The 65,442-nt window shown below is 49.7% G+C and overlaps 2 protein-coding genes across 2 annotated transcripts; both read left to right on the top strand.

Annotated features, from left to right (window-relative positions):
* Positions 1 to 11,080: 11,080 nt before the first annotated feature.
* On the top strand, positions 11,081 to 31,727 carry LOC120371545 (cytochrome P450 2J6-like). Its single transcript, XM_039487384.1, has 9 exons — positions 11,081 to 11,563; positions 13,083 to 13,245; positions 20,493 to 20,642; positions 22,225 to 22,385; positions 22,582 to 22,758; positions 24,981 to 25,122; positions 29,036 to 29,223; positions 30,583 to 30,724; positions 31,432 to 31,727. The coding sequence occupies exons 1-9, from the start codon at positions 11,393 to 11,395 to the stop codon at positions 31,608 to 31,610; spliced, it is 1,473 nt and encodes a 490-aa protein (XP_039343318.1). The 5' UTR covers positions 11,081 to 11,392; the 3' UTR covers positions 31,611 to 31,727.
* Positions 31,728 to 39,908: 8,181 nt separating this feature from the next.
* Positions 39,909 to 53,660, top strand: LOC120371544 (cytochrome P450 2J6-like). The gene is made up of 9 exons (XM_039487382.1): positions 39,909 to 40,249; positions 41,772 to 41,934; positions 43,391 to 43,540; positions 45,423 to 45,583; positions 45,780 to 45,956; positions 47,773 to 47,914; positions 51,064 to 51,251; positions 52,611 to 52,752; positions 53,449 to 53,660. Exons 1-9 carry the CDS (start codon positions 40,079 to 40,081, stop codon positions 53,625 to 53,627), a joined length of 1,473 nt encoding a protein of 490 aa, XP_039343316.1. The 5' UTR covers positions 39,909 to 40,078; the 3' UTR covers positions 53,628 to 53,660.
* The last annotated feature ends 11,782 nt before the right edge of the window (positions 53,661 to 65,442 follow it).

The raw sequence follows: 65,442 nt of genomic DNA, 5'->3' as shown, positions 1-65,442 counted from the left end.
GGCGGGGGGGAGCAAGGATGTTGGTGTTGAGTGCTGCAGCATCGGGTCTATCTGCAGCATTCAGTAAAGATAGGGTGACATGTTAAAGAGTCAAGAGAGGATTGTTTTCCCTTTCACTTCTGGGGGTGGGTGGGGGGGTGCGTAAATTGCCGAGCTATGCCCTGACCCACCGCGGACACTGTGTTTGACCCTAGAAGCATTTGGAGCTCAGCCAAGAATGCAAATACTTTTCGGAGACTGCAGGAACTGTGGGATAGCTTGAGTCCTCCAGTCCATGAGCGTCCATTTGATTCTTTGGCTTTCCGTTACGTTTGTCACGCAGCAGTGCGCTGAGCCCCTGCTATGGCGTCTGTCTGGAGATTTTTTAAAAATGATTTTGAATTTCGTCTTCTGTAACGGAGCGCTGATAGAACAGATTTGCCTGCCCTTACAGCGATCACATCCGCATGGTCCATGTGGGAGCTCTTTCTTTGTTTTGATTTTTAACTGCATCGCCACACGTGCTGATCTGAGCTCCACGCTAGGCAAACAGGAAATATTCAAAAGTTCACGGGGCTTTTCCTGTCTACCTGGCCACTGCATCCGAGTTCAGATTGCTGTCCAGAGCGGTCAGTGGTGCACTGTGGGATACCGCCCGGAAGCCAATACCGTCGATCTGCAGCCACACTAACCCTAATCCGATATGGTAATTCCGATACTAGCACTACTCCTCTCATTAGGGAGGAGTACAGAAACCGGTTTAAAGAGCCCTTTATACCGATATAAAGGGCCTCTCAGTGTGGACGGGTGTGGCGTTAAATCGGTTTTACGCTCCCAAAAACCGGTTTAAACTCCTAGTGTAGACCAGGCCTGAGACAGTGTCAGCTCAGGCCAGTGGAGTCAATTTCTCGATCTGTTAGACCTTGGGAAATTAAAGAGCAAGACATTGCCACTTCATTATTGGTCTGTGCCCAAGCTTTCTCCTTAATACATTGCAGAGAGAGAAAATGTAAAACAAGGAATTACAGAGTCAGGCTTTAGTTGGGTGGACCAGGGATGTGTTAGATGTGTTGCACTGAAGCTGGAGTTGCGGCAGCAGCAGAGAGAGAGGAGGCGAAAGGAGGAACATGGTACCTGTCTGTTACCAGGTTTAGCTTTATTTAGCAAGTTCTTATCCATAGCTCTAACCTCCGCCCCAGGCTGTGACGTCTGATCTGCTGCCCTGTTTGTGTCTTATGCAATGAACACACACAACTGAGAGTCATCTCCGAACTGGTAACGCTGCCACCGAAAACCTTTCCCTCTCGCCACTGTTCGTTATGTGCATGGGTTCTAATGAAAGGCAGATTGTCGCTTATTGGCACTGCAAGCAGTTTTCCATGAATGCTCCTTTGAATTTTTCATGAATCTGCTTTAGCTGGTTTGGCACCTTTTGGTGGTTGCTTTTCACAGATGATGTAGTGAATAAGTTGACTGGCAAGAATGACAAAGCAGGATAGTTTTCGATAAGTGTTGCAGAGTATCCACTGAGAGTGAATTTCACATTCATAATCACAGGTATTGGCACCGCAAACCTGATCCTAAAAGTTAACCCTTATTGAATCAGTGATCCGAGACATAGCATGTACCCTATTGTCTCCTGAAGTCAGGCAGGACTCTAGTGCTGCTGGGTGTGTTCCCTTGTACTGTCGCCAGGGCAAGAAGCCTCCTGGGAGTCAGCGCTTCCTGTGTCTGACCTCAGAGCATTCAGCACCCTTGTTCGCACTGTGAGCTTCCTGCAGTGAGCCCGCCCAAAGGGGCCACGCAGCCCAGCTTCGCAGTCAGCAGTGACTCCCAGCCAGCCTTGGAAAACAAGGGTTTATTAGTCGACGGGAACAGATCTTGTTAGCCCGGAAGACAGGAAGTTACAGCAAAGTCCATCTGGGGCTGGGGAATCCAGAGCCTTGGGCTCTCCCCACCGAGTCCTTAACTAGGAGCCAACCGCAGTCACGACCAGCTGCTCCGCCTCCTTCCTTCGTCTCTTCCCCAGGTAAACAGGTCACCTGACCTGCGCCTCACTTTGTTCTCCAACACCCGGGGCTGGTTCCTGCAGAGGAGGACAAAGGCGCCAACTTCCCCTCTGCCCGGAGGGTGCTCGACCCCCGTCCTCACCTCTTCCCACTGCACCACCCTTGCCCTGCCTCCATTCCACCCCTTCCCCCCAAGTCCCCGCCCCTTCTCCAACTCCTCCCCTGGGTGCCCCGCATCCCCGCTCCTCCCCCTCCCTCCGGGAAAGTCCTAAGCGCCGCCCAACAGATTTTAGGGGGCGGGAGGGTGGGACGTGCTGGGAGGGCGGGGGAGGAGTGGGGATGTGGCGCGCTTGTTGGGGCGGGGAGGCAATGTGGAGGCGTGGGGAGCTTCGCTGCCGGTGGGGGCCAAGCACTTGCAAATTTTTCCCTGTGGGTGCTCCAGCCCCAGAGCCCCCATGTAGTCGGTGCCTATGGAGGAAGGGGACCGACCATTAGTTGCCAGGATATAAAGTGTCGACCACATCTGCCCTCTCTGCAAGGATCACACCCCCTTGTCCCACCATCTAGATCAGAGGTGGGCAAACTATGGCCTGCAGGCCAGAACCGGCCCATGGGACTGTGCTGCCCGGCCCTTGAGCTCCCAGCTTGGGAGGCTAGTCCCTGGTCCCTCCCCTGCAGCCATGCCGCCACGTGTGGAGCATGGCTGGCTCGGGCCGGGTGGCACGGCTGCCAGTCCTGCCGCTCTGAGCGGCATGGTAAGGGGGTGACGGGGAGGGGGATTGGATAAGGGGCAGGAGGCTCCAGGGGGCAGTCGGGGGGGGGGTGTTGGATGGAGCAGACGTTTGGAGCGGGCAGTCAGGGGGTGGGAAGTGGGAGGAGGCGGATGGGGGGCCAGGCTGTTTGGGGAGGCACAACCTTGCCTACCTGGCCCTCCATACAGTTTTGCAACCCCGATGTGGCCCTTGGGCCAAAAAGTTTGCCCACTGATCTAGATCTAGACCTAGATACTTGATCTAGAAACTTGAGTAACACATAGGGGAAACTGAGGCACACCGAGTATTCAGACAAAACATTAAGAACATTCCCACTTTGCCACACCTATATGGCCACTCCAAGTGAGCTTTTTATATCAATTATACACCCCAAAGGCCCTTGTGTTTGTCAGTCTGTTTGTTTGGTTGGTTGTTTGAGGGACCGTGTGCTCTGGCTGGCAGTTGGAGGCAGGTTTGAAAGCTCGAAGCCTCTGGTAATTGGCTGAGCCTTAATCAGTGCGCGGGGCAGACTGACAAACACAAGCTCAGCAAGTAACCCCCAAACACAAACTCCCTGTTAGCAGCCCCTGTTCGGAAAAGGAAGATCTTATTCACAAAGCCCCTGCTAGGGAGGAGACTGAAATCCAGGACCTCTACGGTGGCATTTTCAGAAATGCTCCCAGTTCCAAGCGCAGGGCCGGGTAGGCAGGCAGAGCTTCAGAGTCTCAATGCGTGGATGAGACGATGGTGTAGAGAGGAGGGGTTCGCGTTCATTAGGAACTGGGGAAACTTCTGGGATGGGAGGAGCCTATACAGGAAAGATGGGCTCCACCGAAACCAAAGTGGAACCAGACTGCTGGCACTAAACATTAAAAAGGTTGTAGAGCAGTTTTTAAACTAGGAGATGGGGGAAAGCCGACTGCTGCAGAGGAGCGTGTGGATCGGACACAGACTTCTCTTAGGGGAGAGTCTGATGATAGAGAATCTCCAGGTTATAGTCAGGAGCAGAAGACTGAAAAGTATAATGTAAGGGCCGGATCAGATGATAAACAGTCACATAAAAAAGAATCTGGAACATCAGAAAAAGGCAGGCTAATAAACAGGGACAAGTTTTTAAAGTGCTTGTACACAAATGCCAGAAGTCTAAATAATAAGATGGGTGAACTAGAGGCTTGACAAAGCCCTGGCTGGGATGAATTAGTTGGGAATTGATCCTGCTTTGAGCAAGGGGTTGGACTAGAGACCTCCTGAGGTCCCTTCCAACTCTGATATTCTATGATTCTATGATCTGCTGATGTTTTCTTCCAAAAATACTCTAAATCTGATACCAACTGCCTTCTTTAGTCTTTCAGCGCTTGTGATTCTGACAAAACAGGCAAAACAAAATCTTATGCCATTTTATGATTTAAAGTCACTGTTAGTTTACTTACTTCTGCTAACTTCATTAAACAACTTCTACTAAGGCTCTGAGGCCTTGCTCTTAGCTTAATTCTTAGTCTAGGCCAATAGGTTTCTTGTGTTTCTACATTATTATTCGTATCTTTACAGTCTACCAAACCTGCGAGGAACTAGCACTTCTTTCCCTTCTTATTGCACCAGAGTTTGTTACAGCAGATCCAGAGCAGCATCTGCTGCATGCCTCAGACATGTCCTGGTCTTAGAGCTAAAGCTGGACTGTGGAGTTCCATCCCTGAACTGCTTTCTAGACCTACTGTCTAGGTCTGATTCCGTATTTGGAAGAGCCAAACTACCCTGTCTCCGGCTAGGGATGCCCCAGAGCCTGCTGGGGGTTGTTTATGCTTCGTTTCATGGCATACAAAGAAGTTAGATTAAAAATATGAAGTGTTCTTGCTGGAAGGGGGCAACGTAACACCACTCTTTCTTAGAATTCAAATTATAGCACAAAGACCCCCAACGCAGAAAGGCTCAATTCACCCCACCTTACACGAGGCCGGCGGGCTTTTTCTGGTCACAAGCTTTCTGCAGAGCCAGTTGGTCAGGGACACTCTCAGAGTGATAGCTTGCAATTTCAAACAATCCTCAAGACATTCAGCATTAGTGAGGATCCACGCTGACAGTACTAGAAGAAGGAGAGGGAAGAAGGAAAAGAAGGAGATGAAAAGAGTTCTCAATATCTTCCTGTGAATCTCCACCTCTTCTCTTCTTCCTCATTCCTTTGGGGATTAAACTGCTCCTGGATTCTAAATTAGTGCAGGAACTGAAGTGGGTCTGCACTGCACCCCGTTACGTGCCCTCAGATGTGGGACTGTAGGGAAACTCAGTGCATGTGCAGCCTCAGACCCTGCTGACCACAAAAATCCAGATGCCCGCACATGCACACCAGCAGTAGGGATCCATGCAGGCAACCAGCTCGTATAGCCAGAGTTAACAGGGAGCTAACAGGGAGTTTCGCAAGGGAGTTCTCCAGGTGAAGGAGGAGCTAATACAGCATCTGTGGGGTAAGTGACTGTCTGTAGTGTTAGTCTTTAAGGTGCCACAAGTACTCCTGTTTTTTTTTTGTCTGTAGTGTGTGTTTGTTTGTGTTTGGGGGTTACTTGCTGTGTGCTGAGCTTGTGTTTGTCAGTCTGTCTGTTTGTTTGGTTGGTTGTTTGAGGGACCGTGTGCTCTGGCTGGCAGTTGGAGGCAGGTTTGAAAGCTCGAAGCCTCTGGTAATTGGCTGAGCCTTAATCAGTGGGCGGGGCATTCATTCAGGCCAGGGCTTTATAAAGCCGCGCACAAGCGACCAGGGGCTGCTAACAGGGAGTTTCGCAAGGGAGTTTAGAAGGGGAGTGGGAAGGGAGTGGGAGCCCCTCGCCGGCCGTAACCCCTTCCCCGTGGCCCCCCCCTAAAACCTATAAACTGAACCACATTCCAAAACCCCTTCCTGTAAACCACCCTTCCACTAACTAGGAGACAATGCAGGCAGAAGCCCAGCAGCAGAGTGGGGGCTATCCAGTTTATTGCGCTGAGTGTTGCATGTATGATTACTTGCCCTGTGGGCGGGTGGCGTATGTGTGCAGTCGGTGCAAGGAGCTCCTGGCCCTCAGAGACCATGTACGGGCCTTGGAGGCCAGGGTGGCGGAACTGGAGGAGCTGAGAGAGGCAGAGAGGTATGTTGATGAGGCTTTCCGGGACACTGTAGAATTGTCCCACCTCCGCTCAGACAGCTCCTGTGCTGTTGAGGAGGAAGAACGGCCCAGGGAAGTAGAGCAGTCAATGGGAGCAGAGGGAAACCTTCCCGTAGTTGGGACCCTCCTTCCAGATGGTGCTGGGGTTGCCTCTCGCACTGAGGTTGCCTCTCCGGGGGAGGGAACTCCAGTTTCTAGGAAAAGGCAGGTGTTAGTAATGGGAGATTCGATTATTAGAAATGTAGATAGCTGGGTCTGTGATGACCAGGAGAACCGTATGGTGACTTCCCTGCCTGGTGCGAAGGTTGCGGATCTCTTGAGGCATCTAGATAGACTTATGTGTAGTGCTGGGGAGGAGCTGGTGGTCGTGGTACATGTAGGTACCAATGACATAGGGAAGGGTAGGAGAGATGTCCTGGAAGCCAAATTTAGGCTGCTAGGGAAGAGACTGAAATCCAGGACCTCTACGGTGGCATTTTCAGAAATGCTCCCAGTTCCACGCGCAGGGCCAGGTAGGCAGGCAGAGCTTCAGAGTCTCAATGCGTGGATGAGACGATGGTGTAGAGAGGAGGGGTTCGCGTTCATTAGGAACTGGGGAAACTTCTGGGATGGGAGGAGCCTATACAGGAGAGATGGGCTCCACCGAAACCAAAGTGGAACCAGACTGCTGGCACTAAACATTAAAAAGGTTGTAGAGCAGTTTTTAAACTAGGAGATGGGGGAAAGCCGACTGCTGCAGAGGAGCGTGTGGATCGGACACAGACTTCTCTTAGGGGAGAGTCTGATGATAGAGAATCTCCAGGTTATAGTCAGGAGCAGAGGACTGAAAAGTATAATGTAAGGGCCGGATCAGATGATAAACAGTCACATAAAAAAGAATCTGGAACATCAGAAAAAGGCAGGCTAATAAACAGGGACAAGTTTTTAAAGTGCTTGTACACAAATGCCAGAAGTCTAAATAATAAGATGGGTGAACTAGAGTGCCTTGTGATAAAGGAGGATATAGATATAATAGGCATCACAGAAACCTGGTGGACTGAGAGCAATCAATGGGACACAATCATTCCGGGGTACAAAATATATCGGAAGGACAGAACAGGCCGTGCAGGGGGAGGAGTGGCACTATATGTGAAAGAAAGTGTAGATTCAAATGAAGTAAAAATCTTAAGCGAATCCACATGTTCCATAGAGTCTCTATGGATAGAAATTTCATGCTCTAGTAAAAATATAACATTAGGGATCTATTATCGACCACCTGACCAGGACAGTAATAGTGATGATGAAATGCTAAGGGAAATTAGAGAGGCTATCAAAATTAAGAACCCAATAATAGTGGGGGATTTCAATTATCCCCATATTGACTGGGAACATTTCACTTCAGGACGAAATGCGGAGATAAAATTTCTTGATACTTTAAATGACTGCTTCATGGAGCAGCTGGTATGGGAACCCACAAGGGGAGAGGCAACTCTAGATTTAATCCTGAGTGGAGCGCAAGAGCTGGTCCAAGAGGTAACTATAGCAGGACCGCTTGGAAATAGTGACCATAATACAATAGCATTCAACATCCCTGTGGTGGGAAGAACACCTCAACTGCCCAACACTGTGGCATTTAACTTCAAAAGGGGGAACTATACAAAAGTGAGGGGGTTAGTTAGACAAAAGTTAAAAGGTACAGTGACTAAAGTGAAATCCCTGCAAGTTGCATGGGCCCTTTTTAAAGACACCATAATAGAGGCCCAACTTCTTTTCAATTAAGAAAAACAGTAAAAGAACTAAAAAAGAGCCACCGTGGCTTAACAACCATGTAAAAGAAGCAGTGAGAGATAAAAAGACTTCCTTTAAAAAGTGGAAGTCAAATCCTAGTGGGGCAAATAGAAAGGAGCACAAACACTGCCAACGTAAATGCAAGAGTGTAATAAGAAAAGCCAAAGAGGAGTTTGAAGAACGGCTAGCCCAAAACTCCAAAGGTGGTAATAAAATGTTTTTTAAGTACATCAGAAGCAGGAAGCCTGCTAAACAACCAGTGGGGCCCCTTGATGATCAAAATACAAAAGGAGCACTTAAAGATGATAAAGTCATTGCGGAGAAACTAAATGGATTCTTTGCTTCGGTCTTCACGGCTGAGGATGTTAGGGAGATTCCCAAACCTGAGCTGGCTTTTGTAGGTGACAAATCTGAGGAACTGTCACAGATTGAAGTATCACTAGAGGAGGTTTTGGAATTAATTGATAAACTCAACATTAACAAGTCACCGGGACCAGATGGCATTCACCCAAGAGTTCTGAAAGAACTCAAATGTGAAGTTGCGGAACTATTAACTAAAGTTTGTAACCTGTCCTTTAAATTGGCTTCGGTACCCAATGACTGGAAGTTAGCTAATGTAACGCCAATATTTAAAAAGGGCTCTAGGGGTGATCCCGGCAATTACAGACCGGTAAGTCTAACGTTGGTACCAGGCAAATTAGTTGAAACAATAGTAAAGAATAAAATTGTCAGACACGTAGAAAAACATAAACTCTTGAGCAATAGTCAACATGGTTTCTGTAAAGGGAAATCGTGTCTTACTAATCTATTAGAGTTCTTTGAAGGGGTCAACAAACATGTGGACAAGGGGGATCCGGTGGACATAGTGTACTTAGATTTCCAGAAAGCCTTTGACAAGGTCCCTCACCAAAGGCTCTTACGTAAATTAAGCTGTCATGGGGTAAAAGGGAAGGTCCTTTCATGGATTGAGAACTGGTTAAAGGACAGGGAACAAAGGGTAGGAATTAATGGTAAATTCTCAGAATGGAGAGGGGTAACTAGTTGTGTTTTCAGTCCTAGGACCAATCCTATTCAATTTATTCATAAATGATCTGGAGAAAGGGGTAAACAGTGAGGTGGCAAAGTTTGCAGATGATACTAAACTACTCAAGATAGTTAAGACCAAAGCAGATTGTGAAGAACTTCAAAAAGATCTCACAAAACTAAGTGATTGGGCAACAAAATGGCAAATGAAATTTAATGTGGATAAATGTAAAGTAATGCACATTGGAAAAAAATAACCCCAATTATACATACAACATGATGGAGGCTAATTTAGCTACAAGAAGTCAGGAAAAAGATCTTGGCGTCATCGTGGATAGTTCTCTAAAGATGTCCACGCAGTGTGCAGAGGCGGTCAAAAAAGCAAACAGGATGTTAGGAATCATTAAAAAGGGGATAGAGAATAAGACTGAGAATATATTATTGCCCTTATATAAATCCATGGTACGCCCACATCTCGACTACTGTGTACAGATGTGGTCTCCTCACCTCAAAAAAGATATTCTAGCACTAGAAAAGGTTCAGAAAAGGGCAACTAAAATGATTAGGGGTTTAGAGAGGGTCCCATACGAGGAAAGATTAAAGAGGCTAGGACTCTTCAGCTTGGAAAAGAGAAGACTAAGGGGGACATGATAGAGGTATATAAAATCATGAGTGATGTTGAGAAAGTGGATAAGGAAAAGTTATTTACTTATTCCCATAATACAAGAACTAGGGGTCACCAAATGAAATTAATAGGCAGCAGGTTTAAAACAAATAAAAGGAAGTAGTTCTTCACGCAGCGCACAGTCAACTTGTAGAACTCCTTACCTGAGGAGGTTGTGAAGGCTAGGACTATAACAATGTTTAAAAGGGGACTGGATAAATTCATGGTGGCTAAGTCCATAAATGGCTATTAGCCAGGATGGGTAAGAATGGTGTCCCTAGCCTCTGTTCGTCAGAGGATGGAGATGGATGGCAGGAGAGAGATCACTTGATCATTGCCTGTTAGGTTCACTCCCTCTGGGGCACCTGGCATTGGCCACTGTCGGTAGACAGATACTGGGCTAGATGGACCTTTGGTCTGACCCGGTACGGCCGTTCTTATGTTCTTATGTTCTGCCATTTCCAAGTTTCCTGTTACTGTTTCTCCCTCTTCACTGAGCAGTGGGCCTACTCTGTCCTTGGTCTTCCTTTTGCTTCTAATTTAGTAGAGGACCACTAGGCAACACTTTGAATAATAAAACCAAACTTTATTCAAAAAGAAAAATGATTAGTTAAGCCAGGGGTCCCCAATGTGGTGCCTGTGGGTGCCATGACACCCGCGGGGGCATCTAAATGCGCCCGCGTCCTGGCCGGCGGTGGAGCATCCACCGAAATGCTGCCGAATTTCTGCGGCATTTTGGCAGCGATGCCTCTCAATGATGTCGCTTGTCGGCGGCAAGCGGCGTCATCGAGAGACTTAGCTGCCGAAATGCCGCAGAAATTCGGCAGCATTTCGGCGGATGCTCCACCGCCGCCACGGTCCTTCATCTGGTGCCCACCAGACTAAAAGGTTGGGGACCACTGAGTTAAGCAAAGAGGCATGCAATTGCCACTTCCACCACACTCCAATTATACTTACACTCAAACATGAATCAATGGCTGACCAGTCCACTCACAGCAGAGTGCAAAATAACCTTATAATCCTGGAACCCAACGGTCCCCTTTTGATGTTAATTGGAGCTCTCCCCAATTTAATAAAATGGCTCCTTTGATAATCCTGGATAAAACTAATTAACATTAAACTGCCTCTTGCCATAATTGTATTTTGCCACCTCCTCATTGGCTCTTTCTATTACACATTATTTAAATCAACAACTGCACCAATGTCCTTCCTATGCTATCAATACAGACAGCATTTAATGAAACATTGAAAATTCTGAAAATCACTCACTGAAAACCTTGCTTAAACAGTTACAACCAAAACGTAACAGCAACATCACCCAGGGTCATGTTCTTGCTAACTTCTGTTTTCTGCCGTACTGTCTCCAACTTATTGCTAACTTCTACTCACAGACTCAGTTTCCCATACGTTTAAGCTAATTTTAGGCCAAAGCCTAATTTCTGCTTAGTATATTTTATAGGCTACAAGTGGCGGTAGGTCCGCCCCTATACACTCTTGTATTGGGGCACTAGGGTGTCTGGGGCGCAGGCACGGACTCACGGACACGGCTGACAAAATCTCAGATCAAGAGGGCATGGGCATGCGGCTATCCTGACGTGGAGAACCCATAGGGGGACACATCTTGAAGAACTCAAGTTACTGTACAAGGTAAGTAACCTTTCTTTTCTGTGAGAGTTCTCCATTTGTGTGAATACCTTCCCAAGGGCTTTCTCCCAGCCCTTCGTCCAACTAGATAATTAACATTCAAACTGGGTTTTACCTTTAAATGTAACATTTATGCAGAGGAAGGCAGGCCGTCTCACTGGGAGCTTTAGAGGTTAATGTCTGGTGGACAAGGTTTAGCTAGCAGAAAGATTGGCTTATTCTCCAGTACAAAGGTCTTATTAAATACACATGAGTCTTGCAATTCGCCACTTTGATGATAGGTATAAAAGCAGGGAATCACAGGGAGAAGGAGAGAGGTAGATAGAAGGGGATTAAAGCCTATTCAGGGAGATCTAGAACCTCAAAAAAGACAGGGAGAGTTCAGACCTGACCACACAGTGGACAGACAGACAGAGCAGCAGGGCGATGTTGGTGATCAGCGAGGTTTTAGTAGCTCTGCTCATCTCTCTCTTGGTTGTGCAATTTCTGAAAATGAAGTGGGCATGTAGCCGGCTTCCTCCTGGACCAACTCCCCTCCCCCTCATCGGCACCATATGGCAGATGGATTTCAAACGCCAACACGAGATTTTCATTAAGGTATTGTGAATGTGTGTCCAAATATATCCAAGTAAATGATAAAATTAGCAAAATGCAGCAGCTGTAGAATAAAGCACGTCTGTGTGCTAAATAACATTTAATCTGGCTTGTGCATGGGGAAGTAAATGATGGCCACAAATTCCATTACCTGTTAGCGATGAAAGTGTGAATTTAGTGGCATTTGCTGAGCAGATTGAATGAGAACGAAGTATTCCTGACTCAGCAAAATGAATTGACTTGTTTAAAGGGGGTGGGCATCAAACCCTGATAGGTCATGAGTGGGCTCCTAAATTTTTATGTAACTCCCTAGATAACGTGAGATGATATTCTGAGGTGCTGAGCTCCCTCAAGTCCCACTGAAGTCAATGGGATCTGCAGTTGTTAAATATGGATTTATTGAGGCACCTCCTTGGAAAAGTTCAGCCTAAATCTATTCAGCTGTCGCCTGGTTTCCTTCAGTATTTCTTGCTACCTTTGCTTGTATCCAGGTATTTGTTTGTGGGATGGCTATGCTCCTTCCCAGCCCATCGGCCCTTCCAGCTCAATTCTTCACTGAAGCCTTAATGCTCAGTAGGTGGCATCACGTTCACTTCTATGATAAGAACCTGGGGGACACAATTTCATCAGGCAGAAGGAATAGCCCCATTGCAAGACAGAAAGATCTTTTTCAAACACCAGTGACAAATGACCAGCTGCCTTAGGCAGAAATTTGCCCTTTATACAAGTTCTGGAGTGAATGTCCCTTTATAACATGCTGAGAAATCTCATTGCTTTAAAGGATTCAGAAAACAGGGGCAGGTGAGAGGAATGACTAGATGACCTCCTGAGGTCTCTTTCAACCCTAATCTTCTAGGATTCTAATGGTGCGTGATGGGGAAATAGATTAATGGGGATGTTTCTGTGCACTGGGCTGTCTGTAATTTGCCAGTAGCTCTATAGGAGAAAATGAGACGCTTCAATGAGTTCAGAGGTAGGTCACTGCAAGGGGCACTTAGGAAGACTGAGATGCATGAGACTGCCCTGCATTATCGCATATAACTAACCCTGATAAACTGTGACTCCAAGGGACAATACTAAGTCTCCCAGGAATGTCAGTTACCACCTTCCTTCAGAGTGTTCTAGATGCAATGTTTACAGGGTATTAGAAGAGACACCACAGAATTGTCCCCTTAACTGGAAGGCACAAGCCGTTCTACTCCTGGGGACGTCTGTCCAATCATGAGGTGAAATTCACCTGTAGGTAACTCTATCCCATTCCGTACAAGACATTTAAACAGCATCCCCAAGACACAGCTGCTGAGACATCCTGTTGGATGAGAGCGTATTGTCTTATCTCATAGTCAGCTATGATGCTGTTCTGACATTAGCTCATCTTTCGCCATGGTTTGGGGTTTCACTACAAATGTTTCTACAGCACCCTCCCACCCCCCAGGAGAGCGTCCTGAGGTAAGCTGGGCGGTTGTTTCATTGTGTACAGTTTTTTTGGGTTGTGGTTTTCTAGCACTGACGGTTTCTGTAGTTGGCACAGATTTACGGGAACATCTTCACCTTGTGGATTGGACATATTCCTGTCATCATACTGAATGGATTCACAGCTGTGAAGGATAGCCTGACTGTCCACTCTGAAGACGTCTCTGGCCGGCCAGCAACCCCTTTTTTTCAGAAAATGGCCGGAGGAAAGGGTAACATTTTCTTTCCTTATAAACTATACAGAAAAAAATAAGTTCACATGATCCTTTAAGTGCGGCTGCTCATTGCTTCCATAATCATCTCCATTTGCAGCAGAATACTGCTGCAAATGGTTAAAATCACTACACGAGTGACTTTTCTGATACTAATCAATAAGGCAAACAACCACTGAATAGAACAGAGGAGCAAAATCCTGACTAAGAAATTTGTTTGAAGCATCAGCCAGGAATGTGAACATCAGCTGGCATTACTCCAATTGTATATATGCTTTACACCCGGGGCGACCAACCTGAGCCTGAGAAGGAGCCAGAATTTACCAATGTACATTGCCAAAGGGACGCACTAATATGTAAGCAGCACCCCCATCAGCTCCCCCCCACCCCAACCTGCAGCGCCTCCTGCCCGCCGGCAGCCCCACCAATCAGTGCCTCCCGCCCGCCGCGATCAGCTGTTACGTGGTGTGCAGGAGGCTCTGGTGGGGAGGGGGGAAGAGCGAGGGCATGGCAGGCTTGGGGGAAGGGGTGGAGTGGGTGCAGGGCCTGGGGCAGAGCACGGGATTGAGCAGTGAGCACTCCCCAGCACATTGGGAAGTTAGCATCTATGGCTCCAGCCCCGGAGTCGGGCCTATGCATGGAGCTGCGTATTAACCTATGAAGAGCCGCATGCGGCTCCGGAGCCACAGGTTGGCCACCCCTGCTTTACCCAGTAGTAGTTTTGTTATAGTCATCTAATGTGGTGGCTTTTTAACCTGGGCAGGATCTTCTCACCTGCTGGGCTTCAGGTCAGATCCCTGCACTGTCATTCAAACACAACCATCCTTGGCCTTTTATTAATGCCTTGCACTGCAGCAAATCTCACCCCACGGAATTCCCCTCTTCTCTAGAATCCCTGGTGTGGATTCCCAGCTGTAGAATTACATGGTTTTGGATCACAAATGATTTAGGAAAACTGCATCCTGAGTTTTTGAAGCCCCGCTTTCTATTTCTCTTATAAGAGCAACAAAACCCTCGACATCAGGGACTTTTGATTGTGAAGTTGTCACTATCCATGCCACATCTGTGGCCAGATAAAGGAGATCAGCTAGGAGTCACATTCTTCTGCATTTACTTCTCCTGTTAGAAAATTTAGTTTAGATGTAACTGTTACTATGTGAAGGATTTTACTTCATATAAACAACAATTCTTCTTCGAGTGATTGCTCCTTTGCATTCCAATTAGGTGTGCGCGCCGTGCGTGCACGGCTCTTCGGAACATTTTTACCCTAGCAACTCCGGCGGGCCGGCTGGGCGCCCCCTGGAGTGGCGCCGCTATAGCGCTGGATATATACCCCAGCCGGCCTGTCCGCTCCTCAGTTCCTTCTTACCGCCCGTGACGGCCAGTTGGAACAGTGGAGTGCTCCGTTCACCTCCACAACCCTAGTGTTTCTCCATCAGATAAGTGTATATAGTTGGTTAAGTTAGTTAAGTTAGTTAAATAGTTTAGTTAGTTAGTATAGTAAGGGGAATTAGGGGGGTTCGCCCCTCTTTTTCCATAACCGGTGCGGGCTCATGCCCAAGGCACCGGGGTTTAAGCCCTGTTCGGCTTGCCAGCGGCACATGCCCGTTGGGGACCCGCACAACTCCTGCCTGCGCTGCCTTGGGGAGGCCCATCGGCCAGACAAGTGCCCCATTTGTACGGCTTTTAAGCCGCAGACAAGAAAGGAGCGAGACTCTCGTTTAAAACAGCTCCTTATGGAATCGGCGCTTAGTCCTGCCGCGCCGACCCGAGCGGCGCCGAAGTCCTCCTCGGCGCGCAGCGCACCAGCAGTCCCGAGCCGGGCCGGCACAGAGACTGTCTGACCTCCGCAGCCGGCACCGGCGTCCCGGCACCGTTCCCTTTCTCCGCCGAGGAAGCGGAAGACGGCGCAGACGGCCTCTAAGACCCCGGCACCAAGGCCGCTCACCCAGCCACCACCGGCACCAACTGGAGTGGTGCACAAGCCGTGCACGGTCCCGTCGACTCCGGCACCCCAAGAGCCGTTGATTCTGGTACCTCCCTGCTCCCCGGTGCCAACCGCGGTCGAGCTGCGTCTCCCGTCGACGCCCGAGACCTTCTCGACGGCGAGAGAGCTCATCGAGCTCACAGAGGCACCAAGCCTCCGGCCCCCGGCACCGCCGGTGCGGGCTGTACAGTCAGCGGGCAAGCCGGCCATGATGAGGCCACCTTCCCCTGACAGGCGGGATAGACGGCGCTCCAGGTCCCGGTCCCGATCCCGGAGACGGTCGCCGTCACGCCGATCCAGGTCCCGGCACTGATCTCCATCTCGGTACCGCTCCCCTTCTCGGCACCAGTCGCAGTCCCAGTACCGCTCCACATCGCGGTACCGGTCGCACTCCCGGAAAAGATCCTGGTCCCGGTCACCCGACCGTCGGTACCGAAGGAGGTCCGGATCCCGGTACCGTTCCCGGCACCGCGACTCGCGAAGCCGCTCCCGCCGCCATCGATCGAGATCGCGGTCGACCTCCCGGCACCGACACGGTCGATGGTCCCGCTCTCGCTCCCGGCACCGAGATGACCGGCACCGATCCTCGGCACCGTCCACGGACAGACTGGCGGCATCGACGGTGCAGTCCTTGAGCGCCTCTGCCCCTCCGTGGCCTTCTCGCCAGCCCTCGGTCGCATCGCAGGCAGGCAGCGGCGGACATCCCCGCACCGACCCCCAAGACCAGAACCATGGACCACAGTAGTGGGGCTTTTGGGTCCCCTGGACCTACCACGAGGCTCAAGGACTCCCCTTCCCTCCGCGACCCACGGGCTCCGAATGCAGGGTGCCGGAAGCCACAACCAGCAGACCTCCTCCATCACCGCCGGGTGAGGCACCACCGCCTTCTGTTACGCTAGAGCATCCCGTAGTCGAGATGGCTTCCCACCCTCTGGAAGAACCACCTCCAGAGGCCTTGGTCCAGGGTCTGTCCTCGTCCTCCTCGCCGGACGAGGGGGTTGCGGGGGCGTCTACGGCAGACCCCCCTCCAATTGACTTGCGGGCCCACCAGGACCTTCTTCGCCGGGTGGCGAAGGCTATTGACCTTCCCGTGGCGGAGGTCGCTGAGGATGACGACCCAGTGACCAATGTGATAGGAGCGGAGGCCCCGCTGCGGGTGGCCCTCCCCTTTATCCGCACCATTCAAAAGAACGCCACTACCATCTGGCAATCACCGGCGTCCGTCCCTCCCACCGCTCGCGGAGTCGAACGCAAGTACTCGGTTCCTCCCACCGGGTACGAGTACCTCTATACGCACCCCACTCCGGACTCCCTCGTGGTGTAGTCCGTCAATGACCGGGAGAGACATGGGCAGCCAGCTCCGGCGCCTAAATCTAAGGATGCTCGGCGCATGGATCTGTTGGGCCGGAAGGTCTATTCAGCGGGTGGTCTCCAGCTCCGGATTGCCAACCAGATGGCTCTCCTCGCTCGCTACACATCTTGGTGTCCCTCTCCAAGTTCTCGGAGCTGATCCCAACAGCCTCCCGACAGGAGTTCTCGGCCCTCCTTGAGGAGGGCAGGAAAGCCTCCCGGTTCTCCATCCAGGCCGCTCTGGACTCCGCTGACTCAGGAGCCAGAACTCTGGCCTTGGGGATGACCATGAGGCGCATCTCCTGGCTGCAGTCCTCCACCTTGCCGCCCGAGGTGCAGTACACCCTGCAAGACCTCCCCTTCGACACTCAGGGTCTCTCTTCGGAGAAAACGGACTCACGAATTCAGACCCTCAAAGATGACCGAATCGCCATTCGCACCCTGGGTATGCACACACCGGCTACCCAGCGGAGGTCGTTTCGACAGCAGCCATACCGACCATTTACCCAGACCCGGTCACGGCCTTATAACAGCCGCAGAGCCAACCTAAACCGCAGTAGACCTTCGGGCAACAGGCGTAATCAGGCCCAGGCGCCTTCCAAGGCCCCTCAAGGGCCTAAACAGGCGTTTTGATGGGATGCCCGAGGACGGCCCATCAGACTCTTTACCGGATCCTTCCCCATTATTTTGCAACCGCCTTTCCCACTTCCTCCCGGCGTGGTTCCGAATAACAACGGACAGCTGGGTCCTTCATACGATCCAGTATGGTTACCACCTGCAGTTTGTTTTGCCCCCTCCCTCCCACCCACCCTCCCCGTCCCTCTTCAGGGACCCCTCTCACGAGCAATTCCTCTTACAAGAGGTCGAGACTCTGTTGAGCTTGGGTGCCATAGAGGAGGTACCGCACAACATGCGGGGCAGGGGATTTTATTCCCGATATTTTCTCATCCCCAAAGCGAAGGGAGGTCTACGACCTATACTAGACCTCCGGGAGCTCAACAGGTACCTGCTCAAGCTCAAGTTTCGCATGGTAACCCTGGGGACCATCATTCCCTCCTTGGATCCGGGAGACTGGTTTGCCGCCCTCGATATGAAGGACGCGTACTTCCATATCGCGATTTACCCTCCCCATCGACGCTACCTGCGGTTCGTGGTCAACAACGCGCACTACCAGTTTGCGGTACTACCCTTCGGCCTTTCCACCGCGCTGAGGGTCTTCACCAAGTGCATGGCAGTGGTGGCTGCAGCCCTCCGCCGTCGTCGCATACACGTCTACCCGTATCTCGACGACTGGCTGGTTCGCGGGCCATCCCGGCAGCTGGTAGCAGATCAAATGGCCGAGATCTTGGCCCGGTTTCGGTACCTGGGCCTTCTCATCAATGCCGAGAAGTCCACTTTAACTCCATCACAAAGGGTGGAGTTCATCGGAGCGATCCTGGACTCCGGTTTGGCCAGGGCCTGCCTTCCTCGACCTCGGCACCAGACAATGGTCTCCATCATCCGGGACCTATACGCTTTTCCCACGACAACGGTTCGGTCCTGCCTACGCCTCCTGGGCCATATGGCGTCCTGCACGTTCGTGACCACGCACGCGCGGCTGCGCCTTCGCCCATTTCAAACTTGTCTGGCGTCGGTGTACCGTCCGCGACCCCCTGGGCATGGTAGTCACGGTCACGAAGCCAATCCTCGGTTCGCTCCGCTGGTGGCTGGACCCAGAGGTCGTGTGTGCAGGAGTCCCGTTCCGCCCTCCTCGCCTGTCCGTCACCCTGACCATGGATGCCTCGGCATTGGGATGGGGGGCTCACCTGGGCGACCTACACACCCAGGGTCTCTGGTCGCCCCGAGAGCTCTCCCTCCATATCAATGCCAGGGAGCTGCAAGCGATCCGCTTGGCGTGTCAAACCTTCCGCGCCCATCTTCAAGGCCGCTCCGTGGCGGTGTTCACGGACAGCATGACGGCAATGTTCTATGTCAACAAGCAGGGCGGGGCCCGCTCCTCCCTGCTTTGCACGGAAGCGATGCTCCTGTGGGACTTCTGCGTAACCCACTCGATTCACCTGGCAGCGTCCTTTCTTCCAGGAGTGCAGAACCATCTCAGCAGGTCGTTCCTCTCCCACGAGTGGTCCCTTCGTCCAGATGTGGTGCACACACTTTTCCAAAGGTGGGGGTTTCCCCAGATAGACCTGTTTGCCTCCAAGGAGAACAGGAAGTGCCACCAGTTCTGTTCTTACCAGGGTCGCTCCCCAGGCTCCCTGTCGGACGCATTCCTCTACTCCTGGACGGATCGCCTCCTCTACGCCTTCCCTCCGTTCCCGCTCATACATCAGGTGCTACTCAAGCTTCGGAGGGACAGGGCCCGCCTCATCCTCGTCGCTCCGGCCTGGCCACGGCAGCACTGGTACACTTTGCTGCTCGAGCTCTCCGTTCGGGATCCCATTCCCCTTCCGTTATTGCCGGACCTCATCACGCAGGACTTCGGCAGACTCCGCCATCCAGACCTACAGTCCCTCCATCTTACAGCTTGGTACCTACGTGGTTGACCCACGCGGAGCGTGACTGTTCGGCGGCGGTGCAGCACGTCCTGATGGAAAGCAGGAAGCCTTCCACGCGCTCAACCTACCTCTCAAAATGGAAGCGTTTCGCACTCTGGTGTGATCAGAGAGGCCATAATCCCTTCCTGGTCCCTATTCCTACGGTCCTGGACTACCTCTGGTCCCTTAAGGAGCAAGGACTCGCGGTCTCCTCCTTGAAAGTACACCTGGCAGCCGTGTCCGCCTTTCGTCCATCCACAGGAGGTCGGTCCATCTTCTCCAACCAGATGGTTTCCCGCTTCCTTAAGGGCCGGGACCGCTTGTACCCGCCGATACGACGTCCTACCCCGGCCTGGGATTTAAACCTGGTTCTGGCCAAGCTTATGGGAGCACCCTTCGAGCCCTTGGCCACGTGCTCTCTGCTCTGCCTCTCGTGGAAAACGGCCTTCCTCGTCGCTATAACGTCGGCAAGAAGAGTTTCCGAGCTCCGTGCCCTAACGGTCGGTCCACCATATACTGTCTTCCACGGAGACAAGGTGCAGCTTTGACCACACCCGGCCTTCTTCCTGAAGCCGCACGCCTCACCTCGTGAGCAACAGCTTCACACCCTCGACGTCCGCAGGGCCCTCGCCTTTTATATCGAGCGGACGAAGCCCTTCCGGCGTTCGCCCCAGCTGTTCGTAGCGGTTGCTCATCGCATGAAGGGCGAGCCGGTCTCCTCTCAAAGGATTTCCTCCTGGGTGACGGCATGTATCTGGACATGCTACGAGCTTGCTCGCGTGCCAGCATGCCGCCTCACCGCTCACTCCACGAGAGCGCAAGCCTCGTCTGCCGCCTTCCTGGCCCATGTTCCTATCCAGGACATCTGTAGAGCGGCCACCTGGTCTTCTGTCCACACCTTCGCTTCCCACTACGCGTTGGTGCAGCAATCCAGAGACGATGCAGCCTTTGGCTCAGCAGTCTTACACTCTGCCACGTCTCACTCTGACCCCACCACTTAGGTAAGGCTTGGGAATCACCTAACTGGAATGCATAGGAGCAATCACTCGAAGAAGAAAAGACGGTTACTCACTGTAGTAACTGTTGTTCTTCGAGATGTGTTGCTCCTATCCATTCCAGACCCGCCCTCCTTCCCCACTGTCGGAGTAGCCGGCAAGAAGGAATTGAGGAGCGGACGGGCCGGCTGGGGTATATATACAGCGCTATAGCGGCGCCACTCCAGGGGGCGCCCAGCCGGCCCGCCGGAGTTGCTAGGATAAAAATGTTCCGAAGAGCCGTGAACGCGCGGCGCGCACACCTGACTGGAATGGATAGGAGCAACGCATCTCGAAGAACAACAGTTACTACGGTGAGTAACCGTCTTTTCTCAATGGTCTCAGGTATTATTTTCACAAGTGGTCACACCTGGAAGCAGCAGAGACGCTTTGGGCTGATGACCCTGCGGAACCTGGGACTGGGCAAGAAAGGCCTGGAGCACCGAATCCAAGAGGAGGCTCGTCAGCTGCTGGAGTACTTTATGAATGAGAGAGGTACAGCATGGCCAGCATAGCTGGGTCTTTTCACCTCCAGAAGCATGTCTCTGTCATGCCAGCAAGAGGAGAGAATTCCAGGCCCCAGATGGCTAGATATGGGCGGAGTTAACACCAGTGCTTTACGTGATCACAAGTGTTAAGGGTAGCCCGGTTAGTCAGTATCAGCAAAAACAACGAGGAGTCCTTGTGGCACCTTAGAGACTAACACATTTCTTTGGGCATAAGCTTTTGCGAGCTAAAACCCACTTCATCAGATGCATGGAGTGAAAAATACAGTAAGCAGTTAAATAACGTAGGGCCAAGAACCAATCCCTGTTGTACCCCACTAGAAAAATACACGCTCAATGATTATTCCCCATTTACTGTTACATTTTGAGACCTATCAGTTAGCCAGTTTTATATCTGTTTAATGTGTGCTGTGTTCATTTTGTATCGTTCCTATTTTTTAACCAAACTGTCAGGCAATACCACGTCAACACTAATTCCTTTATCAAACTACACTTGTGATCTCATCAGAAAAAGATATCAAGTTAATTTGACAGGATCTGTTTTCCATAAACCTGTGTTGATTGACATTAATATATTAGTCTCCTTTAATTCTTTAGTTAATCAGGTCCTGTATTAGCGGCTCCCTTTTCTTGCCTGACATCTATGGGTTCAATGTCAGAGTACCAGACATATAATTGCCTGCCTTTTAACATATTGGTACAACATTAGCATTCTCCCAGGCTTTTGGAACTTCCCGAGTGTTCCAAGTGTGGTTGAAAATCAACATTAATGGTCCGGCGAGCTCCTCAGACAGCTCTTTTAGAAGTCTTAGAAGCAGATTATCAAGATCTTCTGACTTAAAAATGTCTGACTTTCATAGCTGCTACTTAACATCCTCCAGAGTTACTGTTGGAATGGAAAGTGTTTCATTATCATGTATGACTAGATCTTCTGTTTTTTCCCTAAATATAGAACAGAAATATTAGCTGAATACTTCTGCCTTTTCTGCATTATTATTGACAATTCTACCATTCCCATCTAGTAATGCATCAGTACCATGAAGAGTGCATTTCAGTAATCTATCCTAGAAGTGATCAACACCTGGATAACTGCAGTGAGGGCGGACTATGACTGGGCACGGCCACAGGCTCCTTACTAGATTTACAACAGATGAAAACAAAAAAAGCAGCATTCAAACACAGCAGGTGGTCCAGGAGCTCCCCCAAACCTGAGCACTTTTCTAGCAAAAGTTGGCCAAACCTTTTCTATCAGGCATCATTACCACCGACTGGTCTGGGTTTAGAGGCAGACAGCTCGGGGCAGTCTTTGAAAATCAGGCAACAGTTAGTTTGGTGTCTAAATATGGAGTTAGGAACCTGCTTATATCAAATCAGTTTTGGGCAATGAGTCCATTGAGAGTGCTTGATGCCCTCCCCCGCCAGTACCACAGAATCAAAACCATTCAAAATGAGAACGCCCTGCTGCCCTCACTCTCCCTCTTCAGTGGCCTGTTCAGGATTCATCTCTCAGTAGCAGGAGGGAGGAGCAGTGTTGGGAACGTTAATGTGAATTCTGATCACTATTTTTGCAGGAGATCCCCTGGATCCTTCTTTCCCCATCGTCCATTCAGTCTCAAACGTGATTGCGGCGGTGGTGTTTGGACATCGCTTTTCCATTGAGGACAAAGATTTCCACCAGCTGATTGAAAACAATGATTACTTGACCAAACAAGGGAGCAGCATCAGCGAGCTGGTGAGTACGTACGAGCGCTTCTCGTTATTTTATCTGTATCCAAAGCAAGGATTGCCCCCAAATGACAAAAGTTTTACCTACAAAAAGTGCCAGTATGGACAGTGGCTTTCTTCCACCGATAAAGCTACTGCTTCTCGTTGGCGGTGGGTTTATTTTGTTGGTGGGACAGCACATCTCATGTTTGCCTCTCTCACAGCTGTATGATATTTTCCCCTGGCTCATGGATCATCTCCCAGGCACTCACCAGAAGGTATTCTGTTGCCATGAGTTTCTCCGGTCTTTTGCAAGGAAGGAGGTCAGAAGCCACCAAGAGCGTGGGTCACCAGACGAACCACAAGATTTCATTGATTTCTACCTGGCTCAGATAGACAAAGTAAGAGTCTGTGCAGTATATGACTACCGTGCTTTGGGGGCTTCACTGCTGTCTTCTGGTATAAACATAAACTTCCCCAGGATAAGATGGAAAAGAACCCTCTGAAATGCTTCATGTGTTTTACGGTTCTAATCTCCTCACATAGAAGTCATGGGGTGTTTTGTCATTGACTTCAATGAGAGTAGGATCAAGTTCTTTGATTTTATAGACAATCTGTGAAGAAATTATTATTATTTTAAATTTCCAAGACCCTCATATTATATGAATGTTGATTTAGAAATGATGACCAAAACAAATTGCCATGGAGATTAGGGTGACATCAAAGTAATGGCAAAAAGGCAAACAGAGGTGGTAAGGAGATTTTAAAAGATGGAAAAGAGCAATTACTGTCCAGTAAGTGTAATTTAAACCCTTAATAATATCATGGAATTAATAGAAAGGAGAAAGATATGCTGTAGTGATTGCTCAGAGACATCAGTACTGTGAGTAGTAAATAGAATGGGGATTTGAAATATACATTGTACTAGACAAATGCCATTGTTCTTTCTGAATGAGTCACAAAACTGTTGGATTCAAGGAACGCATTGGATCTAATATTTGATACGATTGATAAAGGGCCCCATGAACTTTTATTTGAAAATGAAACTGTTGTTGGCTACAACAACACTGCACATGGAAATGATGTCTAGCAGGATTAGAAATAGGCACTAGCACATGGAGAAAAAACTGCTGGAAAAACCCTAAACAAGTTTAGTTTTGTACTTCCTTACAGAAGTGAAAAGCGGCAAAAAGTCACGTCCCACCTTATAGACTAACAGACATATTGGAGTCTGACGAAGTGGGTATTCACCCACGAAAGCTCATGCTCCAATACGTCTGTTAGTCTATAAGGTGCCACAGGACTCTCTGCTGCTTTTACAGATCCAGACTAACACGGCTCCCACTCTGATACTCTACTGAAGTGAGCGAATAATTGACACTGTTTGGTTCAGGGGCCAAACCAAAAACTCTGGAAAAAAAATCCATTCAGGCTGAAAAAGAAATGGAAACCTGAAAGAAAAATTATTTGGGGGTTGAATGAAACATTTGATTCAACAGAAAATGGGTTTATTTTTCAGTTTTCCATTTAGTTTTGGGATGTTTTGAACCCTTTAAAATTAATGTAACTAGTTTTCAAAACAAAAAGTCAAAATATTTAGACCATCTTTCATTTTCTTGTCTTTTTTTTTCTTTTTCCTTTTTCCTTCTTTGGCTGAAACTATTAACCAAATTAGACCTGAATTCACAAATCGTTTTGGTGCCCAAAATGATGCATTTGTCAGCAAAATTACTATGTGGAAAAACATATTTTTTTTTTGGCCAGATCTACTTATTTATTATTACCTCAGTACTCAGGAGGCCTCACTATCTATCCCAACTTGGGACCATTTTCTAATTGATCAGTGTATCAGACCTCAAATAGAATGTCTCCCTCTGGGAAGCACTGACAATCACGTCCAACCATGCCCCCACTTCCTCCTCCCTCCCTTTTACCACCCAAGAAAGTCATAGGTTCAACTCGCTGGTCAGAGCACAAATATCCCCCAGCACTTCACGAACTTCATGAGCGTCCCTGAATTAAAGTCAAGTAGAGGAGATGCTGCATTTATCTTGTTGAGCACTAACAAGTTCCGAATTTGAACAATGTTAACTGCAAAATAACTAGACAAATCCTGGCACTATGAGATTCTGCCAACAGATGCAAATGACCCAACGAAACCACCCAGGACTGTCTATCACACAGAACAGTTCAGATGAGCAGGATTTTGCAACTTGTATGGTGGAAGCAAAGGAACTTTTCTTCACCTCTTGCTACAGCCATGCTGTCAGATTTCAAAGCTCTTCATGCTGTATTTGGTCCAGTTGGGAGGGAGACTTCAGCTGCTGGTGCTCTAGCTTCCCACCCACTTTGTTCTTAACAGGTCCTCTGAATATTGCACTAACACTGGGTCCAATCCTGAACCGGAAGCAAAGCTTGAGTGTCAGGACATTGTATGTGGAAACGATGAAGGAGCATGGAGGGATGGAATCCTCATCTTTTAAAAATGCAGACTTTTTTTGTTTTGCAAAGTTATATATACTGCACATTGCTGGGCATTAAAACAGTACAGAGTGACACTCGTTATTACCCAGATTGTCCTCCCTTAGCACCCTAACCTCAAACCTCTGATTGTCACCTGCAGAGCAAAGCTGACCCTCATTCGACCTTTGATGAAGACAACCTGGTCCAGACTATTTTTGAACTTTTCTTCGCAGGCACAGAAACCACAGCTACCACCATGCGCTGGGCAGTGCTTAATATGGTGGCTTACCCAGACATCCAAGGTGAGGGGATTGAGGAAGGTACATGCACCATAGATAAGATCGTGCAATATGTAGAAAGTAACCACTTCTGCACAGTTTTGTTAGGTGATTGTAAGTCTAAAAGTGGCAGTTGGTGGCTGCAGCTCCAAGATGAATCCCTGATATAAAAGCAGATGCCTGGACTGAGCTTTGAGTCAGGCGTCTTCGATTTCTGACCCCCGGTCACTGCCCCTTGCGTCTTAGAGATATGGGGTTTTTCCACAGTTTGTGTCTGGTTCTCAAGCCAAGCGTTATCACCTTTCTGCAAGATACTGTTGCTTGATTCAGATAAACTCAGACGTCCAAATAAATCATAAAGTCCCAACGCACCCAAACAAACTTCACACACTCAGGGTTTCTTCTTCCCAGCGGTTCCCTGAGTCACAAGTATCTAAACATTTTTCCCCTCCTTGGGTTCCTTTTCCAGTCATCTGACTCTATACACAGGTTCTCTCAAGGTCCTTTAACGAGACAGTCAGTAATCATTGCACCCTCTCTCTCTTATGAAGAAGGGAGGTACCTATAGATGCTGCCTCCTTCCCAGCATGCCTTGCAACACAGTCTCTAACTCTCAGGTGTCCTTCTGGGCCACAAGTCGTGTGTTAGTACTGCCAGGAACAGGGTAATGCTGGTGTAACTTTAGCGCCCTCGTGGCCAAGATGGAGTCTGCTCTGCAGGCAGCTCTGGCCAAGAGACAGCGCGCACAGGAATGCAGCAGGAAAAATCCCTTCCACCCAGGGGCACCTGTTCCAAACCCCCCAGAGTGAACACACCCACCCACAGGAAAAGTACAATGGATATAACAAAGGGAGATATTTATTTACAGAGGGCTGGGAGGAGAAAAACAACAAGGGGAAATATAGGGGGAGCAGTAAAACAGGGCTGCATTCAAACCAAGGCCCCACGGGCCCGGTGGGAGCACAGTCTGGAAGGGCAGACACTGAGCAATGTGTCTGCGCACAGAGTTCAGGAGGCCTGAGCAAAGTTCCAGTCCGGTGGTGAGTCTTGGGGGCTCCTGGTCATCTTCGGCGCCAGTGAACTCTCCCCAGCAAACCCCTCCGGTGCCTCTCCTGCCGCTCTCTGCAAAGCCCCACGGAGCGACCACCTCCCCACTTAACTATCTAGCAGCCTCCCTCCTTATTCCCAGTGCAGAGTCACCAGCCCCAGTACTCACAGCCCCAGGCAGCTCCGGGCAGCCGTGATACTGGGTCCAGCTCCGGCCTGTCCTGCTCGGGTGATTCCCCCCGGCACAGGGCTCCTCCTGGCTCCTGTCCTGGGCTGTCCACGATCGGGCCTGACCTCCTCAGGCTTCCGGCAGGTTCTCTCTGCTTCCTACTCCAGGGCCAGCCCTGCTGCTTCCCCTCTCTCTCCCTCCAGCTCCAGCCCTGCCCCCTGGAGTTTCCCTCCTTTTTCTTACTCTCCCCCTCCCCCTGGGGAAAAAGATTTAAAGGGGCCATGCTCTCTAGACCCCAAAGGGGTTACACTGGCGTGGAGGCGTCCTTTAGAGGAACATGCTATTGTAGTCATAGTCCTCAGTGAGGAACGTGCCCTGGCCAGGGAAGTGCTTTCAGAGTTGCTAGCCGGTAAAGTTGTCTTTGTGATTGCGCAAATGCAGGACTTTCAATTCACTAAACGCTGTCGTCCCCTACAGCACATGCAGATGGTGCTTCCCGAGTGTCTCTCTCAATTAGTGCGGCTCAGTCTCTTCCATCTTCACTTCTAGGCAGAGGTGACGCGTGGGTGGTGGGATGCGGGGTCACATGCCCGCTCTGTCAGATTCGCTGCTTGGCTTGTCCTGAGCATGCTCAGTAACTAACACTGCTGACGCCGGCTGCCCTCACTCCTTCCTCCCCCCCACTATTGGCAGGCCCAGGTCATCTCTGCCTCCAGGATGGAAAACCAACTGCATTTCGTACACACGGTTATGCTGGAGGGTGTTGGTAGCTGCCAGCCAGGGTAGCTTTGATCTATAGGCAATCACAGACCTTGCTGAGGCTGCTGGGTGTGCCAGCTGCCCTTCCTTTTGGCTAACTGAAAGAAGCACATTAAGCTCCTTTATGGAGTCAGATAGTGGAAACCAGACAAGTCACTGCCCAAAGCACTGGTCACATGGCAGGACGGAGCAAGAATTAATTTTGGGAGACTAAGAGGGGATTCCTGGGAACTGATTGAAAATGTGGAGGTTGGTGCATTGATTGGCTTGTGGCTGTGGGCATTTGTCGGAAGCAGAAAGCAGGGAGGAAAGCCAGGAGAAATCGGAGAGCAGTGGTGAAAGCACGGCCTGGAGGGGATGCAAAGGAAGAGTACAAAGTGCTGGCAGGGAAGGCAAGCTTGGAAATTATGAGCAAGGGAAACTGCCTCTGGTTTGATCCTACAGTGTTCAGGGAAACAGGACTCGGTGTACGTGCTTTGCAAATCCACAGGATTGCACCCAAGAAATGCCGTATTTGCATAATTGAGTTCTCCTCCTAATGGAAAGGACCAGCGAAGCCCTGCACACTGGCTATCTGCTCAAGCCAAGGGGCGATGCTGTGAAGCCCTCTCCTCTTTCATTTATAAACAGGAACATCATACGGATGCATTGGCCAACAGGGGGGCCTTGAATCCTCTGTCTGCCATTCTAAATCCCAGCTACTGCTTTCCCAGCTATCGCTTTCATCTCGCAAGGATGCTTTTTATTTGCTGACCTCTGTGAATGTCACTCACTGCACTCTGCTAGCACTAGAGGGCTCCTGTTTCCAGCTAAGATAACGTCTTGATTGCTCTACACACTTTGAACTCCTGCTCTGCTAAGCTGCACTTCAGCTGATCCCACCTCAGATAAAACTCTGTTGTTCTCTCAGGACCTGAAATAAACTGTATTGGACAGGTCCTGGGCATGGCATAGAAACAGGAGTCTAACCTGTGAACCGAAGCTAGAGAAAGCTTTCCCTAGGGAGCAGCCTGGTGCCTGGCTGCCTCCGAAGCAGACACCATAGAATGGGACTGGAAGGGACCTCACGGTCATCTAGTCCAGTCTGCTGCACAGCGCACTCATGGCCATGAGTGGTTACTAGGGGTGCTGCCCCCATCATCAGTCTTCCCATCTGAGAGAAGAAAGGGAAAAGCTCCTCACCAGGGCGGAGTTTGGTCAGGACACGGAGTTTCAGCCGTCTGTTGTCTGGGTCTCTGTGGAATGTGCTGATGATCTCTCCCAGGTACTGAGATGCAGCAGTTACTTGCTACGCTTGTCCTGCTGGCAGGGCTTTACCCTCTCACTGACGTTAACCCCGCAATAAAGGAGAGATTCAAATCAGATTCCAGCAGGGAAAAGAAAAGGCTCCAGGATTAGGGTGACCAGATAGCAAGTGTGAAAAATCGGGACCGGGGTGAGGGGTAATAGGTGCCTAGATAAGAAAAAGCCTCCCAAATCAGGACTGTCCCTATAAAATTGAGACATCTGGTCACCCTACCTGATATTATTGGGACCGTCCCAATATCAGGGGCTTTGTCTTATATAGGCAACTGTACCCACCGCCCACCCTGGAAAAAAAAGTGTCCCGATTTTTCACGCTTGCTGTCTGGCCACCCTATCCAGGATACACACACGCGCACAGTCCAGGGCTTGGCTACACTTACAAATTTGCAGCGCTGCAGCAGGGTGTGAAAACACACCCTCTCCAGCGCTGCAAATTGCGGCGCTGCAAAGCGCCAGTGTAGTCAAAGCCCCAGCGCTGGGAGCGCGGCTCCCAGCGCTGTCCGTTATTCCCCACAGGGAGGTGGAGTACGGACAGCGCTGGGAGAGCTCTCTCCCAGCGCTGGCGCTTTGACTACACTTAGCGCTTCAAAGCGCTGCCGCTTTGAAGTGTAAGTGTAGCCAAAGCCCAAGATGTGTGTCCTTAATGTTTCCCTTCAGAGAGAGTCCAGAAGGAGCTGGACGCTGTGCTGGGTCCCTCCCAATTAATCTGCTACGAGGATCGGAAGAACCTGCCCTACACCAATGCCGTGATACATGAGATCCAGCGCCACAGCAGCATCGTTGCAGTGGGAATTCCCAGAGAATGTGTAAAAGACACAGTGCTGCAGGGCTTTCCCGTTGAGAAGGTACAGAGCCAGTCTCTATCTTCATAGCCCCTCCTTCCATCAGAGGGCCAATGTACCAGGAATCCAACACGTACCCAGTGGACCTGAGTCTCTTTTGCTCTGCAGCTCCTTCACTTTCTTCCAACACCTAAATAATACAGCTGATGGATGAGGCCACTGGGAAATATCCCCAATTCTCGGGAATTCCTCAAACATTACAGAATCGGCAAAGAGCTCGGGGCCACCCCTCTTGAAGCCTGCTGTGCTCTGGCTCTTCTCAGGTGCCAGTATGTCCCTTAGGGGCCTTGGCAACAGTACACTCTGGGCAGAGCCAAGAACAGGGGAAGCTCAAAGGTGATTTCAAGCCCCCTTTAGTTCCCCCTCCTACATCCTACCTGGTGTGTTTCTTGGCCAGAAAGAAGGCTGGGACCTTGTATCTCGTTTCCATTTTAAATCTCACACTGAATGGCCTCGTTGTTCAAATCCTGTTCTCAGTCCATTGAACTCTTGTCAGTGTCTTGCCGTTTTAACATCAGAAAAATAGAACTTTGTCAATTTAAAGCAATTGTTTAAAAATGCTAAACATTCCCCTTTTTGCTTCCATTGAGGAGTCAATATTAAAGCAGGGAGGATTCTGGGTATAAGACTTTTGCACTGGGCTCTTTGTTGCTGGTGTTTCTAGCAACGTGACCGCTGTCATCAGATGCAGAAGGACAAATAGAAATGTATTGTTGTCATGGAGCTTGGGGGGAACAAGGCCTTGCACCCCTGGCTTCCTGAGATTCACCAGGACTCTCAGCCAGCCAGTAAAAGACAGGGACACAGTCTGAGACAGGTCTTGCAGGTACAGACAACAGGATCCCCTCAGTCAGATCCATCTTGGGGGGCCCCTGGGAGGCCAGAGCCCCATCTGGGCTCCCCTCCATTTTCCCAGCCAGTTCCAAACTGAAAACTTTCCAGCCCCTCCTCTCCCTTTGTCTCTTTCCCTGGCCAAGAGGTCACCTGATCTTTGTTCTCCAACACCTTCAGTTGGCACCTTTACAGAGGAGGGGCCCAGGCCATCAGTTGTCAGAAGACAGAGTATCAGCCATTCTCTGTGCAGAGAGCATCACACTGGCCCCTTAGGGCTCTGCAACAATCACACACCCCTAGACACTCGAGAAATGCATAGGGGAAACTGAGGCACCCACACTGCACTCAGAGAAAACATTAAGAACATTCCCATTTCGTCACAACTGTCCAGCGCACTCTGAATTTATTCCTGAGGATGTAGGGTTTGCTCTAGGTGACCTTCCATGCAAGGTAATAAATGAAAACTGTCTGTCCTTATCCACCTCTCTGATGGAAAGACACCGAACTGAGTCAAATTTTCCCTTGCAGGGCACCATTATTCTCCCAAACTTAATCTCTGCCTTGCTCGACCCAGAACACTGGGAGACACCTCGACAGTTCAACCCAAATCACTTCCTGGATCAGGATGGAAATTTTGTGAACAAAGAAGCTTTCTTAGCATTCTCAGCAGGTAAGAGCACTGACGGGAAAAGCTTCTTAGCGGGTTCGATTGTGAGGGGTGAATTAATGGATTAGCAGTGGAACCTTGTTGACCTTCTGACCTTGTAATTTACACACAAACTAGCAGTCTCACCCCATTTCTCAGCAAAGACTGAATTACAGAATGCTGGATGGACCATTGATATGACCTAATATGGCCGTTTTTATGTTCTTATTAATACTAAAATGAGAATTGTCAGAACAAAGGAAGGTATATTTTGTGATGGATTTTAATTGTTCAGTTACTAATTTGCAGAAATAACTATTATGCATTGGATCTCCCAATCATTAATACTAATTAGTATAATTCTATTGCATTTAGAAATCAGAAGGCAATAAATATGATCCTCAACGATACAATAACAGTTATGTGGAAAATGACCTTATCTCCTGTTCCTACATAGTTACTCAACAGCTGTTTCAGTTTCAGAGGACAGAATATATTGTGCCGCATGTGCACAGACCTATCCTCAAATCTTGCTAACTTCTTAAGTACTAATGACTTCACTTTAAACAGATGGTATTTTTCTTCCACCAGTGAGAAGTAGGATTTTGCCAGCTTTGAGCTTTGACCAGATTGGATATACAGGGCTTAGAATACATTCAATCCAATTGTAATTCATATTTCCAAATGAACCCCCCGCCCCCAACTCAATCACTGTCCCTTTGTTCTTGCAGGGCACCGTGTGTGTTTGGGGGAGCAGCTGGCAAGGACTGAGCTCTTCATCTTCTTCACCAACCTGCTGCGGGCGTTCACCTTCAGGCTGCCGGAGGGAGTGAAGGAAATCAACACCGAGTCCATGCTGGGGGGTTTCTTGCAGCCTCATCCCTATAAGATCTGTGCTGTTCCTCGCTAGGCTGCAGCACCCCGCCAAGCGCGGGAGGAGCCATTAGGCAGGCACATGCGCCTTTGTGAATTTCCGCCTTGTACCTCTTCCCCTCTTTCTACTCCCAGCTTTGAGACGGTGTCAGCTCAGGCCAGTGGAGTCAATTTCTCGATCTGTTAGACCTTGGGAAATTAAAGTGCAAGACATTGCCACTTCATTATTGGTCTGTGCCCAGGCTTTCTCCTTAATACATTGCAGAGAGAGAAAATGTAAAACAAGGAATTACAGAGTCAGGCTTTAATTGGGTGGACCAGGGATGTGTTAGATGTGTTGCACTGAAGCTGGAGTTGCGGCAGCAGCAGAGAGAGAGGAGGCGAAAGGAGGAACATGGTACCTGTCTGTTACCAGGTTTAGCTTTATTTAGCAAGTTCTTATCCACAGCTCTAACCTCCGCCCCAGGCTGTGATGTCTGATCTGCGGCCCTGTTTGTGTTATGCAATGAACACACACAACTGAGAGTCATCTCCGAACTGGTAATGCTGCCACCGAAAAACTTTCTCTCTCGCCACTGTTCGTTGTGTGCATGGGTTCTAATGAAAGGCAGATTGTCGCTTATTGGCACTGCAAGCAGTTTTCCATGAATGCTCCTTTGAATTTTTCATGAATCTGCTTTAGCTGGTTTGGCACCTTTTGGTGGTTGCTTTTCACAGATGATGTAGTGAATAAGTTGACTGGCAAGAATGACAAAGCAGGATAGTTTTCGATAAGTGTTGCAGAGTATCCACTGAGAGTGAATTTCACATTCATAATCACAGGTATTGGCACCGCAAACCTGATCCTAAAAGTTAACCCTTATTGAATCAGTGATCCGAGACATACCATGTACCCTATTGTCTCCTGAAGTCAGGCAGGACTCTAGTGCTGCTGGGTGTGTTCCCTCGTACTCTCGCCAGGGCAAGAAGCCTCCTGGGAGTCAGCGCTTCCTGTGTCTGACCTCAGAGCATTCAGCACCCTTGTTCGCACTGTGAGCTTCCTGCAGTGAGCCCGCCCAAAGGGGCCACGCAGCCCAGCTACGCAGTCAGCAGTGACTCCCAGCCAGCCTTGGAAAACAAGGGTTTATTAGTCGACGGGAACAGATCTTGTTAGCCTGGAAGACAGGAAGTTACAGCAAAGTCCATCTGGGGCTGGGGAATCCAGAGCCTTGGGCTCTCCCCCGCCCCGAGTCCCTAACTAGGAGCCAGCCGCAGTCACGACCAGCTGCTCCGCCTCCTTCCTTCGTCTCTTCCCCGGGTAAACAGGTCACCTGACCTGCGCCTCACTTTGTTCTCCAACACCCGGGGCTGGTTCCTGCAGAGGAGGGCAAAGGCGCCAACTTCCCCTCTGCCCGGAGGGTGCTCGACCCCCGTCCCCACCTCTTCCCACTGCACCACCCTTGCCCTGCCCCCATTCCACCCCTTCCCCCCAAGTCCCCGCCCCTTCTCCAACTCCTCCCCTGGGTGCCCCGCATCCCCGCTCCTCCCCCTCCCTCCGGGAAAGTCCTAAGCGCCGCCAAACAGATTTTAGGGGGCAGGTGGGTGGGACGTGCTGGGAGGGAGGGGGAGGAGTGGGGATGTGGCGCGCTTGTTGCACGGGGGGGAGGCAAAGTGGAGGCGTGGGGAGGTTGGCTGCTGGTGGGGGCCAAGCACCTACAAATTTTTCCCTGTGGGTGCTCCAGCCCCAGAGCCCCCACGTAGTCGGTGCCTATGGAGGAAGGGGCCTGACCATTAGTTGCCAGGATACAAAGTGTCGACCACATCTGCCCTCTCTGCAAGGATCACACCCCCTTGTCCCACCATCTAGATCAGAGGTGGGGAAACTACGGCCTGCAGGCCAGAACCGGCCCATGGGACTGTGCTGCCCGGCCCTTGAGCTCCCAGCTTGGGAGGCTAGTCCCCGGTCCCTCCCTTGCAGCCATGCCACCACGTGAGGAGCATGGCTGGCTCGGGCCAGGTGGCACGGCTGCCAGTCCTGCCGCTCTGAGCGGCATGGTAAGGGGGTGGCGGGGAGGGGGATTGCGTAAGGGGCAGAAGGCTCCAGGGGGCAGTCGGGGGGGGGGTTGGATGGAGCAGACGTTCGGGGGGGGAAGTCAGGGGGTGGGAAGTGGGAGGAGGCGGATGGGGGGCCAGGCTCTTTGGGAGGCACAACCTTCCCTACCTGGCCCTCCATACAGTTTTGCAACCCCGATGTGGCCCTTGGGCCAAAAAGTTTGCCCACTGATCTAGATCTAGACCTAGATACTTGATCTAGAAACTTGAGTAACACATAGGGGAAACTGAGGCACACCGAGTATTCAGACAAAACATTAAGAACATTCCCACTTTGCCACACCTATATGGCTACTCCAAGTGAGCTTTTTATATCAATTATACACCCCAAAGGGCTTGTGAAGGATCCACTGACCAAGATCTTATTCACAAAGTATTAAGCAATTAATTATGAATAACAAATAAATCCAAGAAAATCACAGTCCATTCTCAGACAACTCACAAACAGAAGTGTTGATAAATTGTACAGTCAATTGCTTGTCCACACTTTGCTTCATTATTTTGTTATGAAATATACTCAAGAGACCAAATAACCAATGTCAGTCATCTTAATTAATATAGGACAGGGAAAAGGTTCTATACGATACTAGTCTCAGGGTATGTCTACACTACAAGAGTAGTTCGATTCAACTTAAGTTGAATTTGTGGAATCGACCTTACGAAGTCGAATTTGTGTATCCACACTAAGGACACTAATTCGACTTTGTGAGTCCACACTAACGGGGCCAGCGTTGACTTTGGAAGCGGTGCACTGTGGGAAGCTATCCCACAGTTCCCGCAGTCCCCGCTGCCCATTGGAATGCTGGGTAGAGCCCCCAATGCCTGCTGGGGGAAAAAATGTGTCGAAGGTGGTTTTGGGTAACTGTCATCATTCAACCATCAATCGCCCTCCCTCCCTCCCTCCCTGAAAGCACCTGCGGGCAATCTGTTCGTGCACTTTTCTGGTCAGTGACAGCGCGGACGCCACAGCACTGCGAGCATGGAGCCCGCTGCAGTTATGGCCGTTTTCACCTCCTCGCACCTTATCGTCCACCTCTTCCACAGTCAGCTGCTGAGAAATCGGGCTACTTTTCAATGGTGCTGCAAGCACTGGTGGACCATAGGGGACGTTTTACCAACATCAACGTCGGGTGGCCAGGCAAGGTTCATGACGCGCGTGCTTTCAGGAACTGTGGTCTGTTTAGACGCCTGCAGGAAGGTAGTTTCTTCCCGGACCACAAAATAACAGTTGGGGATGTGCAGATGCCTATAGTGATCCTCGGGGACCCAGCCTACCTGCTAATGCCCTGGCTCATGAAGCCCTATACAGGCGCCTGGGACAGCGACAAGGAACTCTTCAAGTACCAGCGAGCAGCGTGACCTGTGACTGTTCAGTTTCTTTACAGAGAAGCTGAACCTGCCCCTGTTTCTTTACCCAGTTACTGTTGACTATCCTCTGCAGTTACATACCCCGTTCACCCCGTTTCCCCCACTTCCAACACACGTGTAAAAATAAAATACATGTTCCATTGTTACTTAACAAAGGTTTCTTTATTAATGACTTTGCGTTAAAGGGTTGAAACTGGGACGCAGACTGTGCTGCGTAGGGTGTGCAGTGATGTAAACACCGCCTCTAAACTCGAGGAATGACAGGCTCCTGCTCCTAGAGCGGTCCGCAGTGCCGGACTGGTTGTTTCAACGGAGCCTTTTTGGGATTCTGTGTGCGGGGGCTATGTGACCTTGTGGCGGAGGAGGACGGATACAGATTCCTCTGCTGCGTGACTCTGTGGTCCAGGACAAGGACCGCTGCATAAGATCTGTAACCGCCCTCCCCCGCTACAAAGTCACGTCCCCCCTCACCCACACAGAACCTGGAAACCACCTCCCATACCGACCAGGGTGCCTACTGACTGCACTGTGTGTGTGACCTGCTGCTGATCCTGCCCCCGTATCTGTACCCTGGTAAAGGTGACTGTCCTATGCAATTACCAACCCCCTTCCCCACCCCACCCCCCTTCAAACACAGTCTTCTGTAAGAAAACATGACGGAAACAGTAATTAACAGCAAAGTATTTTTAATAATTAACTAGATAGTTAGGGGATGAAACTGGGATTGCGGCTTGGGTGAGTCAGGAAGGGAAGGACTTCTCAAAATTGAGGGTATGAGAGCTTTTGGGTACTTGAGCACTCTGCTGGGGTGCAGTGACAGTTTTCACGGCCCCTGGCGCCCCTCCTTCTGGTTATTTTGGGTGAGGGGGGTATGGGACTTTGTGGCGGGGGAGGGCGGTTGCAGATACACTGCAGGGGGGCTCTGTCCTCCTGCCTGCGGTCCTGCAGAACATCCACAAGGCGCCAGAGCGTGTACGTTTGCTCCCTCATTAGTCCAAGCAGTGTTTGAGTCGCCTGCTTGTCTTCCTGCCGCCACCTGTCCTCCCGTTCGCTGTGTGAGCGCTGGTACAGAGAGAGGGTCTCCCTCCACTGGCTCTGCTGGTCCGCCTCGGCTTGGGAGCAGCCCATAAGTTCAGCGAACATCTCGTCCCATGTCTTTTTCTTTCGCCGCCTAATCTTTGCCAGCCTCTGTGAGGGGGATGCCGTGGCAGGTCTGGAGACAGTCGAAGCTGTGTGATGGGAAAAAGGGAGTGAATTCCTTGCAAATTCCTTGCAAAGATACATTTTTGCGAACAATGTACTTCATGAAAGCCTGGCACGGAAAAGTTTGCTACCACGGAGCACCCAATAAGGCAGCTCTCCCCAGGAACCTCCTGCATAGGCTTTTCGATTACCTCCAGGAGAGCTTCGTGGAGATCTCCCAGGAGGATTTCTGTTCTATCCCCATATATATAGACCTCCTTTTCACATAGTTCAGATTCCTGTTCTATTAATAATAAAAGTTTACATGTTTAAAGCACTTACCAACTGATCCTTCCCCTGATTCAGGGTCCGGGTTAACGGCCGGGGAGGATTGGCAGGGGATCTCCGTGAGGGTGATGAAGAGATCCTGGCTGTCGGGGAAACCAGCGTTGTAAGCGCTGTCGCCTGCCTCGTCCTCCACAAACCCTTCCTCATCTTCCCCGTCCGTGAACATCGCCGAGGAACTGGCCGTCGACACTGTCCCATCATCAGAGTCCACGGTCACTGGTGGGGCAGTGGTGGCAGGCTCCGTAGCGTCCATTTGCCGCTTTGGTCTTCTGGTAGCCTTGTCTCAGGTCCTTGATTTTCACGCGGCACTGCGTTGCATCCTGGCTGTATCCTCTGTCTGTCATGGCTCTGGAGACCTTCTCGTAGGTCTTTGCATTCCGTTTTTTTGAGCGCAGCTCTGAAAGCACAGACTCCTCGCCCACACACCAATCAGATCCAAGACTTCCCGGTCAGTCCATGCTGGGGCCCTCTTTCTATTCTGAGATTGCATGAACTCCTCTGCTGGAGAGCTCTGCATCGTTGCCGGTGCTGCTGAGCTCGCCCCGATGTCCAACCAGGAAATGAGATTCAAACTGGCCAGACAGGAAAAGGACTTCAAATTTTCCCGGGGCTTTTCCTGTGTGCCTGATCAGAACATCCAAGCTCGGACTGCTGTCCAGAGCGTCAACAGAGTGGTGCAGTGTGGGATAGCTCCCGGAGCTACTAAGGTCGATTTCCGTCCACACATAGCCTAATTCGACATGGCCATGTCGAATTTAGCGCTACTCCCCTCGTCGGGGAGGAGTACAGAAGTCGAACTAAAGAGCCCTCTATGTCAAATTAAATAGCTTCGTGGTGTGGACGGGTGCACGGTTAATTCGAATTAACGCTGCTAAATTCAAATTAAAGTCCTAGTGTGGACCAGGCCCTAGACAGTCTCTTCCCATTCTGTATGTGTGAAATTGATTGTTCCTAACTGGAGCACTTTGCATTTGTCTTTATTAAACTTCATCCTGTTTACCTCAGACCATTTCTCCAATTTGTCCAGATCTTTTTTTAATTATGACCCTATCCTCCAAAGCAGTTGCAATCCCTCCCAGTTTGGTATCGTCTGCAAACTTAATAAGCGTACTTTCTATGCCAATATCTAAGTCGTTGATGAAGATATTGAACAGAGCTGGTCTCAAAACAGACTCCTGCGGAACCCCACTCGTTATGCCTTTCCAGCAGGATTGTGCTGGCCCCATTAATAACTACTCTCTGAGTATGGTTATCCAGCCAGTTATGAACCCACCTTATAGTAGCCCCATCTAAGTTGTATTTGCCTAGTTTATTGATAAGAATATAATGCGAGACCATATCAAATTCCTTACTAAAGTCTAGGTATACCACATCCACCGCTTCTCCCTTATCCACAAGACTCGTTATCCTATCAAAGAAAGCTATCAGATTGGTTTGACATGATTTGTTCTTTACAAATCCATGCTGGCTATTCCCTATCACTTTACCACCTTCCAAGTGTTTGCAGATGATTTCCTTAATTACTTGCTCCATTATCTTCCCTGGCACAGAAGTTAAACTAACTGGTCTGTAGTTTCCTGGGTTGTTTTTATTTTCCCTTTTTATAGATGGGCACTAGATTTGCCCTTTTCCAGTCTTCTGGAATCTCTCCTGTCTCCCATGATTTTCCAAAGATAATAGCTAGAGGCTCAGATACCTCCTCTATTAGCTCCTTGAGTATTCTAGGATGCATTTCATCAGGCCCTGGTGACTTGCAGGCATCTAACTTTTCTAAGTGATTTTTAACTTGTTCTTTTTTTATTTTATCTTCCAAACCTACCCCGTCCTATTGGCATTCACTACGTTAGGCATTCCTTCAGACTTCTCGGTGAAGACTGAAACAAAGAAGTCATTGACCATCTCTGCCATTTCCAAGTTTCCTGTTACTGTTTCTCCCTCTTCACTGAGCAGTGGGCCTACTCTGTCCTTGGTCTTCCTTTTGCTTCTAATTAAGTAGAGGACCACTAGGCAACACTTTGAATAATAAAACCAAACTTTATTCAAAAAGAAAAATGATTAGTTAAGCCAGGAGTCCCCAATGTGGTGCCTGTGGGTGCCATGACACCCGCGGGGGCATCTAAATGCGCCCGCGTCCTGGCCGGCGGTGGAGCATCCACCGAAATGCCGAATTTCTGCAGCATTTTGGCAGCGATGCCTCTCGATGACGTCGCTTGGCGGTGGCAAGCGGCGTCATCAAGAGACTTCGCTGTCGAAATGCCGCAGAAATTCAGCAGCATTTCGGCGGATGCTCCACCGCCGCCATGGTCTTTCATCTGGCGCCCACCAGACGAGAAGGTTGGGGACCACTGAGTTAAGCAAAGAGGCATGCAATTGCCACTTCCATCGCACTCCAATTATACTTACACTCAAACATGAATCAATGGCTGACCAGTCCACTCACAGGAGAGTGCAAAATAACCTTATAATCCTGGAACCCAACGGTCCCCTTTTGATGTTAATTGGAGCTCTCCCCAATTTAACAAAATGGCTCCTTTGATAATCCTGGATAAAACTAATTAACATTAAACTGCCTCTTGCCATAATTGTATTTTGACACCTCCTCATTGGCTCTTTCTATTACACATTATTTAAATCAACAACTGCACCAATGTCCTTCCTATGCTATCAATACAGACAGCATTTAATGAAACATTGAAAATTCTGAAAATCACTCACTGAAAACCTTGCTTAAACAGTTACAACCAAAACGTAACAGCAACATCACCCAGGATCATGTTCTTGCTAACTTCTGTTTTCTGCCGTACTGTCTCCAACTTATTGCTAACTTCTACTCACAGACTCAGTTTCCCATACGCTTAAGCTAATTTTAGGCCAAAGCCTAATTTCTACTTAATATATTTTATAGGCTACAAGTGGCGGTAGGTCTGCCCCTATATACTCTTGTATTGGGGCACTAGGGTGTCTGGGGCACAGGCGCGGACTCACGGAGACGGCTGACAAAATCTCAGATCAAGAGGGCGTGGGCATGCGGCTATCCTGACGTGGAGAACCCATAGGGGGACACATCTTGAAGAACTCAAGTTACTGTACAAGGTAAGTAACCTTTCCTTTCTGCGAGAGTTCTCCATTTGTGTGAAAACCTTCCCAAGGGCTTTCTCCCAGCCCTTCGTCCAATTAGATAATTAACATTCAAACTGGGTTTTACCTTTAAATGTAACATTTATGCAGAGGAAGGCAGGCCGTCTCACTGGGAGCTTTAGAGGTTAAAGTCTGGTGGGCAAGGTTTAGCTAGCAGAAAGATTGGCTTATTCTCCAGTACAAAGGTCTTATTAAATACACATGAGTCTTGCAATTCGCCACTTTGATGATAGGTATAAAAGCAGGGAATCACAGGGAGAAGGAGAGAGGTAAATAGAAGGGGATTAAAGCCTATTTAGGGAGATCTAGAACCTCAAAAAAGACAGGGAGAGTTCAGACCTGACCACACAGTGGACAGACAGACAGAGCAGCAGGGCGATGTTGGTGATCAGCGAGTTTTTAGTAGCCCTGCTCATCTCTCTCTTTGTTGTGCAATTTCTGAAACTGAAGTGGGCATGTAGCCGGCTTCCTCCTGGACCGACTCCCCTCCCCCTCATCGGCACCATATGGCAGATGGATTTAAAACGCCAGCACGAGATTTTCATTAAGGTATTGTGAATGTGTGTCCAAATATATCCAAGTAAATGATAAAATTAGCAAAATGCAGCAGCTGTAGAATAAAGCACGTCTGTGTGCTAAATAACATTTCATCTGGCTTGTGCATGGGGAAGTAAATGATGGCCACAAATCCCATTACCTGTTAGCGATGAAAGTGTGAATTTAGTGGCATTTGCTGAGCAGAAGATTGAATGAGAATGAAGTATTCCTGACTCAGCAAAATGAATTGACTTGTTTAAAGGGGGTGGGGTTCAAACCCTGATAGGTCATGAGTGGGCTCCTAAATTTTTATGTAACTCCCTACATAACGTGAGATGATATTCTGAGGTGCTGAGCTCCCTCAAGTCCCACTGAAGTCAATGGGATCTGCAGGTGTTAAATATGGATTTATTGAGGCACCTCCTTAGAAAAGTTCAGCCTAAATCTATTCAGCTGTCGCCTGGTTTCCTTCAGTATTTCTTGCTACCTTTGCTTGTATCCAGGTATTTGTTTGTGGGATGGCTATGCTCCTTCCCAGCCCATCGGCCCTTCCAGCTCAATTCTTCACTGAAGCCTTAATGCTCAGTAGGTGGCATCACATTCACTTCTATGATAAGAACCTGGGGGACACAATTTCATCAGGCAGAAGGAATAGCCCCATTGCGAGACAGAAAGATCTTTTTCAAACACCATTGACAAATGACCAGCTGCCTTAGGCAGAAATTTGCCCTTTATACAAGTTCTGGAGTGAATGTCCCTTTATAACATGCTGAGAAATCTGGTTGCTTTAAAGGATTCAGAAAACAGGGACAGGTGAGAGGAATGACTAGATGACCTCCTGAGGTCTCTTCCAACCCTAATCTTCTAGGATTCTAATGGTGCGCAATGGGGAAATAGATTAATGGGGATGTTTCTGTGCACTGGGCTGTCTGTAAGTTGCAAGTAGCTCTATAGGAGAAAATGAGACACTTCAATGAGTTCAGAGGTCGGTCACTGCAAGGGGCACTTAGGAAGACTGAGATGCATGAGATTGCCCTCCATTATCGCATATAACTAACCCTGATAAACTGTGACTCCAAGGGACAATACTAAGTCTCCCAGGAATGTCAGTTACCACCTTCATTCAGAGTGTTCTAGATGCAATGTTTACAGGGTATTAGAAGAGACACCACAGAATTGTCCCCTTAACTGGAAGGCACAAGCCGTTCTATTCCTGGGGACGTCTGTCCAATCATGAGGTGAAATTCACCTGTAGGTAACTCTATCCCATTCCGTACAAGACATTTAAACAGCATCCCCAGGACACAGCTGCTGAGACATCCTGTTGGATGAGAGCGTATTGTCTTATCTCATAGTCAGCTATGATGCTGTTCTGACGTTAGCTCATCTTTCACCATGGTTTGGGGTTTCACTACAAATGTTTCTACAGCACCCTCCCACCCCCCAGGAGAGCGTCCTGAAGTAAGCTGGGCGGTTGTTTCATTGTGTACAGTTCTTTTGGCTTGTGGTTTTCTAGCACTGACGGTGTCTCTAGTTGGCACAGATTTACGGGAACATCTTCACCTTGTGGATTGGACATATTCCTGTCATCATACTGAATGGATTCACAGCTGTGAAGGACGGCCTGACTGTCCACTCTGAAGACATCTCTGGCCGGCCAGAAACCCCTTCTTTTCAGAAAATGGCCGGAGGAAAGGGTAACATTTTCTTTCCTTATAAACTATACAGAAAAAAATAAGTTCACATGATCCTTTAAGTGCGGCTGCTCATTGCTTCCATAATCATCTCCATTTGCAGCAGAATACTGCTGCAAATGGTTAAAATCACTACACGAGTGACTTTTCTGATACTAATCAATAAGGCAAACAACCACTGAATAGAGCAGAGGAGCAAAATCCTGACTAAGAAATTTGTTTGAAGCATCAGCCAGGAATGTGAACATCAGCTGGCATTACTCCCATTGTATATATGCTTTACACCCGGGGTGACCAACCTGAGCCTGAGAAGGAGCCAGAATTTACCAATGTACATTGCCAAAGGGACGCACTAATATGTAAGCAGCCCCCCATCAGCTCCCCCCCACTCCAACCTGCAGCGCCTCCTGCCCACCAGCAGCCCCACCAATCAGTGCCTCCCGCCCGCTGCGATCAGCTGTTACGCGGTGTGCAGGAGGCTCTGGTGGGGAGGGGGGAAGAACGGGGGCATGGCAGGGTTGGGGGAAGGGGTGGAGTGGGCACAGGGCCTGGGGCAGAGAAGGGGGTTGAGCAGTGAGCACTCCCCAGCTCACTGGAAAGTTAGCATCTATGGCTCCAGCCCCGGAGTCGGTGCCTATGCAAGGAGCTGCATATTAACCTATGAAGAGCCGCATGCGGCTCCGGAGCCACAGGTTGGCCACCCCTACTTTACACAGTACTAGTTTTGTGATAGTCATCTAATGTGGTGGCTTTTTAACAGGGCCAGCTCCAGACCCCAGCGTGCCAAGCGCGTGCTTGAGCCGCGTCCCGCGGGACGGTGGCAGGCGGCTCCGGTGGACCTGCCGCAGGCATGACTGCGGAGGGTCCGCTGGTCCCGCGGCTCCGGTGGAGCATCCGCAGGCATGCCTGCGGGAGGTTCACCGGAGCCGCGGGACCGGCGACCGCCAGAGCGCCCCCCGCGGCGGGCTGCCCTGCTTGGGGCGCCGCAAATCCTAGAGCCGCCCCTGCTTTTTAACCTGGGCAGGATCTTCTCACCTGCTGGGCTTCAGGTCAGATCCCTGCACTGTCATTCAAACACAACCATCCTTGCCCTTTTATTAATGCCTTGCACTGCAGCAAATCTCACCCCACGGAATTCCCCTCTTCTCTAGAATCCCTGGTGTGGATTCCCAGCTGTAGAATTACATGTTTTTGGATCACAAATGATTTAGGAAAACTGCATCCTGAGTTTTTGAAGCCCCGCTTTCTATTTCTCTTATAAGAGCAACAAAACCCTCGACATCAAGGACTTTTCTGAAGTTGTCACAATCCATGCCACATCTGTGGCCGGATAAAGGAGATCAGCTAGGAGTCACGTTCTTCTGCATTTACTTCTCCTGTTAGAAAATTTAGTTTAGATTTAACTGTTACTATGTGAAGGATTTTACTTAATATAAACAACAATTCTCAATGGCCTCAGGTATTATTTTCACAAGTGGTCACACCTGGAAGCAGCAGAGACGCTTCGGACTGATGACCCTGCGGAACCTGGGACTGGGCAAGAAAGGCCTGGAGCACCGAATCCAAGAGGAGGCTCGTCAGCTGCTGGAGTACTTTATGAATGAGAGAGGTACAGCACGGCCAGCATAGCTGGGTCTTTTCACTTCCAGAAGCATGTCTCTGTCATGCCAGCAAGAGGAGAGAATTCCAGGCCCCAGATGGCTAGATATGGGCGGAGTTAACACCAGTGCTTTACGTGATCACAAGTGTTAAGGGTAGCCCGGTTAGTCAGTATCAGCAAAAACAACGAGGAGTCCTTGTGGCACCTTAGAGACTAACACATTTATTTGGGCATAAGCTTCTGCGGGCTAAAACCCACTTCATCAGATGCATGGAGTGAAAAATACAGTAAGCAGTTAAATAACGTAGGGCCAAGAACCAATCCCTGTTGTACCCCACTAGAAAAATACACGCTCAATGATTATTCCCCATTTACTGTTACATTTTGAGACCTATCAGTTAGCCAGTTTTATATCTGTTTAATGTGTGCTGTGTTCATTTTGTATCGTTCCTATTTTTTAACCAAACTGTCAGGCAATACCACGTCAGCACTAATTCCTTTATCAAACTACACTTGTGATCTCATCAGAAAAAGATATCAAGTTAATTTGACAGGATCTGTTTTCCATAAACCTGTGTTGATTGACATTAATTATATTAGTCTCCTTTAATTCTTTAGTAATCAGGTCCTGTATTAGCTGCTCCCTTTTCTTGCCTGACATCTATGGGTTCAATGTCAGAGTACCAGACATATAATTGCCTGCCTTTTAACATATTGGTACAACATTAGCATTCTCCCAGGCTTTTGGAACTTCCCGAGTGTTCCAAGTGTGGTTGAAAATCAACATTAATGGTCCAGCGAGCTCTTCAGACAGCTCTTTTAGAAGTCTTAGGGCTAGTCTACACTTACCTGCCGGGTCGACGCGGTGAGTTCGACTTCTTGGAGTTCGAACTATCGCGTCTAATCTAGACGCGACAGTTCGAACTCCCCGCGCGCTCCGGTCGACTCCGGTACTCCACCACTGCAAAAGGCGGCGGTGGAGTCGACCTTGGAGCCGCGGACTTCGATCCTGCGGCGTCTGGACGGGTAAGTAGTTCGAACTAGGGTACTTCGAGTTCAGCTACGCTATTCACGTAGCTGAACTTGCGTACCCTAGTTCGACCCCCGCCCTTAGTGTAGACCTGCCCTTAGAAGCAGATTATCAAGACCTTCTGACTTAAAAATGTCTGACTTTCATAGCTGCTACTTAACATCCTCCTGAGTTACTGTTGGAATGGAAAGTGTTTCATTATCATGTATGACTAGATCTTCTGTTTTTTCCCTAAACATAGAACAGAAATATTAGCTGAATACTTCTGCCTTTTCTGCATTATTATTGACAATCCTACCATTCCCATCTAGTAATGGATCAATACCATGAAGAGTGCATTTCAGTAATCCATCCTAGAAGTGATCAACACCTGGATAACTGCAGTGAGGGCGGACTATGACTGGGCATGGCCACAGGCTCCTTACTAGATTTACAACAGATGAAAACAAAAAAAGCAGCATTCAAACACAGCAGGTGGTCCAGGAGGTCCCCCAAACCTGAGCACTTTTCTAGCAAAAGTTGGCCAAACCTTTTCTATCAGGCATCATTACCACCGACTGGTCTGGGTTTAGAGGCAGACAGCTCGGGGCAGTCTTTGAAAATCAGGCAACAGTTAGTTTGGTGTCTAAATATGGAGTTAGGAACCTGCTTATATCAAATCAGTTTTGGGCAATGAGTCCATTGAGAGTGCTTGATGCCCTCCCACCCCCAGTACCACAGAATCAAAACCATTCAAAATGAGAACGCGCTGCTGCCCTCACTCTCCCTCTTCAGTGGCCTGTTCAGGATTCATCTCTCAGTAGCGGGAGGGAGGAGCAGTGTTGGGAACGTTAATGTGAATTCTGATCACTATTTTTGCAGGAGATCCCCTGGATCCTTCTTTCCCCATCGTCCATTCAGTCTCAAACGTGATTGCGGCGGTGGTGTTTGGACATCGCTTTTCCATTGAGGACAAAGATTTCCACCAGCTGATTGAAAACAATGATTATTTGACCAAACAAGGGAACAGCATCAGCGAGCTGGTGAGTACATACCAGCACTTCTCGTTATTTTATCTGTATCCAAAGCAAGGATTGCCCCCAAATGACAAAAGTTTTACCTACAAAAAGTGCCAGTATGGACAGTGGCTTTCTTCCACCGATAAAGCTACTGCTTCTCGTTGGGGGTGGGTTTATTTTGTTGGCGGGAGAGCACATCTCACGTTTGCCTCTCTCACAGCTGTATGATATTTTCCCCTGGCTCATGGATCGTCTCCCAGGCACTCACCAGAAGGTATTCTGTTGCCATGAGTTTCTCCGGTCTTTTGCAAGGAAGGAGGTCAGAAGCCACCAAGAGCGTGGGTCACCAGACGAACCACAAGATTTCATTGATTTCTACCTGGCTCAGATAGACAAAGTAAGCGTCTGTGCTGTATATGACTACCGTGCTTTGGGGGCTTCACTGCTGTCCTCTGGTATAAACATAAACTTCCCCAGGATAAGATGGAAAAGAACCCTCTGAAATGCTTCATGTGTTTTACGGTTCTAATCTCCTCACACAGAAGTCATGGGGTGTTTTGTCATTGACTTCAATGAGAGTAGGATCAAGTTCTTTGATTTTATAGACAATCTGTGAAGAAATTTTTTTTTTTTTAATTTCCAAGACCCTCATATTATATGAATGTCGATTTAGAAATGATGACCAAAACAAGTTGCCATGGAGATTAGGGTGACATCAAAGTAATGGCAAAAAGGCAAACAGAGGTGGTAAGGAGATTTTAAAAGATGGAAAAGAGCAATTACTGTCCAGTAAGTGTAATTTAAACCCTGGAGTCTGACGAAGTGGGTATTCACCCACAAAAGCTCATGCTCCAATACGTCTGTTAGTCTATAAGGTGCCACAGGACTCTTTGCTGCTTTTACAGATCCAGACTAACACGGCTCCCCCTCTGATACTCTACTGAAGTGAGCGAATAATTGATACTGTTTGGTTCAGGGGCCAAACCAAAAACTCTGGAGAAAAAAATCCATTCAGGCTGAAAAAGAAATGGAAACCTGAAAGAAAAATTATTTGGGGGTTGAATGAAACATTTTATTCAACACAAAATGGGTTTATTTTTCAGTTTTCCATTTAGTTTTGGGATGTTTTGAACCCTTTAAAATTAATGTAACTAGTTTTCAAAACAAAAAGTCAAAATATTTAGACCAACTTTCATTTTCTTGTCTTTTTTTTTTTTTCCTTTTTTGGCTGAAACTATTCACCAAATTCGACCTGAATTCACAAGTAGTTTTGGTGCCCAAAAAGATGCAATTGTCGGCAAAATTACTATCTGGAAAAACATTTTTTTTTTGGCCAGATCTACTTTTTTATTATTACCTCAGCACCCAGGAGGCCTCACTACCTTTCCCAACTTGGGACCATTTTCTAATTGATCAGTGTGTCAGGCCTCAAATAGAATGTCTCCCTCTGGGAAGCACTGACAATCACGTCCAACCATGCCCCCACTTCCTCCTCCCTCCCTTTTACCACCCAAGAAAGTCATAGGTTCAACTCGCTGGTCAGAGCACAAATATCCCCCAGCACTTCACGAACTTCATGAGCGTCCCTGAATTAAAGTCAAGTAGAGGAGATGCTGCATTTATCTTGTTGAGCACTAACAAGTTCCGAATTTGAACAATGTTAACTGCAAAATAACTAGACAAATCCTGGCACTATGAGATTCTGCCAACAGATGCAAATGACCCAACGAAACCACCCAGGACTGTCTATCACACAGAACAGTTCAGATGAGCAGGATTTTGCAACTTGTATGGTGGAAGCAAAGGAACTTTTCTTCACCTCTTGCTACAGCCATGCTGTCAGATTTCAAAGCTCTTCATGCTGTATTTGGTCCAGTTGGGAGGGAGACTTCAGCTGCTGGTGCTCTAGCTTCCCACCCACTTTGTTCTTAACAGGTCCTCTGAATATTGCACTGACACTGGGTCCAATCCTGAACCGGAAGCAAAGCTTGAGTGTCAGGACACTGTATGCGGAAACGATGAAGGAGCATGGAGGGATGGAATCCTCATTCCTGTTTCCCAGTGTTCTTTTAAAAATGCAGACTTTTTTTGTTTTGTAAAGTTATATATACTGCACATTGCTGGGCATTAAAACAGTACAGAGTGACACTCGTTATTACCCAGATTGTCCTCCCTTAGCACCCTAACCTCAAACCTCTGTTTGTCACCTGCAGAGCAAAGCTGACCCTCATTCGACCTTTGATGAAGACAACCTGGTCCAGACTATTTTTGAACTTTTCTTCGCAGGCACAGAAACCACAGCTACCACCATGCGCTGGGCAGTGCTGAATATGGTGGCTTACCCAGACATCCAAGGTGAGGGGGTTGAGGAAGGTACATGCACCATAGATAAGATCGTGCAATATGTAGAAAGTAACCACTTCTGCACAGTTTTGTTAGGTGATTGTAAGTCTAAAACTGGCAGTTGGTGGCTGCAGCTCCAAGATGGGTCCCTGATATAAAAGCAGATGCCTGGAATGAGCTTTGAGTCAGGCGTCTTCAATTTCTGACCCCCGGTCACTGCCCCTTGCGTCTTGGAGATATGGGGTTTTTCCATAGTTTGTGTCTGGTTCTCAAGCCAAGCGTTATCACCTTTCCGCAAGATACTGTTGCTTGATTCAGATAAACTCAGACGTCCAAATAAATCATAACGTCCCAACGCACCCAAACAAACTTCACACACTCAAGGTTTCTTCTTCCCAGCGGTTCCCTGAGTCACAAGTATCTAAACATTTTTTCCCTCCTTGGGTTCCTTCTCCAGTCATCTGACTCTATACACAGGTTCTCTCGAGGTCCTTTAACGAGACAGTCAGTAATCATTGCACCCTCTCTCTGTTATGAAGAAGGGAGGTACCTATATATGCTGCCTCCTTCCCAGCATGCCTTGCAACACAGTCTCTAACTCTCAGGTGTCCTTCTGGGCCACAAGTCCTGTGTTAGTACTGCCAGGAACAGGGTAATGCTGGCGTGGAGGCGTCCTTTAGAGGAACATGCTATTGTAGTCATAGTCCTCAGTGAGGAACGTGCCCCTGCCAGGGAAGTGCTTTCAGACTTGCTAGCTGGTAAAGTTGTCTTTGTGATTGCGCAAATGCAGGACTTTCAATTCACTAAATGCTGTCGTCCCCTACAGCACATGCAGATGGTGCTTCCCGAGTGTCTCTCTCAATTAGTGTGGCTCAGTCTCTTCCATCTTCACTTCTAGGCAGAGGCGACGCGTGGGTGGGGGGATGCGGGGTCACATGCCCGCTCTGTCAGATTCGCTGCTTGGCTTGTACTGAGCATGCTCAGTAACTAACCCTGCTGAGGCCGGCTGCCCTCACTCTTTCCACCCCCCCCACTATTGGCAGGCACAGGTCATCTCTGCCTCCAGGATGGAAAACCAACTGCATTTCATACACACGGTTATGCTGGAGGGAGCTCCAGCCAGCCAGGGTAGCTTTGATCTATGGGCAATCACAGACCTTGCTGAGGCTGCTGGGTGCGCCAGCTGTCCTTCCTTTTGGCTAACTGAAAGAAGCACATTAAGCTCCTTTATGGAGTCAGATAGTGGAAACCAGACAAGTCACTGCCCAAAGCACTGGTCACATGGCAGGACGGAGCAAGAATTAATTTTGGGAGAATAAGAGGGGATTCCTGGGAACTGATTGAAAATGTGGAGGTTGGTGCATTGATTGGCTTGTGGCTGTGGGCATTTGTCGGAAGCAGAAAGCAGGGAAGAAAGCCAGGAGAAATCGGAGAGCAGTGGTGAAAGCACGGCCTGGAGGGGATGCAAAGTGCTGGCAGAGAAGGCAAGCTTGGAAATGATGAGCAAGGGTAACTGCCTTTGGTTTGATCCTACAGTGTTCAGGGAAACAGGACTTGGTGTACGTGCTTTGCAAAGCCACAGGATTGCACCCAAGAAATGCCGTATTTGCATAATTGAGTTCTCCTCCTAATGGAAAGGACCAGCAAAGCCCTGCACACTGGCTATCTGCTCAAGCCAAGGGGCGATGCTGTGAAGCCCTCTCCTCTTTCATTTATAAACAGGAACATCTTACGGATGCATTGGCCAAAAGGGGGGCCTTGAATCCTCTGTCTGCCATTCTAAATCCCAGCTACTGCTTTCCCAGCTATCGCTTTCATCTCACAAGGATGCTTCTTTACTTGCTGACATCAGTGAATGTCACTCACTGCACTCTGCTAGCACTAGAGGGCTCCTGTTTCCAGCTAAGATAACGTCTTGATTGCTCTACACACTTTGAACTCCTGTTCTGCTAAGCTGCACTCCCAGCTGACAGGGCCAGCTTTATTCTACCAATTCCCCCGAATCGGGCCCCGCGCCTAGGAGGGCCCCGCGCCCAGTGAGAATCCCTTCCCTGGCTAGAGGCGCCTTTTAAATTTTTACTCACCTGACGGCACTCTGGGTCTTCAGCGGCACTTCGGTGGCGGGTCCTTCAGTGCTGCCGAAGACCTGGAACGAGTGAAGGACCCGCCGCTGAAGACTCGGAGCACTGCCCTGTGAATACAAGCCCCACGTGTTTTTTTACATGTGGTTTTTTTTTTTTAGTCATCCCTGCCAGGGACCCATCAAAACTGTTCAAATTGGGCCCTGCACTTCCTAAAGCCGGCCCTGCCAGCTGATCCCACCTCAGATAAAACTCTGTTGTTCTCTCAGGACCTGAAATAAACTGTATTGGACAGGTCCTGGGCACGGCATAGAAACAGGAGTCTAACCTGTGAAACGAAGCTAGAGAAAGCTTTCCCTAGGGAGCAGCCTGGTTCCTGGCTGCCTCCGAAGCAGACACCACAGAATGGGACTGGAATGGACCTCACGGTCATCTAGTCCAGTCTGCTGCACAGTGCACTCATGGCCATGAGTGGTTACTAGGGGTGCTGCCCCCATCATCAGTCTTCCTATCCGAGAGAAGAAAGGGAAAAGCTCCTCACCAGGGCGGAATTTGGTCAGGACACTGAGTTTCAGCCGTCTGTTGTCTGGGTCTCTGTGGAATGTGCTGATGATCTCTCCCAGGTACTGAGATGCAGCAGTTACTTGCTACGCTTGTCCTGCTGGCAGGGCTTTACCCTCTCACTGATGTTAACCCCGCAATAAAGGAGAGATTCAAATCAGATTCCAGCGGGGAAAAGAAAAGGCTCCAGGATTAGGGTGACCAGATGTCCTGATATTAGGGTGACCAGACAGCAAGTGTGAAAAATCGGGACCGGGGTGGGGAGTAATAGGTGCCTAGATAAGAAAAAGCCTCCCAAATCAGGACTGTCCCCATAAGATTGGGACATCTGGTCACCCTACCTGATATTATTGGGACTGTCCCAATATCAGGGGCTTTGTCTTATATAGGCAACTGTACCCATCCCCCACCCTGGAAAAAAAAAGTGTCCCGATTTTTCACGCTTGCTGTCTGGCCACCCTATCCAGGATACACACACGCGCACAGTCCAAGATGTGTGTCCTTAATGTTTCCCTTCAGAGAGAGTCCAGAAGGAGCTGGATGCTGTGCTGGGTCCCTCCCAATTAATCTGCTACGAGGATCGGAAGAACCTGCCCTACACCAATGCCGTGATTCATGAGATCCAGCGCCACAGCAGCATCGTTGCAGTGGGAATTCCCAGAGAATGTGTAAAAGACACAGTGCTGCAGGGCTTTCCCGTTGAGAAGGTACAGAGCCAGTCTCTATCTTCATAGCCCCTCCTTCCATCTGAGGGCCAATGTACCAGGAATCCAACACGTACCCAGTGGACCTGAGTCTCTTTTGCTCTGCAGCTCCTTCACTTTCTTCCAACACCTAAATAATACAGCTGATGGATGAGGCCACTGGGAAATATCCCCAATTCTAGGGGAATTCCTCAAACATTACAGAATCAGCAAAGAGCTCGGGGCCACCCCTCTTGAAGCCTGCTGTGCTCTGGCTCTTCTCAGGTGCCAGTATGTCCCTTAGGGGCCTTGGCAACAGTACACTCTGGGCAGAGCCAAGAACAGGGGAAGCTCAAAGGTGACTTCAAGCCCCCTTCAGTTCCCCCTCCTACATCCTACCTGGTGTGTTTCTTGGCCAGAAAGAAGGCTGGGACCTTGTATCTCGTCTCCATTTTTAAATCTCACACTGAATGGCCTCGTTTTTCAAATTCTGTTATCAGTCCACTGAACTCTTGTCAGTGTCCTGCCGTTTTAACATCAGAAAAATAGAACTTTGTCAATTTAAAGCAATTGTTTAAAAATGCTAAACATTCCCCTTTTTGCTTCCATTGAGGAGTCAATATTAAAGCAGGGAGGATTCTGGGTATAAGACTTTTGCACTGGGCTCTTTGTTGCTGGTGTTTCTAGCAACGTGACCGCTGCCATCAGATGCAGAAGGACCAATAGAAATGTATTGTTGTCATGGAGCTTGGGGGGAACAAGGCCTTGCACCCCTGGCTTCCTGAGATTCACCAGGACTCTCAGCCAGCCAGTAAAAGACAGGGACACAGTCTGAGACAGGTCTTGCAGGTACAGACAACAGGATCCCCTCAGTCAGATCCATCTTGGGGGGCCCCTGGGAGGCCAGAGCCCCATCTGGGCTCCCCTCCATTTTCCCAGCTAGTTCCAAACTGAAAACTTTCCAGCCCCTCCTCTCCCTTTGTCTCTTTCCCCGGGGCCAAGAGGTCACCTGATCTCTTTGTTCTCCAACACCTTCAGCTGACACAGAGGAGGGGCCCAGGCCATCAGTTGCCAGAAGACAGAGTATCAGCCATTCTCTGTGCAGACAGCATCACACTGGCCCCTTAGGACTCTGCAACAATCACACACCCCTAGACACTCGAGAAATGCTTAGGGGAAACTGAGGCACCCACACAGCACTCAGAGAAAACATTAAGAACATTCCCATTTCGTCACAACTGTCCAGCGCACTCTGAATTTATTCCTGAGCATGTAGGGTTTGCTGTAGGTGACCTTCCATGCAAGGTAATAAATGAAAACTGTCTGTCCTTACCCACCTCTCTGACGGAAAGACACCGAACTGAGTCAAATTTTCCCTTGCAGGGCACCATTATTCTCCCAAACTTAACCTCTGTCTTGCTCGACCCAGAACACTGGGAGACACCTCGACAGTTCAACCCAAATCACTTCCTGGATCAGGATGGAAATTTTGTGAACAAAGAAGCTTTCTTAGCATTCTCAGCAGGTAAGAACACTGACGGGAAAAGCTTCTTAGCGGGTTCGATTGTGAGGGGTGAATTAATGGATTAGCAGTGGAACCTTGTTGACCTTCTGACCTTGTAATTTACACACAAACTAGCAGTCTCACCCCATTTCTCAGCAAAGACTGAATTACAGAGCTGGATGGACCATTGATATGACCTAATATGGCCGTTTTTATGTTATTAATACTAAAATGAGAATTGTCAGAACAAAGGAAGGTATATTTTGTGATGGATTTTAATTGTTCAGTTACTAATTTGCAAAAATAACTATTATGCATTGGATCTCCCAATCATTAATACTAATTAGTATAATTCTATTGCATTTAGAAATCAGAAGGCAATAAATATGATCCTCAACGGTACAACAACAAGCATGTGGAAAATGACCTTATCTCCTGTTCCTACATGGTTACTCAACAGCTGTTTCAGTTTCAGAGGACAGAATATATTGTGCCGCACAGACCTATCCTCAAATCTTGATAACTTCTTAAGTACTAATGACTTCACTTTAAACAGATGGTAATTTTCTTCCACCAATGAGAAGTAGGATTTTGCCAGCTTTGAGCTTTGACCAGATTGGATACACAGGGCTTAGAATACATTCAATCCAACTGTAATTCATATTTCCAAATGAAACCTCCGCCCCCAACTCAATCACTGTCCCTTTGTTCTTGCAGGGCACCGTGTGTGTTTGGGGGAGCAGCTGGCAAGGACTGAGCTCTTCATCTTCTTCACCAACCTGCTGCGGGCGTTCTCATTCAGGCTGCCGGAGGGAGTGAAGGAAATCAACACCAAGTCCATGCTGGGGGGTATATTGCAGCCTCATCCCTATAAGATCTGTGCTGTTCCTCGCTAGGCTGCAGCACCCCGCCAAGCGCGGGAGGAGCCATTAGGCAGGCACGCGTGCCTTTGTGAATTTCCGCCTTGTACCTCTTCCCCTCTTTCTACTCCCAGCTTTGAGACGGTGTCAGCTCAGGCCAGTGGAGTCAATTTCTCGATCTGTTAGACCTTGGGAAATTAAAGTGCAAGACATTGCCACTTCATTATTGGTCTGTGCCCAGGCTTTCTCCTTAATACATTGCAGAGAGAGAAAATGTAAAACAAGGAATTACAGAGTCAGGCTTTAGTTGGGTGAACCAGGGATGTGTTAGATGTGTTGCACTGAAGCTGGAGTTGCGGCAGCAGCAGAGAGAGAGGAGGCGAAAAGAGGAACATGTTACCTGTCCATTACCAGGTTTAGCTTTATTTAGCAAGTTCTTATCCACAGCTCTAACCTCTGCCCCAGGCTGTGACGTCTGATCTGCTGCCCTGTTTGTGTCTTATGCAATGAACACACACAACTGAGAGTCATCTCCGAACTGGTAACGCTGCCACCGAAAACCTTTCCCTCTCACCACTGTTCGTTATGTGCATGGGTTCTAAAGAAAGGCAGATTGTCGCTTATTGGCACTGCAAGCAGTTTTCCATGAATGCTCCTTTGAATTTTTCATGAATCTGCTTTAGCTGGTTTGGCACCTTTTGGTGGTTGCTTTTCACAGATGATGTAGTGAATAAGTTGACTGGCAAGAATGACAAAGCAGGATAGTTTTCGATAAGTGTTGCAGAGTATCCACTGAGAGTGAATTTCACATTCATAATCACAGGTATTGGCACCACAAACCTGATCCTAAAAGTTAACCCTTATTGAATCAGTGATCCGAGACATACCATGTACCCTATTGTCTCCTGAAGTCAGGCAGGACTCTAGTGCTGCTGGGTGTGTTCCCTCGTACTCTCGCCAGGGCAAGAAGCCTCCTGGGAGTCAGCGCTTCCTGGGTCTGACCTCAGAGCATTCAGCACCCTTGTTCGCACTGTGAGCTTCCTGCAGTGAGCCCGCCCAAAGGGGCCACGCAGCCCAGCTTCGCAGTCAGCAGTGACTCCCAGCCAGCCTTGGAAAACAAGGGTTTATTAGTCGACGGGAACAGATCTTGTTAGCCCGGAAGACAGGAAGTTACAGCAAAGTCCATCTGGGGCTGGGGAATCCAGAGCCTTGGGCTCTCCCCCCCGAGTCCCTAACTAGGAGCCAGCCGCAGTCACGACCAGCTGCTCCGCCTCCTTCCTTCGTCTCTTCCCCGGGTAAACAGGTCACCTGACCTGCGCCTCACTTTGTTCTCCAACACCCAGGGCTGGTTCCTGCAGAGGAGGGCAAAGGCGCCAACTTCCCCTCTGCCCGGAGGGTGCTCGACCCCCGTCCCCACCTCTTCCCACTGCACCACCCTTGCCCTGCCCCCATTCCACCCCTTCCCCCAAGTCCCCGCCCCTTCTCCACCTCCTCCCCTGGGCGCCCCGCATCCCCGCTCCTCCCCCTCCCTCCGGGAAAGTCCTAAGCGCCGCCAAACAGATTTTAGGGGGCAGGGGGGTGGGACGTGCTGGGAGGGAGGGGGAGGAGTGGGGACGTGGCGCGCTTGTTGCACGGGGGGGAGGCAAAGTGGAGGCGTGGGGAGCTTGGCTGCCGGTGGGGGCCAAGCACCTGCAAATTTTTCCCTGTGGGTCTCCAGCCCCAGAGCAGCCCCCACATAGTCGGTGCCTATGGAGAAAGGGGCCCAACCATTAGTTGCCAGGATACAAAGTGTCGACCACATCTGCCCTCTCTGTGTAAGCGGGGGAATGGTCCCGCTATTGTGGGGAACTTTCCTGGCTTCTGTGCTACCCCGGTGAAGTGGGCTAGCGAAAGGATCTGAGTCCTCGCTCCCACTTCCTTTACCCAGAGGCCTCCCTTCCCTTGAGGACTCTCCTGTTTGGCAGAGTTCTCGTAGCCCCAACAAGACTGGGCCCAGGATTCCTGGGGGGCTCAACCCCCAACCCTGCTGTGGCCACCTAGGACAGGGGCTAAGGTGTCCCCACTCCAGGGTACCCTCTCTGCACTGGGCACCTCCCTGACCCACTGATTATTCCATACAATTTAAAGCAAATACAAGTTGTTTACTTAACAATCAATTTAAAGAAAAGAATAAGAATCAATGGGAATGGTTACAGGGAAACACATCACCCTGCTCTGTGGCAGGGAACATTACAAACAATGTCTCTGGACATCAAGGCACTTTGCAGTCTGTTCCTTGTAGGCCCCAGGCCTCCTTCTCAGGCCCTGGCTGTGCTGCAGGGATGCTGTGGGTGGGACACTTGAAATGGTGGTGACCACACACCTCCGGGCTTTGGGTGGTGGGATCCTTCTTTCCAGTGCCAGCCCCCCGGCAGGTTAAGATCCCCCTCCCAGCCTGGCCTGCATGGACCCTTGGCTGGAGCGTCTTTCTGCGCTGGGTCCTTTTACCAAGGTTCCCCCCCTTGGCTGGCCCCAGTTGCTCACCACACTCTGGCTCTCTGGCTGCAGCTCTGCTCCCAGCACAGGATCTGCTCTCCCTGGGATGTGCCTCTGGCTCTCTGGCTGCAGCTCCGCTCCCAGCACAGGATCTGCTCTCTCTGGGCTGTGCCTCTGGCTCTCTGGCTGCAGCTCCGCTCCCAGCACAGGATCTGCTCTCTCTGGGCTGTGCCTCTGGCTCTCTGGCTGCAGCTCCGCTCCCAGCACAGGATCTGCTCTCTCTGGGCTGTGCCTCTGGCTGGCCCAGCTCCGCTCCCAGCACAGGATCTGCTCTCTCTGGGCTGTGCCTCTGGCTCTCTGGCTGCAGCTCTGCTCCCAGCACAGGATCTGCTCTCTCTGGGCTGTGCCTCTGGCTCTCTGGCTGCAGCTCCGCTCCCAGCACAGGATCTGCTCTCCCTGGGCTGTGCCTCTGGCTCTCTGGCTGCAGCTCCGCTCCCAGCACAGGATCTGCTCTCCCTGGGCTGTGCCTCTGGCTCTGTGGCTGCAGCTCTGGCCCCTCTGGATCTGGCCTGGCTCTGTTCTCCAGCTCAGCTTGGGCCCCTGCTTCCTCCTTAGCTCGGCCCCACTCTGTCTGACTCCGGCACATTCCTGCTCACACACGGAGGACGGGACCCACACTGGCCTTCTGTCTCCCTGATTAGCCGGCCTGCCCTGTCAATCAGGCTGACCTGGAGCATTGGCCTCTTGCCATTGTTCCTGGGGACTGTCAGTCTCAGGGTCCTGATTTGCCATCAATCCCTCCCCTTTTAGTGCTGGGAGCTAGCAGCCAAAACACCCCCACTGAATGTTAGTAAGGGGGCAACAGTCCCCTTACATTCCCCCCTGCTAAAATTCTGCCACAGCCACAATAGTTACACCAGTACATCCGGGCCCCATAAAAACAACATATATCCACATCATATTATATTAAAAACCCATTAACAATTACGAAAAGAACATTTAACATAGTTAACACTCCACATCTACTTCTTAATACTATACATAACAATATTCATCAACATACTACATAGAACCAATAACATAAGTATCTCTAAGTCTAACAGGAAGTACACCTTTATTAGCCCTCTGGGACCTCCTTAAGACTGGTGGTTCGTTACCCATATTTTCTGTTTCCCTATCCTCGGGTAATACTGGGTCAGTTTGAGGGATCTGGCCATTCTCGTTAGGGTTTGGGTTTGCCCCACTCTGTCCCCCTCTGTATTTGGTTTGTGGGACTAGAACCATTTCCCAACTGGTTTCAGCCTCCTCAGAGTGTACTGATCTACGCCTCCTATGGTCCCTGTCTGGACTAAGAGTGCAATGTTTCAACTGGTCCCTGTGTACTACTCTCTCAGGACCTCCGCGTTCAGGCCGAATGGTGTAAACTGGTAGCTCGGGATTGGTGTGAGCAACTACAATGTGGGGCTTTGACTCCCACTTGTCCCCGTATTTTATTACGCCCCCGGTGTCTATGGTTACGAACTAGTACACGGTCACCGGGCCTGATGAGAGCCCCACTGGACTTGCGATCATAAGTCCTTTTCCTACTTTGGGCAGTGTCTTTAGTTGTATTGAGAGCAACTTCACAGGCTATCTTCAGCCTGTCATGGTGACCTTTGACCCAGTCATCCAAATTGGTCACCACATCCTCCTCAGGGCCCTCTCTGTCCAGAATATCCAATGGCAACCTGGGATCCCTCCCAAACATGAGATGAAAAAAGGAGCGTAACCTGTTGACGAATGGACATGGCTGTTATAGGCCAACACCAGCTCAGGAAGATGTTCCTGCCAGGCTTGCTTCTTTTCCGGCGGGAGTGTTCTTAGCATATCGTGCAGTGTCCGGTTAAATCTCTCACACTGAGCGTTTCCTTGCGGGTGATAGGGTGTTGTTCGGCTTTTGGCTATGCCATACAGTTTACACAATTCAGCTATCACTTCTGATTCAAAATTCCTCCCCTGATCCGAGTGTAACCGTGCCGGACAACCATAGTACACAAACCAATGTTTTATGAGGGCATCAGCCGTTGTCCGCGCTGTCTGGTTTCTAGTTGGAACTGCAACAGTGAATCGGGTGAACATGTCCGTGAGAACCAGTATGTTCTCATACCCCTCTGAAGATCTCTCTAGCCGTGTGTAATCCATTGCTAGGACCTCCATTGGGGCAGTCACATTAGTACAGGTCAAAGGGGCTCGGTTGGGAGGAAACACATCTTTGGCTAAGGCACACCGTTTACACTGACGGATCCATGCTTGCACGTCGCTACCCATTGTGGGACAGTAATAGTTTCTCCTCATCACCTCCAGAGTGCTCCTGTCTCCGAAATGTCCCCCATGATCATGCCTGGCTTCATAAACTTGACGGCGGAGCGACACAGGCACCACTAACTGCCACACTTCCTCACCATCTCGGGGATGGTATGTTACCCGGAACAGCACTCCACGGTGTAATCTAAGTCGTTCCCACTGTCTGGCTAGCTTCTTAGACTGGGGGTATCTGGCCCCAAATCTCCGATCTGGCCTCCTTTGGCTCATGACTGCCACTAAGACAGGTCCAACATCACCTTCTCGTTGCAGAGTCTGAATCTCCTCCCATGAGTACCCCGAGATTATTGCGCTCTCCCCTTTTACCAGATTTTGTACTGCATCCTCTACCGTCACTTCGTCCTCGGGCTTTGGATTCTCGAGCCACAAACACGTACACACAACATCTGCAGGGATGACTAGGAAGTCTTTCTCTAGATCCTCACCCTCTTCTGATTCCTCCTCCAGAGGCAATCTAGACAGGGTGTCAGCATTGATGTTCTGCCTTCCAGGTTTATACTGTACTTCAAAAGTGAACTCAGCGAGTTGGGCCACCCAGCGGTGCTCAATTGCACCTAAATTAGCCGTTGCCAGGTATCGGAGTGGATTGTGGTCTGAGATTACCGTGAATTTAGAGTACACTAAATAATCCTTAAATTTTTCAGTGATAGCCCACTTCAAGGCCAGCAGTTCTAGTTTAAAAGCACTGTAGTTTTTGTCATTTCTTTCTGACCTCCTCAGCCCTTGGCTTGCATATGCGATTACACGCTCGGCCCCCTCTTGCTTCTGGCTGAGCACCGCACCTAGGCCGTGCAGGTGTTGCATCGCAGGCGTATATGAACAAAGCTCTTCAGTCAGTTTGATTGGCAGCAAAGGTCATTTATTTCTCTCCAGCATACATCTTTATACTCTTGAAGCAGGCAAGCAAGCAGTTGCTAATTGGTTAACAAAATTTACACAGCCGCAGCTGTAACCCCATAGGGTAATTATCATCCTAACACCTGTTTGACTTATCATCCTATTTACTGCCTACCAGCAGATAAAAACTAGCCTCGACCTTGAAGTCTAAACACTTCAGCTCTCACATACTTATCTGCCAAGTTCCCACATGCAGGCTTCCATCAGTTGTCACTATAAATGGCAGGCTAAAGTCAGGATATGCAAGTACAGGTGGTGACATGAGCTGATGTCTTAATTTGTCAAAAGCTGTCTGACAGGCATCATCCCACACAAAACATTGGTCCTTTCCCTTCCTTTGGGCGGGTTGGCCCACTAGTCCATATAGCGGTGCAGCAACGTGTGCAAACTTTGGAACGAATCGTCTGTAATAGCTCATGAAACCTAGAGCCTGCCGCACTTGCTTGGCATTCTTGGGGACCGGCCAATTTTCCAGTGCCCTGGTCTTCTCCTCATCTACCTGGATTCCCTCCTTTGAAATCACATGGTCCAAGAATTTGACTTTTTCACGTAGGAGGCAGCACTTGCTTGGCTTCAGCTTTAATCCGTGTTCCTTCAATCGTGTGAAAACCAAGTCCAATTTTTCCATATGACTCTCAAAATCCTTGGAAAACACAATAATATCATCCAGGTATATCAGCAAAGTGTCTAAGATATAGTCTCCCAAAACCCCCTCCATTAGTCTCTGGAACGTAGCAGGAGCATTACACAAGCCGAATGACATACGTGTCCATTCAAACAGCCCAAAGGGAGTCGTCACTGCTGTCTTTTCCTGGTCTCGTTCTTCCACTGCAACCTGGAAATAACCAGACGTTAAATTGAGGGTTGAAAACACTCTTGCACTCCCTAATGCATCCAGTGACTCTTCCACCCTGGGTAGCGGGTAGGCATCTTTGTGTGTTACCTCATTCAGTTTCCTGTAGTCACAGCAAAATCGCACCCCACCATCTTTTTTTATTACAATCACTGCAGGTGATGCCCACGGACTGTGGCTTTCTTTAAGGACACCTTGAGTCACTAGGTCCAAGATGTGTTTTTTTACCTCCTGGAACACTCGTGGTGAAATCCGCCAGTGTCTCTGTTTTATCGGGCCAGCATCTCCAGTGGCTATTTGGTGTGTCACCGTGGTGGTGTAACCGAAGTCCCACTCATCCCTGGAAAAGACCTCTTGATGTTTCTCCAGTAGCGCCCGCAAACGACCAACCTGTGTAGGGGTTAGCTGTTGGAGGTCCACTTGGACTGGAATGGGTAGCTCTCCATCGGGTGCCACTTGCGATGTGTTAACCTGTGTGCCTTTTTTTACTTTTGTCACCCGCAGCTCATCCCCATTTTCTTCCAAGGCCACCCCCACTGGGGGCACCACTCCTTCAGGTCGGTGTATCTCTGCCACCCTGGTTCGGGGGCACAACTTTATGGCCGCCTTACTTGAGTTTAACAGCCTGACTGGCACTTTTCCTTTGCTGGCATTAGCCAGTACATTTGCAACCAGGAGCCCATTAGGGAGACTAGCCCCAGGTGTTGGCTCGACAAGCACTCTGTATCCGTCAAAGTCGCTTGGCACCCGGCAGCGTCCATCAATAATCTTCTCACTCCAGGGAGGTATAACCACCTTCTGTCTCCCTGCCACCCTAACATAGCCAATTTGTCCCGTTGGCCCCGGGAAACGTTCATGTCTCTCCACTTGGGCTAGTACTCGCTTCAGTGTAGCGTCCTTCCTGGGCTGCCCGTGACGGTTCATCTCCTGGGTTCCTTCTCCTACCAACAGTAATTCTTTCAGCTTTCTTATAATATTCATCCCAAGAATTCCTGGTACTCTGTTCTCCATTAAAGTCTTCTCTGAAGCCGTGTCCTTTAGAATAAAGATGCATTTCCCAGGGATTGTTCGACCCATGTACCCTACATCAGCTTCAAGGCACCCCACCACAGGGATGGCAAGTCCATTAGCTGCCGTTAGCTGTACAAATCGGGTATTATGCATGGTCAGATCTCTCTCTTTTAAGTGGTTTCGGAAATATGATTCAGAAATAGTGGTGACTTCTGAGCCAGTGTCTATCAAACAGCGGGTTCTCACCCCTGCTATGGTTATTTCCACTGTCAAGCAGTCCCCGAAAGCTCGGCCACAGAAGTCGTTGAATATACTAACATCATCAGGGTCCTTTTCCTCACTGATGCCACGCTGCCCTTTTTCTAGGGACAGCCATAGAAACCCTTCAGTCCCCACTCGGCCTTCTGACGGTGGGCTGCTTGCTCCCTGTGCCTCTTGAATTTCAGGTGCCTGGGACTCCAGTCTCCTTCTCAGTGTACATTCTCGGCTAGTATGTCCTGGCCTTTCGCAAGTGTAGCAAATGTATCTGCCCAGCTCGTCCTTCAGTGGAGATCTTCTTCGGGGTCCTGGGGCCCTTGGATATCTTGGCATATTGGGGGGATTTTTCCCTTTCATCACCTCAGTCATTACTTTCAGCATCTCCCCCTGTTGGACCGCCAGTTTTTGGACAGCTTCACTTAAGCTTTCCAATGTTAGCTGTGTTTGGGGCAGGTCTTTTTCCCCAGCAGCTGCATTCACTAGGCCCCCACTTCATGTACAGGGGTTACTCTTGGCTGTCTCTGCCACAGGAACTTCCTCTTCTTCTGACCACATAATGGCAGCCTGCATGAGTTCATAGAACTTCTTACTGGGCTCTTCCTTAAACCTCCTTTTCATTTCACGTCGGAGGGAGTCATCATGAAGCCCCAACACCAGCTGCTCTTTCAGAACTGTATCTGGGTCTGGAACTCGTTGAGGGTCTCGCCGCTCCACTTTGCTCATTCTCTCCTGGAGGTCATATGCATATGCCCGGATAGTTTCACCAGGCTCCTGCTTTCTCTCAAAGAACTCCTTTAGTCGGGTTCCAATAGGCACCTTGTCTCCATACACTTCTAGGAGGAGTTCAAATACCTTTTCCACATCTTTCTTGTCTGCCACTGCCATGAACTTTACTATGGCCTTGGCCTGGCCCTTGAGATGTTCCTCTATGAAGTCTACATGGTCTTTTACAGGTACTCTTAGCACATGCAGAGCTGCCTTCACAGACTTGACCCACTCTTCTACCGTAATGTCTCCTGGTCTTGTCGGGAAGCCACCAAACTCTGTGACCTTCCGCTCCCGTAGGACATAAATAGTAGGGGGTTTCTTAGCTTCTGCTGCCTGTTGGTCTATCACTGCCTTAGCCAGTGATAAGGCTTCTCTCTGTTCAGTTCTAGCTTGTTGTAATGCCTCCGCTTGGTCTGATAATCTGCGCTGAAGTTCAGCAAACTGGGTTCGTAGTTCTTCAATTCCAGCCATGGTAGAGTGCTCAACCAGGCCTGGACAGTGCAACTAGAACTCAACCAGTAAACCAATGGGGTGGACCCTGTGGATAGGATCCTGTTCATGACGCCAATTATGTAAGCGGGGGAATGGTCCCGCTATTGTGGGGAACTTTCCTGGCTTCTGTGCTACCCCGGTGAAGTGGGCTAGCGAAAGGATCTGAGTCCTCGCTCCCACTTCCTTTACCCAGAGGCCTCCCTTCCCTTGAGGACTCTCCTGTTTGGCAGAGTTCTCGTAGCCCCAACAAGACTGGGCCCAGGATTCCTGGGGGGCTCAACCCCCAACCCTGCTGTGGCCACCTAGGACAGGGGCTAAGGTGTCCCCACTCCGGGGTACCCTCTCTGCACTGGGCACCTCCCTGACCCACTGATTATTCCATACAATTTAAAGCAAATACAAGTTGTTTACTTAACAATCAATTTAAAGAAAAGAATAAGAATAAATGGGAACGGTTACAGGGAAACACATCACCCTGCTCTGTGGCAGGGAACATTACAAACAATGTCTCTGGACATCAAGGCACTTTGCAGTCTGTTCCTTGTAGGCCCCAGGCCTCCTTCTCAGGCCCTGGCTGTGCTGCAGGGATGCTGTGGGTGGGACACTTGAAATGGTGGTGACCACACACCTCCGGGCTTTGGGTGGTGGGATCCTTCTTCCCAGTGCCAGCCCCCCAGTTAGGTTAAGATCCCCCTCCCAGCCTGGCCTGCATGGACCCTTGGCTGGAGCGTCTTTCTGCGCTGGGCCCTGTTACCAAGGTTCCCCCCCTTGGCTGGCCCCAGTTGCTCACCACACTCTGGCTCTCTGGCTGCAGCTCCGCTCCCAGCACAGGATCTGCTCTCTCTGGGCTGTGCCTCTGGCTCTCTGGCTGCAGCTCTGCTCCCAGCACAGGATCTGCTCTCCCTGGGCTGTGCCTCTGGCTCTCTGGCTGTAGCTCTGCTCCTAGCACAGGATCTGCTCTCTCTGGGCTGTGCCTCTGGCTCCAGCTCTGGCCCCTCTGGATCTGGCCTGGCTCTGTTCTCCAGCTCAGCTTGGGCCCCTGCTTCCTCCTTAGCTCGGCCCCACTCTGTCTGACTTCGGCACATTCCTGCTCACACACGGAGGACGGGACCCACACTGGCCTTCTGTCTCCCTGATTAGCCGGCCTGCCCTGTCAATCAGGCTGACCTGGAGCATTGGCCTCTTGCCATTGTTCCTGGGGACTGTCAGTCTCAGGGTCCTGATTTGCCATCAATCCCTCCCCTTTTAGTGCTGGGAGCTAGCAGCCAAAACACCCCCACTGAATGTTAGTAAGGGGGCAACAGTCCCCTTACATCTGCAAGGATCACACCCCCTTGTCCCACCATCTAGATCAGAGGTGGGGAAACTTCGGCCTGCAGGCCAGAACCGGCCCATGGGACTGTCCTGCCCGGCCCTTGAGCTCCCAGCTTGGGAGGCTAGTCCCCGGTCCCTCCCTTGCAGCCATGCCACCACGTGAGCAGCATGGCTGGCTCGGGCCAGGTGGCATGGCTGCCAGTCCTGCCGCTCTGAGCGGCATGGTAAGAGGGTGGCGGGGAGGGGGATTGGATAAGGGGCAGGAGGCTCCAGGGTGCAGTCGGGGGGGGGGGGTTGGATGGAGCAGACGTTCGGGGGGGGCAGTCGGGGTGGGAAGTGGGAGGAGGCGGATGGGGGTCCAGGCTGTTTGGGGAGGCACAACCTTCCCTACCTGGCCCTCCATACAGTTTTGCAACCCTGATGTGGCCCTTGGGCCAAAAAGTTTGCCCGCTGATATAGATCTAGACCTAGATACTTGATCTAGAAACTTGAGTAACACATAGGGGAAACTCAGGCACACCGAGTATTCAGACAAAACATTAAGAACATTCCCACTTTGCCACACCTATATGGCCACTCCAAGTGAGCTTTTTATATCAATTATACACCCCAAAGGGCTTGTGAAGGATCCACTGACCAAGATCTTATTCACAAAGTATTAAGCAATTAATTATGAATAACAAATAAATCCAAGAAAATCACAGTCCATTCTCAAACAACTCACAAACAGTAGAGTGTTGATAAATTGTACAGTCAATTGCTTGTGTAACCCTTCTGCCCCGCTAAGTTGGCAGCAACAAGGGCCGGGTTCAGTATCCAGGGGTTCCGTTTCAATAACGCAATGCAAAACCAGCTCGAGCCCCCACCCAGTGACCTGGGACAATTACCTACCACCCCCCCGGGCGCCTCTAGGAGGCAATACTTCCCCACTCGCAAGCATGAAGTCTGAGTGTAGCAAAATCCTTTTAATAAAGGAGGGAAACAATGCGGCATCACGTTGGAGAGACACCACAAACAGGACTATACACAAACCATAAGCAAAACCCACCTCCAAGTACATTTGGCACTGTCCTTAGGGTCTTAAGTCCAATCACCCCAAAGTCCAACAACCCAAAAGTCTCAGTCTCTGGTCAGTGCCACCCCAGAGTTCAAAAGTTTATCTGCAGAGTTTTACCCCCCCCCAGCCTGGGTGGAAATGGGGGGGGGGTCACGCACACAGGGTGCTAAGGGACACCTTACGTGGGCCAGGGCCGACTGCCCCGCTTCTCCGTGGAGTTCTGCTGCAGCCTTCACCACGACTGGCTCCACTCCACCAGCTGTGCCGCTCCTTCAGCAGACCCGTGAACCACGTCGGCCGTCCCCGCAAACCGCTCCACACTGCTCACTGTTCCATGGGCTGCTCCAACGTGCTGCAGACTGCTC

Source organism: Mauremys reevesii, linkage group 9 (assembly GCF_016161935.1).
Source record: "Mauremys reevesii isolate NIE-2019 linkage group 9, ASM1616193v1, whole genome shotgun sequence".
Classification (NCBI taxonomy): Eukaryota; Metazoa; Chordata; order Testudines; family Geoemydidae; genus Mauremys; species Mauremys reevesii.
Note: the sequence above shows the minus strand (reverse complement) of the source record. Positions and strands in the feature narration are given on the sequence as shown.

Bases quoted from the DNA above. Each gene is read 5' to 3' on its own strand.
- LOC120371545 (XM_039487384.1), top strand. From the start codon at position 11,393: ATGTTGGTGATCAGCGAGGTTTTAGTAGCTCTGCTCATCTCTCTCTTG. The intron at 13,246-20,492 runs GTAACATTTTCT...CAATGGTCTCAG, and splicing joins GAAAATGGCCGGAGGAAAGG to GTATTATTTTCACAAGTGGT. The intron at 30,725-31,431 runs GTAAGAGCACTG...TTGTTCTTGCAG, and splicing joins TTTCTTAGCATTCTCAGCAG to GGCACCGTGTGTGTTTGGGG.
- LOC120371544 (XM_039487382.1), top strand. From the start codon at position 40,079: ATGTTGGTGATCAGCGAGTTTTTAGTAGCCCTGCTCATCTCTCTCTTT. The intron at 43,541-45,422 runs GTACAGCACGGC...CTATTTTTGCAG, and splicing joins GTACTTTATGAATGAGAGAG to GAGATCCCCTGGATCCTTCT. The intron at 45,957-47,772 runs GTAAGCGTCTGT...TGTCACCTGCAG, and splicing joins ACCTGGCTCAGATAGACAAA to AGCAAAGCTGACCCTCATTC.